At 43.3% G+C, this 60948-nt stretch overlaps 1 protein-coding gene and 1 pseudogene across 1 annotated transcript; one reads left to right on the top strand and one right to left on the bottom strand.

Moving 5' to 3' along the window:
• Positions 1-1244: 1244 nt before the first annotated feature.
• On the bottom strand, positions 1245-12312 carry CD40LG (CD40 ligand). The gene is made up of 5 exons (XM_055339080.1): positions 12157-12312; positions 9865-9996; positions 6391-6445; positions 4465-4527; positions 1245-1621 (listed from the first exon to the last, which is right to left on the bottom strand). Exons 1-5 carry the CDS (start codon positions 12310-12312, stop codon positions 1245-1247), a joined length of 783 nt encoding a protein of 260 aa, XP_055195055.1.
• A 10358-nt stretch (positions 12313-22670) lies between these two features.
• Positions 22671-23031, top strand: LOC129517685 (succinate dehydrogenase assembly factor 1, mitochondrial-like; annotated as a pseudogene).
• The last annotated feature ends 37917 nt before the right edge of the window (positions 23032-60948 follow it).

Below are 60948 nucleotides of genomic sequence, written 5' to 3'. Positions count from 1 at the left end.
GAGGTGACCAAGAATAGGTCTGCTGGTTTTGGTGGAAGAACAGAGGACCAATACTCCCCAGTTCGTCCCAGCTCCATTTCTTCTCACCCCCGAGGTAGAACCACCCAGACAGCTATTAAAAAGGGAAGCAAGTGCTTCTCATTGAAGGCCCTCCCTCCAGCCCCACCTAGCTGCGATGAATCAAGAAGGAAGAGGCGCTATTTAATCCCCTGCAGCCTTTCCAGAGCAGGCAAGATCCAGACTGCTCTTCCCCAAGGAGCTTCACGTCATCCATCAAATCCTAACACAGGCTGTCAGGGAGGGTGCTGTCGCCAAGGTACTTGGTGGTGCAAGGAGCTTGAGAACCAAGTTTAGGAACACATCACAAAAGTTGGGAAGAATCCCTCCGAACGATCCCTCCTCCTCCACCCCCCCTCAATCTGCCCCGGGGGCTTTAGGTGCTAGATAACAACAATAATGTTAAGGGCGCTTTATTATTCAAAAAATAAATAACAAGATAATCACAAGTTCACTCTGGAAACAATGGAGACTGCAGGTAGGTAGGAGAGATTTCCTTTAAATACAGTCATTTCAGGAGGAGGAGTGGGCAGCCTCTGCTCTCTCCTCCCGCCTACACTGGTGGAGACACGACAGGGTTGAAATAAGATAACCGATTAGCAACATTGCCTGACTGTGTGTGTGGGGGGGGCGGAGGAGGGAGAGAATGAGTGTCAGGGTGGCTGGTGGGGGCAGGGTTTTCCAGTTCTCCGCGCCATCAGACTTTCTGGAGCCTGTCCCCTCCATCGGGGCCCCGGGGACCCCGGGTCAACCGTAACTGACTGTGAGCTGAGGCTCCCTGTTGCCCTTCAGCATCTTCGCGGGGAAATCGAGTACATTCTCCAGTGAAAGATACTGCATGCAAAGAAACAAAACGAAACTGGACTAATTATCTGCCGTTTACTCAGGATTAAATCTGCGCATAATAGTCTCGTCTTTTTCATGGGACTCTCTGGATGTCTGCATCAGTGGGGCGGCTGCTTCCAGAATATCAACTCTTACGGACCGGGGCCTGTTGGGGCTGCCCCCGCCCTGTCATTCCCTTCTTGCAGCCCTCCACGCCTGGGGGTGTATAATAAATAGTTCTCCACGAGGAGGATCCTAGGGTTATAAATAGGCAGTTCAACAGGGGTGGTGGTCTTAACTGCTCGGCCGTATTACGAAGACCACCAACAGGAGCTCAGCCGCAGCCTGTGAGGGGCCAGCGCTCAGAGTTTGAGTAAGCCAAAAGACGTGAAGCCGGTCCCGTGGCTCACTTGGCTCGGATCAGTCACGTTGACGAACACCGAAGCACCTGGATGCAATTCAAATACTCCTCCCAAGTGGATGGACTGTTGGCCGCAAGGTTTGGACGAGCCGCGGGAGCTCGCGGCGCGGAGTAAGACTCTCTCCGTTCCACTCGGGGAATGGAGGCATAGGCTGGCGACGAACGGAGCTTGACTCGAAGCTTCCCGATTGGAGCAGAAGGTGACTTGGGCATAGACGTAATAGAGTCCTTGTCTTTTCACGGCCAACTGTTTCCCATTCTCGAGGCTCACCAGGTTGCTGCTTATGGTGTAGTACCCTTTTGGCGCCCACCGCAGAACTGCAAGGAGAGGGGGAAATGCGTGGTGAGGTGAAGCGTGCATGGCTCCCATCCCAGCACGACACAGGCCTTAATGGTGGATACTGGCTTCACGTACACAGGAAAGTTTGGGGTGCCAGGCATTCCCAAGGGCCCCTCCACCCCTCTGTCTGGCAAATCAGTAGGGGCTGCGCAGTCGGTGAGAGCTGGGTTCCAATCCAGACTTCAGTCACTTAATCTCCCTGGGCTGTTTACCCCCGTCTGTTACCCTCGTCTGTAACACGGGGATAGTATTATTGCAGCGTCTTACAGACTCATTTTGAAGGTTAAACACAGCCGCCAGGCACAGTGAGTTTCCTTCCTCCTTTGGAGCCTTTAAAGCCAATTGGCTCTCCAACTTCAAGTGTGAGTGATTTCAAAGTGCCACATCCTACACTATGCACCGTCAAGCATTCTGACAAAACCCTTGCTGATGTGAACACTGCCGTCTTGCCTTCCTTGAATTCCAGAGTGGAAGAGTTGCCAGTTCATCTAGCTCAGCCTCCGCTGCCGAAAGACCCCATCTCTTCCTACCTGCTCATGCTGTCACAAACCCAGCTGGCCTCCCACAGCAAGGACTAAAATTAGGCAAGGAAGTGTGAAAATGAACCTGTCATTTCACAGTGTTTTGATCTTCCATTGTAGTGGGCGCCACCAACTTGAAAGTACCTGTGTTCTTGTGGCTAAACCTGAGTACCCACCAACGGTGTGCCATTTTCTCGGCGGAGATGTTGAGTGGGTTCAAAGTAGGGTGTGCGCCCGATTTCAAATCTCAGCTCCCACAGCGAGGTAGACTGCTGGGCGTGGGGGCTGGGGAGAAGTCAAAGTATGGATCCTTGGCTTCCTTGAGCCCTCTTTTTAAATTCCTACTTGGCCATCTATCAAGGTATCAGATTCAAGCTGTTAAGACTCCTCCTTTAGTAATAGGAAAGGCATCCTGAGATGTCTGACATTTCTGGCCACTCCAGAAATGATACTTCCTTATGATGCTTTCACTTTCAGGCCATTTGAGAAGCCAAGAGCAGTTTCTCTCTCTTTTAGTCCACTAAGATGATCTGTCCTAATCTTTTGCTGTGGGGTGCAGGTCAAGCCTGTGGCAGTGTGCCCGGGCAGGAGCAGGGGGTTTGGGACTGGGGTGCAGTGAGGAATGTTGCTGTCCTCACACCTGCAGACCTCCTGTGAGGTAGACTAGGAAATATGCTGGGACCAATATCGATCCTGGGCCCTTTGGCAGAATCTGAGTGCTGTGAAATATATCCAAGGGCAAGGATTTCTGTACAGGTGGCAAAGACCAGTGGGAAGCTACTCTTCTAGGTGGTGTCTCTGTCGCTGTTATGCAATCCAGGTGTGCAAGTGTCATGTGGATGGCCACCCTGGACATGCCAATACAGCTGTGATATTCTCCCATACAGTATTTTCTGAGAATGGCTACCCAGCAGGGTTATTATATATGATAGGAATAACTGGTATTAATGAAGCGCTTTATGCTACTCTTCTGACATCTAAACTACAGTAAAGGAAGCTAAGTAATGGCACCTTACATTTATCTAGCACATGACAGTAAAACCTTCTTCCACATTAGCTGATTTAACACTGAAAGTCACCCTGTGAAGTCAGTGAGGCAGGAAACAGCAGTAAATGGACTTGCCCAAGATCACCTAGCACGTGGTAGTCACCGTTCTGGAATCTCGTTTCAAAAACTTCCTATCCAGGGACACCTGAATGGCTCAATGGTTGAGTGTCTGTCTTCGGCTCAGGTCGTGATCCGGGAGTCCTGGGATTGAATCCCGCATTGGGCCCCCAACAGGGAGCCTGCCTCTCCCTCTGCCTGTATCTCTGCCTCTCTCTGTGTGTGTCTCAGGATTAAATACATAAAATCTTAAAAAAAAAAAAAAACTTCCTCTCCAGTGCTCTTCCTTCTGTATCATGATCCATGATAACCATTTATGTGTTACACTCACTGAGAAGCTCATGCCACCTCAGAGATGAGGTGGTATCTCTTCTCTCTCTTTGTCTCTATCTTTCTCTTGTTATGTGTCTCGCTCTCATATAGACACACTGTTTAGAACTTCTTTCTGGAGCACTGTGCTAAATTTTTCCAAGACTGCTCTGATGCCCTCAGACTGCATTTATATCTCAAGGGGGTTTCATGCTCACAGGCATGTTTCCATCCATTTATCAAATGCAACACATTCTCAGGCACCAGCTCTCTCAAGGTATAGGTTTGGGAAAAAAAGATCTAAGAGCTAGAACGATGGCAGAATGTATATGGAAATAAACTCATTCAGAGTTGAAAAGATTATAGTATGTCGTCTATTGTTACTTCATTGGAAAATCTAACGTCCTGGCACCTATTGATCTTTGCAGAATGATTTTACCTTTAATTTCCCTGAGGTTGGCCCCTGTGAGGCTGGGGTTAATCATACAGGGATTGACAGATGGGAGGAAGTACCCCCTGAGGCCCATTTACACACAGCGAAGAGGGGTTAGCGTGAGGGATGCTCCTAGCCAGGAGGTCACTACCTGCCATCTCGTCTATGTTCTCAGACTAATGGTCCCTCCATCCAGCAATTCATCATTTAGAATCGGCCATTGAACAAGAACATAATGAGAACATCAGGATTGCTTCCCACCTCCTTTTGTCCCTTCAAGTCCCATCTGTGCTCCTGAACTCACTTTGAAGACAAAGGAGAGCATAGGAGAGAGGTATGGGTAGATTGGTAAATTGGGCCCCAGAGGAAGAGAGGAGCCTAATCATTAGGCTTCATTGCTTCCACATCCCAGCTTTCCCACCTGGGTGACTGACCCAGATGTTTTGGACTTACCGGACGCTGGGTTACTACTGGCCTCACTTATGACATGGGCTGCAATTCGAGGATCCTGATCACCTGAAATGAAACCAAAAGCCAACTGTCAGGCCAAAGCAATACAAAACTTCCCACAGAACTATTTGGTCCGGTTCTATGGCTGTGTAATAGAGACTGGGCTTAAGTAGGCTATGCAAAAGGAAGAGCACAGCGGTCTGAAATCCCTATCACAGGGAAAAGCTGGTTTCTAGAATCTGAACACTGAATTAACTATTTTCACTGATCCCATTCTTCTAATGGTTGCTCAGTACTTGATGCCTCTTTACCAGATTGACACAGGCTAAAACTCTGGTGTTCGTGAAACATATTTTGAATCTTGCTGTTAGAAATAGCTCCCATCCATTGGGAACCTCACTGGGCCCCAATGTGGCATTTGCATACCTAGCTGGCACGGTGCCAATCATGTCTGACATCATCAAGCAACTGGCCAAACTATTGTACCTAGCTCAAGTTGCTTCTCATGTAAAAATCTTGCTCTTTAATTAGATGTGTTCATATCCTATGTGAGGAGACTGTGTGCAAGTTTCTTTTTTTTTTCTCCAGGAATGAGCCTGGTGTCAGACACTTGTAGGTGTCCTATAAATATTGAATCAAATTGCATGACCAGAATAACCAGTTTTGTTCAGTTGATCCTTTTTCTGAAGACTGCTGGGCAACATCTATATGCACCCATTTCCTCAAATTTCACTGTAAGTCACAGACAACATGGTACCTCTCAACACATTTTAAAATCATTCTGAAGACAAAACCTTCATGGAGATCAGATGACCCATGGCATCCAGAGCAATAGTTAAAGCAAGCTCTGAGTACTCTCTTTGCCTGAGAAAATACTATCTGTATCTCTGTATGCATATATTTCTTTGTGTGTATTAATTTGCACAAGCCACAGCATCATTTTCACTGGCATTATGAATAATACTGGTCTCCCAATGCCCCATCTCTCCCATGCTCAGCTGTTTGGCTCACTCCTGGCATTATTCTTGTGTTTGGGGTGCTAAATTCTAAGAGGAACAGGGAGAAGAAAAGCCTTGGAAGGAGTCATGGGAAGAACAGTGGAAGACACGGGGAGGTTTAGCCTAGAGAAAGGGCCACGATTGCTGCTTTCAACATCTGGACAGCTGCTGTGTAGAAGCATTCTACTTTGCTTAGTATGACCCCAAAGAGCAGGACTGGGTCCAATGAGTGGAGATTAAAGGAACAAATTTCAACTCCAGAGGAGAAAAGACTTCCCTCTGAGTAGTATAGTAATCTTTTTATAATTATTAGAGCCATTCCAAGATGGACCAGGATGAATAATGAGCTAGAAAGGTGCCTAGGCATGTTAGATCAGAGGCCAGATGGTCAGTGCTGTTAAGGAGATTCGTGCTCTGTGGGTGGCGCTGCATTGGAGAACCCTGCCTTCCAGTCAAGATCCCTTCAAACCCTGAGATGTTCGAGATGTTCTGACGTTAAGAACAGGGCAGAGAATAGAACGTTGTCACACAGAATCATTCCTTGATTGCAGACACTCAACTGGTCATGGTTCCCCACAAAAAACAATTATCACTGAGCGATGAATGCCAGTGATGACTTTCTTGTCATCTTATCCTCTGTAGGCGGCACCAGGCTGTGGGGTTGCTTTGAGGAAGATACTGAAAATAGTGGCATTTCTTCATAGTTGGTATTGTCAGCATTAAAGGAACACAGCCTGCCTCATAAATGTGTACATACAAGGCCCTTCCAAATCACAGACATTAGAGAAGGTGTCGATTTAGCCATTGTGGTCCTGTTTTATTCCCAAGGCTAAAAGTTCCCTAATTCAACAGCTTGTTTGTTCAGTGTAATCAGCCTAAAGCTTCCCTTTAGGTTTTAAGTATTCAAAAAAATTGATAAATAGCAACCTACCTTTTTGCATTGCAATGTTTTCTTCTTTCTTCATTTCGTTGTTTAGCATTATCTCCTAAAATAAGAATCATTGCAAAAGGTCATTTTGACAGGAAACCTGGTGTGGGGTTTTAGAGGCATCATTCATTTGGCATCTGTCATGACTCTATCGCCTGTTCCTGGTGGGGATTATCACATGGACTTAGATCCTGTTATTAATTCCATCATAGCAATTGGGAGCCTGTGGCTCTGACAGATGAGCTGACAACCCAGAAAGCCCAGGGGTGAACCTGGAAGCAGAACCTGGGCCCTATTATTTCCACTGCAGTGCTCTCTCCAGACCAGGGGCTGTGATGCTGACCCTTCCTGTGACCCCGGCCTCCTTGCCTTTGATAGGTATTGACAAATAATGTTGAATGAGGAGATGTTTCTACCCTGGTTACCAGCATATAGAATATTACTAAACATAAAGCATGGCATGTATCTATTAAAATAAAACTGGTCTGAAATCTCTTAGGAAATGGTAAGAGTGAGTTTGACCTTGGGAAGAAATTCCAGACTATGAAAAGACCCTCAGACATGTTTTACTGTCAATGGGATGAGGAGATTCTCTCAATGCTGATCGCCTTATGTGGCCTATATGTACAGAATATCAGCATATAGGAAACACAGGTAATCTCCCAATGATGCTGGTGTTCAAAGGCAAATACAACACTTTTTAAGTGGTTTCTTTTCACTTAGCAATGGGGGAAGGCTAGAGGTGCTCAAAGAAATTTACAGGCATGGCCATCAACACAAGTAGGAAGGGAATCATGGGTACAGCTGCCATTTTAAAGATACTTAATACAAGGCCTTGATGGCTTAACTGGCTGGCACGAGGTCAACCAAGGAGTCTGAGGCTGAAGCCAAGAGCAGAAACTCTGAGATCACATGCAGAGGCCGGCTTAGCTCACACCATCACTCTGGGCTCTAAGTATGAGGGCAGAGCACAGGAGCATTTTCACATCTGATAATCAGTCTTGGGCACCTTTCCATTACTGGACTCAATTTTCTACAGGGCCCTCCCTTTCATCCTTCCCCAGGAGGAATCAGTGTTGGGACTGTTGAGCGTCCTGTTGTAGGCTCAGCTCAATTGCCAGATGGGAAGATGTAAGTCACGGAGCCCTAACGGGGAGCCTATGCCTCAAAATGCTCACAGGGGCCACAGGGCTTCAACTTTCCACTTGAGCTAAAGTGTGGCACTGAGAAAATGCAGGGACAGGAAAATGTTTGTGAGACAGCCAGTAAACAAATGAGTATTTTGTGTCTTTTAAAAAATGGAGTGTGATGATCAAGGTTGAGATACTTTTAGGCTACGTGGTTTGCGCTGGTGTCAGGGCTTGGCCAAGATGAAAACGTGAAGTCAGCAAAGTCTTTTATGCACCCAGCCTTGCCTTTCTGTGAACTTTCCCTCAGCCACACTCCCCAGAGGCTTTTTTTCTCCCCCTTGCTTCACTCTCCACCTTGACTAGAAGACTTCTTAAAGTTTACTTTCAGAAAATCTCAGATTAGTTATTTCTCTCTTACTGGGAAGTCTACGTGAAAGGTATGGACAGGTGGACATTGACCTTGGGAAGGAAATGCTTTGACAACCCCCCCATTAAAGACCACTCAGGCCTTGGTGGGCAGACAACCCTGGAACTGACCAGTCTAGCGGGGTAGGGAGAGTAGTATGTTTTACTATGAAATTACACTATTTAAGACGCTGCCTGAAGTTACCCAAGCATAAGTCCATCTTCCCCTCCAAGTGACAGCTTGGTGTTACCTGCCTCTGGAGCTAATGAGTTACTCCTCACCAGAGCAGTCCAAACAGAGCTTGGTAACCACTTGGTGGGGATTTTGGGAAGTTCTGGGTTGATCATTGGATCTGGTGACTTCTAAGACCCCTTCAAGTCCTATGATTTGGAACCCCCAAATTCCAACCTTTGGTTGCCCTGGACCAGTCAGACCGCGAAGCCCAGAAAGAAAGCCTGCTAACACTCACTAGGAATATTAACATCCAATTTGGGGTTACTCTGTAGGTGGCCAGTTTGATTTTTTTAAAAAAGTCCAAAATATTGTTTAGAATGAGAAATTTGGGAGAATGGCATTGGAAAGGGAATCAGTGTTTGGGAGAGGACTGGGTGGCCAGAAGACATTTTGTCTAACTACCATGTATGTCATAGGGCCACATGGCACCAACTAGGATCCCGCCCCTGTGGCAGTAGAGGCCAGGGGCTTCCTCTGCCATTCATGAGGAGCCCTGCTTCACATGCCTGAGAAGGTCTGCCTTTCTAGAATAGGAAACTTTGGAGCTGTTTTCCTTGCTCCTACCCTGGGTCGCTGATTTGGGAAATTCTACATGTCTGCCCTGAAATAAAACCATTAGAAATGGGCCGTTGAACTGTAAAACTCTCAGAAAGAAAGGGAGAGGAGGGGAAAGAGCAAAGGTGCTCTCACTGCCTTGGAGGGAACGCAAGGCTGGTCACATAATTACAGAATGTCAGAATGGGTCATCTCAGCATTCTCATTTGTAGATGACAAAACAGGCCAAGGGAGGTGAAGCCATTTGCCCAAGGTCGCACAGCCAAGCCTATTAAATATCCAATAAATATCTGGATTATGAACTGCTGTTCTGAAAGTGGCTGTCTTCACATTTAAATTTGCAACACCTCCCAACACCCTATAGTACCAGCCAGAATCCTCAGAGAACCAGAGAAACTCAAACCATTTCTAAGCCTAGCCAATAAAGAGGGAGTCTTCATCTAAAAACCTAGATTAGCTTAAAGAACGCAAAAGGCAGCCATAGATTGGGGCTGCATTCTGATTCCTGGAGATGATGCAGGAATAGGCTCAGAAAAGAAGATCCTAAGCCCTTTACTCCTGGGTTAAATATCATACATTATTTATATGCAAGAACTAACTGCCCTTGATTTATCCAGATATCTGCTTCTACCCACCCCCACCAGCTTGGCACAGAGCTGCCTTCTCTTCGGGACCCCAAAGTGAGCTGAGGGCCGAGGGGATTCTACTCAGCATCTGAGAGGGGAAACAAACAGGAAGACTTTTTGATGTTCTGCTTCAGGAGAAAGCTTCTAGACTCCCTGTCTGTGATGATGGAATTCATGTGGTAAGGGCATCCTCAGTAAACATTCTAAGACTTCTTGTTGTCAGTACCTATGACAGGCCCCAGCGACAGCAGTGACTGCACTGGGTCCTCTGTCCACCTCTGGTCTTAACAGACCCTAGAGTGGACTGGCTTCATGTGGGGTCTGGTCTGAGTGGTACCGAGAAAGTCCACTCCCCCAACCCCCCACAACCTCTCCTCACAATAAAAGGAAGAGATCTCACTTTCATATGTATGCACATGTGTATGTATGTCTATACAACTTCTACACTTTCAGGTTGCCATTTCCCGACCTAGCAAAAGCAGTAAAAGTTTTCAATGACCCTTTAATTAACAGCTGAGCTCCTTACCTTGAGAAAGGCTTCAAACCGGCTTTTAATTTCCTCACAGTTCAGTAAGGACAAGGACCCCTCCCCTTTGTTGCATTTCTGTAACGTTTTCATGAACACAAAATCTTCATAAAGATTCCTTTCATCTTCTATCTATTTGAGAAATAACAGGGACATGAGAAACATAATTCTGGAGAATGTGGCTAATGATGTCTGCCTCTACAATCACTTCCACAGCATCAGTAATAGGAGGAGGGTTTTGCAGATATAAATGGGGAATAAAACTCATTATACCAGATTACTGTTATTTGGTATTAGCTGTTAAAAAATCGACAAAAGCCAGCAACTATAACGTCACATTACCCGAAACTCTAGGTAGAAATCACAGCTATTCTAATAAAATTCCATTACACAGTGTACATTTTGTCCATGTATTATAGCAGCAATATTCTAGAATGATCATATTCCTCATTGCTCTAGTAATGATCGGTCATTGTGAACCCAGTGTATAAAATCATTTTCTGCTGAGCTCGTTTGCCCACCTCATCTTACTTTGTGCTGCAGTGCTTTATAAAAAGAAGTGAATTTGCAATGTGTGTCAATTAACTTGAGTTTCTAATTACATCACTCTCTTTTTAACTTTAGTATTTGTGGAAAACATTTGCATTTTTAAGGAAATCATCTTTCTTTCCCAGAGTTAACAAGATATTTTAGTTGCCAATGTCTTAGAATAATTAAATGTATGGAATTTACTTGTATAATCAACTGATTCCGTGCCACTTTCTTGTTTTAAAATTCAATTTTTAGATTCAAAACAAGATCCAATTAGCCAGCGGCTTCCATTGTTATCAAGAATGGGGCACATGGGTGGCTCAGGGGCACATGGGTGGCTCAGCAGTTGAGTATCTGCCTTTGGTTCAGGTGGAGATCCCCAGGATCTGGGATGGAGTCCCGAGTCGGGCTCCCCACAGGGAGCCTGCTTCTCCCTCTGCCTATGTCTCTGCTCTCTCTCTTATGAATAAATAAATAAAATCTTTTTTAAAAATAAAAGAGAACGCCTCAATGCTTTGGTAAATTTGGTCAGTGCCTTCCCCCATAGAGGCCAGGCTTGGGTCCAGGCATTTGATTGACAGAGCCCACCAGGCCAAACACAAACAAACAACCAGGTCCAGAACCCCTCTCTTTACTCAACTAAAATGTGAGTTACCCAGTGAGTTGCCTCAACCATCACTGTCTCTCCTTATCCTGATGAAAAACTTCCTGGCCTTCATTCTAGGATGGGATCTCAATAGAGGGCATTCAAACATCCCTGAGAAAATGTGGTCTCCAGATGCTGTACATCCACAATTCCCACATCCAGACTTAGGGGAACAGCCAGATAATTCATCAAATTTCTCCTTTTCATCTGTGCTTGGGGTTCTGTCAGTACAGCCAATGATGCCCCTCAGTGGAAGTGGGTTAAGGCATTGAAACAGGACAAATCCTAACAGTTACTTTTTCCTAAGAATGCAAAAGTACTGAATACGCTACTCTACTGTTTTGTTCCCCTAGGTCCCGCCACTTAAGAATGTAAACCATCTCAGAAGGCAACTGAGCAGCTTGCAACTAAAATCAGTGTTTGAAGAATTATAGAGAGAATGCCCCCTTTTACTCTAAGACAGCAAATTCCAGACTTATTTATCCATGTCTATGCTAATCTAAAATGCTATGAAGTTTCAGATAAAGTCATACTCTCCTTCTCTAGCTAGCAATTAAAAAAAAGGGGGTTGTCTCCATCAGAAAAAACAAATTTTTAAGCAAAACTTTAGCAAATAATTATAGAGAGAATGCCCCTTTTACTCTAAGATGGCAAATTCCAGACTTATCTGCATCTGTGCTAATCTAAAACAATATAAAGCTTCAGATCAAAGTCATATTCTCCTTCTCTAGTATTTACTTTGTGCCGGGCTCTGTTCTAAGCTTGCTACAAGGCTAAATTAATGTCATCTACCAGGTGGGTACTATTACCTTCCCCGTTTCTCAAATGTGGAAACTGAGGCACAGAAATATAAAATAACTTGCCCAGGATCGCAGAGCTGATAGGAGCCAGAGTCAAGATTTGAACCTAGGCAGTCTGACTCCAGAGCCCAAGCTCTCGACCAGAGACAAGAATAGGACATCTTACCAACTAGATGGCAAACATAATGCCACAAGACCTTTTTAGCCATTTGGGTTCCTACCATTGTCCATCATCTGGGTAGAACTAAAACCAGTCAACCTGCAAATCAATGAAGACCCCAACTTTCATTAATAAGGGCTCTTGGTTCGTCTTACCTTGTCCAATCTTCTGTGAAGATATACAGCAAAGAGTGCCGACCCAATCATCTGGGTGATGAGAAAAACAGTAAGCAAATACATAAAAATTTTCATACTGACGGGTGGTCCAGTGGCCACAGATCGGGGAGCAGTTTGGCTATATGTTTCGATCATGCTGTGTTAGAGTTGAAATGATATCTTCAGACCGAGAAGGTGGCAGAGGCAGCATGAAAACACTGTCAAAGTGGCCACCTTACTCAGGATTAGTTAAGAGCGCACAATCGTTGCAGCCCACACTTCCTGGAAAATGTGCTTCGTAGTCTTCTCTCCCAGCAAAAAAAGTTACGTAAAGGTTTTTTTTTTTTTTTAAATTATACCCATATCATTCACTTCCAGGCTTTCCCTTTTGTTAGTAAAGAAGAAACAAGTTTCTTCTTCCATACATTCATTCTTGCCTTGAAATGTCATAGACTTCTTAACAGACAATGGCAGTATTTTCCTATCGCTAGCTTTCTGGGTTCACCAGTTTCAAGGAAAGTGACAAATTCGTCCACTAGCAACAGACTTATTTCAATTTCAATCTTACTAATACAAACCGGGAACCTGGCATATGGGGAAAGAAACATGTCAACAAAAGTTTGGATTGATTTGATGACTGATATACCCCTGGCTAATGGCTTCTCAACACTTCTTTAATCTGAAAATCCAACGAAATCCCAGCAGCTTTTCAAGTCTACATGGCATGAAGCAAAAAGGAGTGCTGACAGTTATTTTTTTTTACTTTAGTTGGAAAAGGTAATTCAAGAAAAAGAAATTTCTCAAAGGCCGAGAGGAGTGGGGTCTTAAAGGAAATTGGTCCAAAACTCTGGGATCAGGAGGTTAAAGTTGGAATCTTCACTTGACTTAGCCCAATTGCTTGTCTACACTGTTCCAGTCTGTCAGATAATTGCTGATGCTGATGTAATGGATCAGAATAGAGAACATATGCTCCGGTTAAGAGACCTGAATTCTAGTCCTTGCTCTACCAACAAATCACTATGGACCTCAGGTGAATCACTTTACCTCTCTGGGTCTTGGTTTCCCCATATCCAAAGGGGGCAGTTGCACCTGCCTTGCCTATCTTATAGGCTGCTGCAAAGATCAAATAAAAATGTGTACGAAAGATCTTTGAGACGTGTTAAGTGACAGACAGACAACTCATTCTGAATTTGGGGGAATTTGTTTAGCTGAAGATAATGAGTTTTCCAAATAATCACCACCTCCTTACATACTAGTAAAAAACAAAAGAACAATAACAACATCAAAAACACCTAAAGTTTTGACAATGAATTGAATCACTGAGGTATGTGGATTATGCATTTCTCAATGGCTTTTGTATCATTTTATCAGATTGCCTTTGAAACAAAAGCAACTGTGGAAATCCCTACCCCACATCCCAACCTGGTCTAGAAACCATGATAAGATCACTTTGGTGATTCCTATAAAATTGTTTTGAGAGACAAATAGGAAATGTAACAAAGTGCTCTGGTAGGCACACTATCTGTATTGTTAGCACCTGCTCTCTTCCCCTCCCACGCGCCAGCATCCTGTCCTGGGCTCAGAGCTGTGTAGCTTTTCACTACATCTGCCAAGTAGGTGGCTTCCACGCACGTGATAAACTTTCATCAGTCAGGTCAGAGGCTTCGGTTCCTAGACAAGTAACCAGAGTTGAACCGAAGGAAAATAATCATGAGAGCCAGAATGGGCTTTAGGACTTCTCCAAAGCCCCTGTTTCATACAATTACAGAATGCCAGAAGTGCAAGGGCCCTGCCAAGATCAGCTTGGCCAAATGCCGAAAGGGAGGACGCTCAAGGCACTGCCATAGAGATGCGAGCAATGTCGGGATTTGCTCACATGACTGCCTTCCAGAAAGAGTTGCTGTCCAATCTCCCTGCCTCCCACTTCCCCAGCTTCAGCCTTCTGCAATATGACTTCTGCCCCAGTATTCCCCCGGAACTGTTACCACCATTATTAGCACAATAGTTTTGGCTGAATACTTTTTATGGTTCATTTTTAATGACCTTTTTATCCGTCCATTAACCTATGATTCTGTTGTCACCCTTCTGAAAGCTTGTCCCCCTGGCCTCTCAGAATACTTCTTTGTGTGATTCCCTTTTTCCTCTGTTCCCCTTAAAACTTTGGTATTCCTCATCCTCATCCTCATCCTCATCCTCCCCTCCTCTTTTCTCTTCCCCCGCTCCTCCCCTCTCCCCGATCCTCATTCTACACGTTTTCCTTGGGTGATTCCCATCCACTGTCATGGTTTTCACTATCACCTTCATTGTGATAAATCCAAAATCTATAACTATAACCTTGAAATTCAGTTTTGTAAGTATAGCTACCTCTGAACATTTCCACTTGGTTCTCCCAAAGCCATCTCCTATTTGCATGTCTTATACTTAACTCCACTTCCAACCCAGACCTGTTCTTCCTCAGGGTGCTTCCTATCTCAGGATACAGTGCTACTATATACACCTAATTGCCCAGGTCAGAGACCAGGTTGCTGTCCATGATTCCTCCCTCTCTCTTGCCCAGATTCCTCCGCAATTCCAGTGGCTTCTTCTTCCCCAAAGCTTCTTGACTGCCACCACTTTTTTTCTGCCAACATCAGGGCAGGCCCATGTCCCCTCTCTCCTAGATTGCTGATTTGTACTCTTCTAATTTATCTCCTTGCTTACCTTGCTGCCCTACCCTATCCACCCTTCATACTGCTGGAAGAATGTTAATTCTAAATCTTATAAGTGACCGTATTATCTAATCTGACTTGACCCCCTAAGATTCTGCATCAGATTCAGGCAAACAGAATGATGGAATGCCCTGGTGTGTTCAACATGAATGGGATTAACTCCAGAAGAGCCCACTTGCACTTCAATCCTTGAAGCCTCCTCTTTCTTCCATCCTTCTTGTGCCTGGTCCTCTACAACAATAGGCTACCTTTGCAACTTCCAAACTTGAGCTCTATTTTCTGATTTCTGATTCTTGATCAAACATCCTTTGTGTTGGGATGTCCCGTACCTGTCTCTCCTCCAAGAAGGAGTGGCCTTGGCCCTGGTGTTGGGTCCCCTTTAAAAATCCTCAGCTGCTTAATGCATCCAAAAGTGAGTCTTAACCTTAGTTTCCAAGAAATCCATGGGTCTATGGAGTGCACAAAAGTGCCTGTAGCCAAAGTCAAATATTGACCATCTTTCTCTTAGTTCACAGAAAGAATAAAGTTAATGCATTGAATTGTTTCATTTTTCAGTTTTTCTTATGCAAAATTTTCTTAAATCTCTATTATCCCTTTTTACTACCACTAGCCAGTGACTGAATTGCAGCAAATAAGTATGAAGGGAAAAGTTCAAAAACCAATGGATCATACTTCAACAGTTTGTTTTTGGTGTGACTATGCTTGTGGTTGTGATTTTATATTGATAACCTAGAACACAGTCATAGTTTCTGCTAGGAAAATTATTTCCAGTACATATGAAAGAGTTAAATATATCAGCATTTTGTTTGTTCTACAAACGGCCTCACAGACTCTTTTCCCTGAACATGTCTGGAAAACCCTAGCCTAGAGCACAGCATCTCAATTCTTAGCACAGAACGTGATCTGCCCCTTGCCCACCTTTCTGTCTTCATCTCTTGTAACTTGCTCCCACTCAACCCTGAGCATCAGCCATATCAAGCTAGGTTTATTCCTAAATGTGCTGTGCTTAGTCAGACTGTTCCCCATGAACATGCTGACTCCCTCCACCCTTAGCCATTAAGGTTGATGAAGAGATCCCCCTCTGAAACATCCCTTCCCAGCAGATAAGGTGGGAGGCTTAATCCACATGAATCCATCTTCTGTACTTCGTCTACTCTAGCATTTGCCACATTATCTCATAATTGACTTGTTTGATTTTCCTACCATTAGCTTGTAGAGGAAAGGGACAATCAAAAAAAAAAAAACCCTCAGAATCCTTGCTTCCTGACACTTTGTAAGGAATTAGTAAATCTCGGCCAATTTAGTAAATTTTAAGAGGATGGAAAGGAGAGCTATACAACATTCTAATCTGATACAATGGCACTGGCCGGGCTCTCTGGTGATACAAATGAGAATATATTTGTTTTGAGTTTGCTTCTATTCCTCTAATTATCTTTGTCTCCTCTGGGGTCAGTTCCATTTGTTTATGTTGGTCCTTTTCTTTCATGTTGATAGTTTTCCTCAAATATCTGATGACCCTTTATTGTCTGGTCATATTTATGAATGAAAAACTATGTGTGTTTTTATGGGTAGATAGCATGGATTTCCTCTGCAATTGCACTGATCTGTTTCCCCCCACAAACACTTCTCCGGAATGGGAGGGCTGACTGCGGGTTCTGTTTCAGTGGGTAGAGCCTGTCAAAAGGCAGGCTTCCCTTTAGGTTATGTGGGTGGAGAGGCAGGAAGGCCAGGGACCCCCACAACTGATAAAGCAAGGAGGGCTTTTCTCTGGGGGTGAAGACCTTGAGAGGGTTTCACTCTCAACTGAGCTGGTTTTCCTTTTGTTTTCTTTTTTCTGTCTTTTTCAGAGGTCTTAGCACTCTCCCTAGAGCCCTCCTCTGGCAACTCAGCCTGAGGGCCAAGGCCTTATGCTGCTGACAAAGGGCTCTTGGGGCGGGGGGAGAGAAGAGAGCCCACCTGTCCCAGCTGCTTTACTGCAGCTCTTCAATAAGTTATCATAATGATTCCCTCTCAGCCTACCCCTGCTCTCTGCATTCATTGTCTCTGAGATTGGTGTCCCCTTGGGAAAACCCACTCTTACCTCTTGAGTACCTGAATTGCAATGCTTTCTACTTGGATTTCTCTTCTAGTCCAAATTCATTGTCTTCCTTACTTGAGGGTATCACTCAAAATTTATTTCACTCTGATGTTACCTTTTTCTGTTTCCCATAGTTGTGATTTCACTCTTTTTACGTTTATTCTTGGCCAAATAATACATTCACGTGGTAAAAAAGGTAAATGATGGGGTACCTGGGTGGCTCAGTGGTTGAGCATCTGCCTTTGGCTCAGGTTATGATCCTGGGGTGCTGGGATCGAGTCCCAGGTTAGGCTCCCCACAGGGAGCCTGCTTCTCCCTCTGCTTATGTCTCTGCCTCTCTCTCTGTGTCTCTCATGAACAAATAAATAAAATCTTTTTAAAAAGGTAAGTGATATAAAATACTGTGCAGTGTAAAGTCATCTTTCCACCTCTTTCTCCCAGTTCTCCATTGTCAACCAATGTTGTTAGTTTCTCACATATCTTCCAGAGTTGCTTCTCTATGCATTCAAGCAAGTACATAGATATTCTCTTTCACCTTTATTTACACACAGTAGTAATTAATATTCTATTCTGCAACTTTGTTTTTTCATTTAACAATATATTTTGGAGATTATCCCATGTCAGCAAAGTGCTTCTTTATTCTTTTTTTTTACAATTGCATAATATTCCATTGTATAATGACATACCACAATTTATTTAACTAGTTCCCTATTGATAAACATTTAGGTTGTCTCCAGTCCTATGATATTGAACAATGCTGCCACAGGGGTGCCTGGATGGCTCAGTCAGTTGAGAACCTGACCCTTGGTTTCCACTCAGGTCATGATCTCATGGGTCAGGAGGTTGAGCTCCCAGTCCGGGTCCAAGCTCAGTGGGCAGTCTGCTTGAAGTTCTCCCCCCTGCCCCTCCCTCAACTTGCACACACAGACTCTCTCTCTCTCTCTCTCAAACAAATAAATAAATCTTTTAAAAAAGTAATAAACAATGCTGCAACATAAAACCCTGTACTGATTCATTTTTTAAAGTTTCTTTTCAGACATTTCTGTGAGATTTGGAAGGCAAAAAAAATCACACTTTTTAAAAACATTGAACAATAAACATGTTAACCTAAACAAGCACATCACACTCAAAGGAAGATAATTTAAAAGTTATTGTTTATTTTCTATTAGTCAACAATGAAAATCTCCATTACCAATGCATAATAAATTATTTGTGTTATACACCCTCTTCAAAGCCAGATATTGCATTTTAAAGCTTCCAATGCAAAATTTCTATCCAGCCTTGAGAATTTTTTTGGCCCCATGAATGATTCTCCACGTAGATCTGCAGCAAAAAGCCAAATATGAGATGCTCTCTGGTGCCTCCATCCACAATACTGCCCTTGTTAGCTAGATTGGTAAGAAGCAATTACAGGAGACATTTCTCTCAATCAGTTCATTTGCTCAGATCAACATTCACTGAGTGCCTACTGTGGCCTGGGTGCTGAGCTGGATGCTGGGGATACAAAGATAAAGACAATAGTCCCTTCCTTGCCAGGAGCTCCCAGTTCAGAGCAAACAACTAATATACAAGCAAAAAAACATAAAACAATGTGACAAATGCCCCAGTAGAGATGAATACAGACTGCTGTGGGAACAGTAAGGAGGAGTACCTATGCAGCAGGTGGCTGGGATAGAAAGAATATCAGGGAAGGCTCCCTAGAAGAAGAGATACTTGTCATAACTTTGAATCCTGGCTTCTAGCACTCCACTGACAAATCCCACATTCAGTGTCCATCTACTGTCCTTGGCTTTTCTAGTCCAGAATCTTCCATCCCCTTTCATTCTGTAGTAATCTTCTAGTTGACTGTATTGATTCTAACACGGAGGAGTAAGGTAGGAGGGAGTTGGGTATAATCATCTCCAGCATAAACGAATGACATTGAGGACAAGGATTCTTTGAATGTTGGCCTGGTTTTAGGTATTAGTTTTGCTAGTTTTGTGTGACCAGAATCCTCAATCTCTGTTACTACCAGCTGCCTACCTCCATCCTAGATCCCCAAAGTGAATTTTGTTGGCAAATATACACTCATTGTTTCTGACTTTTGGGCATTCGGCCTCCATTCCCCATTAGTGTAAGAAAAATAGAGCTGTATTTATCTATATGCTTAGATTAACACTGATTACCACTGGGAAGTAGAACTGGGGGATGGGGAGGCAAGTTTTGCTTTTTGCTCTATACCCTCTCTACTTTTTGCACTATTTTTAACAGTGAACATATTTTACTTTTATCATGATTTATTCTTTAATAAACTTTTATTGACATAAACGTTTACAAAAAGAAAAATGCACAAATCATAAGCTTAATGAATATTCATAAAGAAAACATATCCATTGTAATCATCACCCAGATGGAGACATTCACAGTGCCTCTGAAGCCCCCCTCTTGTCTTCTCCCAGTCATCTCTACTCACAAAGGTAACCACTATTCTGCCTTCTATCACCAAAGATCATTCTGACTGGGAGTTCCAGTTGCTACTTATCCTCACTAGCTCTTGGTATCATCTGTATTGTTTATCTCAGCCATTCTAATAGATTTATAATATAACCTCATTATAATTTTGATCTGTATTTCCCTAATGGTTAATGATGTTGAACATCTTTGTATATATTCATTTGCTACCAATATGTGCTCTTTGTTGCTAACATTTTTCAAAAATATAGAACACGATCATTTAAAACAATTGCTTGACAATTATAATGCCACTTACCTGACCAGGGAAGAGTGTTTGGGTGTAACAAACCTTCTGAGAGGCAGATTAGGGTGGTGGAAATAGCCAGAATTTGGTAGCCGACATTCCAGACTATTCTACTTGCTGTGGGATCTTAGGTGAACAATTTAACCATTTTTTGTGCCATAGTTGCTTTGTCTATAAAGTAGAGATAAGAATAGTTCCTGTTGCATTGGGTTGTCCTGAGAATCAATGAGAAAATTATGTAAGGCAATCTGCTCCATGCCTGAGAGGGGAAATGTTCATCAGTGTTCTCTCTACCTGTGTAGCCAAACCTGGAAAGAGACCAGGGGAGGGAAGTTCATCCTTGAGGCAGTCAGCAGCTTAGTATATGAGGGAGACTGGGTGAGTGATTCCTCTATTTCTGGCTCTAAAGATTAAAAACTCCAAAGTTGTTTTCTGGATGCAGAATTCTGTCCCCTCACTCACTGCTGTGCTCCCCACCCCCCAAGCAGCTGGAACATCCTACTTTGAGGAAAACTCTAGGATAAATTTCTGGTCACAAACAACTGGGTTCTTAGATGCTGCTGGACCCCTTTTATGTGTGTCCTAACACCTCCTGTTGTGTGTCTAGCAGAAAGACACGAATCCCACAGCATCTTTCTGTATAATTCCCAAAGGTTTTCCCATTGATGCCTTCTATGGCAGGATGGCTTGAGATGCCTTGTGGCTAACAGCATGTAGTCAACATCTATGTAGCAAATATTTGCCCAGCGCTTAGCAAGCACTAGTCTCTCTGATAGGTCTGAGGAACCAAAATGAAGAAGAAAGGACTGCTAGTTAAGGAGACAGGAAAGTGTCACAGTAGGGCAAGTAGACAGGGTTGGCAGAGCATGGAGGTAGAGTGAGAGTGGAGTATGAGAGGGTCTGAGAGGGCTCCTGGAGGAGGGAAAGTTAGAGCCCTGAGATAATTGTCTGGGTAAGAGAAGAATGCACTCCAGGTACAGGAAATAGCACATGCAAAGACCCAGAGAGCGAGATGCTTTCTCCTCTTGAGGCTGCATGTTTGGGACCAAAGCCTTGCTCTGGGCTCTGCACAGAACCCAACTTTTTCCAATGGGCTCTTAAGGTGGAACACAGAATACTGAGTCTTTATAGTACAAAAATCCCCTTTGTTCCAGACTGAGCATCTCATGGATCAGGTGCTCTACAGGGAGGTATTATTATTATTGGCACCCATTTTCCTTCAGAAATCAGATTGATATGAGTGAACATCTGTGTGATTGTAGCCCATTTTCAACCTCCCTCGTTCCAGTCTTAGCCTGCCTTCTGCACCTCCCCTAGAGCTCCAGAACTCTGGTAGCTTGGCCCCTAGCTCTTATGCACCAAGACCCCAACACACAGCCTTTCCTTGGGCCCTTCTTATCTACCCTTACCCAATCCTTCTTCTTGACTTCACAAGTTCAGAGTTCCTTCCTATTTCTTTCACTCTGTCTCTCCCCAACTTCTAACTATAATTGTTCAGACTGCCCTCTTGAGTTCTGACCCTAGGATTGAGCAGTCTTGTCTCTATCTTTCCTGTGTTTCACTCCTGGGACTGTTTCTGGAATAGCACTTCTGCTCCTAAACCGGTTCCTCCATAACCTCACAGGAGACTGTCTTCTTAGCAGAGACCTTACTCAGAGGATCTCTAGTTCTCCCACGGGGTTTCCTGGGGCAAGCCCCCTGTTTTCATAAGTGGGGAAATTGAGGCTCAGGGAAAGGGGATGACTTACCAAAGTCATGTCTGTAGCAAGTTAGTGGTAGAGACTAGCCCAGGCCACCAAACTTCCAGCCAATGCTCTTTCCTGGGGAATCAGACTGCTCCTCGCAAGGCTCAGATCTTCTAGCCGGCATCAGCTCCCACCCACTGAGTGCACAGTGCACCATCTCTGTTAGTACTTCCTTCCTGAGTCAGTTCATTAAGACTGCAGCTGGCCCGTCCAGGCTTCTGACTCAGCAGCCTAGCAATGAACATCCAACCATGTCTGCATACAATTAAGGAAATGCCAGGGGCAGGAAGCATTTTTTTTTTCTGTCAGAGTGGGGGTACAAAAGGAGGTGAAGAGATTGAATTAAATGATAAGATGTCAGGGACCACAGTGGGGGTAAGGTAAGGAGTGGAAGGGTTGTATCAAAGGGTTTGGGATTAGTAGTTTGATGCATTTTGGTACAGAAGTATATTTACTGGCTTAGAAGGAACAGTGCAGTACAAATATCATGGCAAAGATAGAATGTTTCCATAGCTTCCATGGTGTAAAAGTAAGTTGAGAGTGTCCCCAAAATACCTATGAGTACTAATTAGAAATTAGCTGTATGTTCCCTTCCATCCTCTACACCCATGTCAATTTTTGCCCACAGGTTAATAGTTGGAAATGATTACCACACCTTTGAAAGCTGTTGTGGCTCAAGTGCTCACCTGCAAATAAAGAGTTGAGAACTTTTCTCCTTCACAATGTCCCACAGTGAATGGTGCCATCTGGCTAAGTGTAGACTTAGAATAGCTCCCACCAGAGCACATCTACATCTCATCCAGCATCCAGTCCAATCAAAGATTTTTAAAAAGTAATATCTATGCCCAATATGGGGCTTGAACTCACAGCCCTGAGGTCAAGAGTCGCATGTTCTACCGACTGAGCTAGCCAGGTACCACCCCCACAATTGAGGATTTTGACATCAAGATGTTTTCTGACTCGGAGGAGCAGAAAGCCCTGGCCCCTTGTATTGTGACAGGGTCGTGGATGCCTAGACACTGCCCTCCCAACATGGAAGAACCAACCACATCTGAAGCATGTTCAAATAAACAATGGGGTTGACACTTGTGCTGGGTTGAATTGCATCCCCTAAAGTTCTTGTTTACCTGGAATCTGTGGATGTGACCTTATTTGGAAATAGAATCCTTGCAGATATTAGTTAAAATCAGATGAGGCTGACTGTTCGCGGGGCATTGCCTGCGAGCGCCCGCGGCCCAGCCACTACCATGAGCCGGGCCAGCAGGCTGCAGAGGCAAGTTTTGAGCTTGTACCGCGGGCTGCTTGCTGCCCGTTGAGCGCAGGAAACCAGGTGCTAAGTCGCGAGCGCGGGCCGGGTTCCGGCAGCACGCCTCATTGCCACGCTCCGACGTGCTGCGTATCGAGTACCTGTACCAACATGGGCGGCGCCAGCTGCAGCTGCTACGCTCAGGTCACACCAAGGCCATGGGTGCCTTCGTGCGCCCGCAGGGGCCAACCAAGGAGTCCAGCGGCGCGGGGGCCTCAGGAGTCCAGCCTCACGATGGTGGTGGTCCGAGGAACCCCCTTGACAGCATGGGGTCACCAGAGACTCCTCCCAATGGGCGGTGATAGGCCAAGGAGTTCACCCGGTAGCACAGGGGAAGCAGGGGCCCTCCTGACTGCCTGGGGAGACCAGGGAACCTACTTGATGGAAGGGGAGATGTCTTGAAAAGACCAGCTCGATAGATTGGGTGAATTGGAGAGCCCTCCTCGGGACGTGAGGTCCTAGAGACCCCAATGATGGATGCTGAGAGGTACCTGACCTTCCCCCATCCATGATAACGGGTCGAATTCTCCCCATGAGGGTTTGGCGCGGCTTGGTTGCTGGCTGGCTGAACTGTGTCAAGCTGAGAGCTACTTACCCTAAAGCATGGGGAGCCAGGACTCCCGCCGTGGGACAGAAAGGAGATGCCCTTCTTCTGACCCCGGGCTCCCCTCTCTTGTATTTAACTCTGAAAAGAGCAGACTTTTTGCCAAGAACTTTGAGAAGATACCCTGATGGATGGTGAGAAGCCCTGAATCCCCCTTTGGAAAACTTTCTTCCCATTAATTGAGGCAGACTAGGACTTGGGAGGAAGGGGCAGGGGTATCTTAGCCCTTCTGATCAACTAAAGACCCCTCAAGACCTATACTTGATGGTTCTAAGGGGGGAACCCTGACTCCTCCACCCTTCTCCCAGGACTACTGAACAAAAGGAATAAAATCGGGGATGTGATCTCAAAAATAAATAAATAAATAAATAAATAAATAAATAAATTCAGATGAGGCCATACTGAATTAGGATGGGCCTTAGCCAATGTTTGGTGTCCTTTTAAGAAGAGGAAAATTTGGTCACCAACACACAACAAAAGAAGATGCCAACGTGACAGGCAGAGATTGAAGTGATTACTACCACAAGCCAAGTAACAACAAGGATTATTGGCAACCACCAGAGGCCGAAAGAGGCAAGAAAGGATTCTTCCTTAGAGTCTTCAGAGGGTGCATGGCCCTGCTGACACCTTCATCTTGAACTTCTGGCCTGTGGGACTGTGAGAGAATAAATTTCCATTATTTTAAGCTATCTAATTTGTGGTAGCTTATGTGTGGAGTGTGCAAGCTTGCTGTAGGGTTATGGAAGGCATTGGAACTGAATACAACACTTGTATGGAAAAAGTTGGCCCCATCTTGTGAAATGCTGTGCTGGTCATAACATGAAGAGAAAGATGCTTATCAACAGAAGACGTACTCTCAAGCATAAGAGCTGTGTGCCCTTCTGATTATGCTCTACACTGATCTACACATGCATAGAGGGACAATCCTGGAAGGTACTACAAGACTCATCTATGAGTGATAAATTCTGGAAAGTTATGATCTGCTTGCTTTAAATTGTCTATCTTTTCTAAGTTTCCCACAATGAATATGTATTACCTGTGTAAAAATTATGTGTCTCTGGCTACCTGTCATCTATTTATCCACCTACCTATCTTTGCTAGTACTCTCATGTACTCACAGAATCCTTCTAAGTGAAATATTCCCAGGGTACCTTCATTTCTTATAGGTCTGCAGTTAGGCCTATAAGCTTTGGCAGGGGTAAGGGTAGACAAAAATAAAGCCATATATTTACATGGTATTTGATACTCTTCAAAGAGCATACATCCATGTCCACCAACCCATTCAACCTCATACCCCTCTGATAAGAATTCTCAGGTTCAGGGAGTTGTTAAAGAACTTGTGCCAGGTCTCATAGCTAATAACTCATGGGGCTGTGACTAGTGCTCATGGTCCTGACACCTGGTCCAGTAGCAGTTTCTAGAATGTAAGATCCATAAGGACAGCGCTTTTTGTCTGTCATGCTCCCCAAGCACTTATCTCTCCAGCACTTAGAATGGTGCTTGGCGTATAGGAGGTGATCAGCACATTCTCCTTGAATGAATATGACAAATGCAAGTTCCTCTCTAGAAGCATTTTCTGCTGCTAGGAACAGTTTTGTTCTAGCCAAGCTGCTGTGCTCTGCAAAAGACAGCAGTGTTGCTGGAGGGATCCCACTTTCTTCTCATTCTCTGTCCTTCCATAGCCTGCTCCTCCACTCCCACCCCCCACCCCCAGGCAAAGAACAGCTCACTTCTAGGGATGACCTCTCATATCATTACAAGGAGGCACCTATGTGGTATGATTCAAGGTGAGTCTAAAAAGAGCTCCTTGGGGCACCTGGCTGGCTCAGTCAGTGGAGTGTGTTAACTCTTGATCTCAGGGTTGTGGCTTTAAGCCCAATCTCTATTTTTAGAGATTACTTAAAAATAAAACCTTTAAAATAGATAGGTATACAGACAGACATACAGATAGATAAAGAATAAAAAGAGCCTGTTGCCCAAAAATAGCATCACCCAGAGCCCAGGGGAGGGCAGGCTCTGCTGATGGGTGGGCTTCTCAATTACAGAATGATTCATTTGGTCCTGTCATAAGGAGCACCTCAAGAAACAGAGGCAGAGGGAGAAAATGGCAGCCAAATGGTTACAGAAGGGTCTCAGTTCAGGAACAGAACAAAAGAAATGCAGAAAATCTCCAAAAGTAAGTCAAAAAGGAAAATTTGTTGAAACAAATAGGAAAAAGAAAGTTGGGCCGAACAGGCAGAAGACATCTCCATCCCTGGCTGTACTGTACCCCTAGCCCAACCTCCAGTTCTCCTGCCTTCTAAGGATACCCCCCTCATCCTCCACACAGGTGACACCTTCCCATCATTCCCACCAGGGCCTGCGGCGGGGGGGGGGGGGGGGGGGGGCGGTGCTCCCCAACGGCAGGCTTTGTACCCATGTTTTCTTTTCAAGGGCAAATTCCCAGGAAGCTTTAAAGCTACCCGCTGCTCTGCCTGGGGAGGGTTTTGGAGGAGGGGTAATGTGGCTAGTCTCAATGCCAAGAATAGGGTCTCTGGAAGCTGGGAAGCCAGCCAAGAAATTGGAGAAGGGGAGGGAGGGTCAGGGGCCTCCAACCACTGGGGTCAGGAGCAGAGTTCTGGGGACCCTGTAGGATTTCACAATTCTTCTCTTTCCTGGCCTCTTTAACACACACCAGGACAGGAAAGGGAAGCTAAAAGAGGATTATGAGCCAATTAATTGTAGGAAAGGAAATTGCCTTAAAAAGGAAAGCTCACACCTCTATCTTAATTAAGGATCATTCCTGACTAATTTTCTAGACAAGGAGAAGGTGCAGCTTTGAGCTGCAGGTTTTGAGAGATCACACATTTCTGTGTCCAGGTGGAGCCACATGTATTCTGGAAAAGGAAGCCTTCCAGGTCCTTGAACACTATGGGAGGGGAGTTGTGAGAGGGTTTTCCTTCTTTTCCAACACTGCATTCTTCTGCCTGGGCATTCTGGGGCTTACAGCATTAGGAGCCTCTAGATACAAAATGCCAACCCAGAATATCACTCATGTGGGAAAGTCCAGGAATTAATGCACTATATCAATTACCAACGTTCTAATTTTCATAATTCTTAACAAAGACCTATCTCAAAATCTACTCCCATCTGAAAAGCACAATGTTCATTTACAGCTTTAGGACTCAACAGAATTTTCTTTCAGTGGGGTGGGTTTGGGGAGTATCCTTCACAAAGTTGGTGAACAATGAGAATTACTGCATCTTCAGAGTTAGCTCCTCTGAAACCGGAAATGTGAACAGAGCTGACTTAGTACTAATACTTTCTCTTACTCCTGTAAGAAAGAGGAAAGACTGTGCTCAAGGTAGCAGTGATGTGCGAAAACCACAGTAGAGGTTTTGTAAAGAAGAGCAATTGTGGCTTTTGCACAAGTTATTCCTAAACCGAGGCTGGGGACAGCATATGACACGTTTCAAAGTAGCTTCTGGACTGGTATTTCACTGAAATGAAGACGATCTTTGAGCAAGACCGGAAAGCCAAAAATCTACATTTCATGACCTCTGCAGGAAAGTAATAATTGCATTATGGAACATTCTAGAATGGCAGGCTCAAACCATGGCCCGGAAGAAATGTACACTTTTTTGGGTAGGAGGGGGGAGGCAGGAAAAATCTAATTCCCAGTGAAGGTTTCTGATAGTTTTCCACTCTCTCCCCACCCCCTCACCTAGTTCTGTGGCTCTTCTTTAGCCACCTCCTCTAGCACAGGAGATTTGATTCAATAGATGAGGAAAAGGAAGTAGAGGAAACAGAGAAGAAAAATTAATGTCAGCCTCAGGAAGTCCAGAACATTGTTAGCTTAAAAGTTGCCTGCAAATGTTAGCAGAAAAGAGGCAATAACAAAGATCAGAGAAGAAACACATGAAATAGAAAATCAATAGAAAAAAATCAACAAAACTAAGTTAGTTTTTAAAAAAGATAAACAAAATTGATGAATGCTTAGTTAAAACAACAAAAATGAGAGAGAAGACTCAAATAAGTAAAACCAGAAATGAAAGAAGGGACATTACAACTGATGCCAAGGAAATAAAAAGGATCAAAAGAGTCTAATACAAAGAATTACAAACCAACAAATTGGATAAATCAAAAGAAATGGATAAATTCCTAGAAACCTACAACCTACTAAGAATAAGTTATGAAAAAATAGAAAATCTGAACAGACCAATATGAGTTAGGAGATTGAATCAATAATCACAAATCTCCCAAGACAGAAAAGCCCAGAACCAGATGGCTTTACAGGTAAATTCTACCAAACATTAAAGAAGAATCAATACCATTCATTCTCCAACTTTTCCAAAAAATTGAAGAGAAGGAAACACTTCCAAACTCATTCTATGATGCCAGCACAATGATACCTGATACCACAAACAAACTATAGGTCAATATCCCTAATGATTATAGAAGCAAAAATCCTCAACAAAATACTAGCAAATTCAACAACTCATTAAAAAGCTCAAATACCACGAGCAAGTGAAATTCATCCCTAGGCTACAAGGATGGTTGAATATGCACAAATCAACCAACATGATATTCCACGTGAATAGAATAAAAGATAAAAATCACATGATCATCTCAATGCATGCAGAAAAAGCATTTGACAAAATCCAAAACCTTTTCATGATAAAAACTCTAAACAAACTAGGAATAGAAGGAAAGCACCTCAACATAATAAAGACCAAATTCAACAAGCCCACAGTTACCATCATACTCAACAGTGGAAAACTGAAAGCCTTTCCTCTAAGATCAGGAACTAGGCAGCAGGATAGCCTGGTGGCTCAGCGGTTTACCGCCGCCTTCAGCCCAGGGCCTAATCCTGGAGACTCAGGATCAACTCCTATGTCAGGCTCCCTGCATGGAGCCTGCTTCTCCCGCTGCCTATCTCTCTCTCCCCCCCCCCCACCTCTCTCCTTCTCTGTATCTCTCATGAATAAATAAACTCTTTAAAAAAAAAGGAACAAGGCAGCAATGCCCACTCTTGCCACTTCTATTTACCATAGAACTGGATGTTCTAGCTGGAGTGATCAGGCAAGGAAAAGAAATAAAAGCATCCGAATCAGAAAAGAAATAAAATTATCTCTGTTCGCAGATGACATGATCTTATATATAGAAAACCCTAAAGATTCCTTTCATTTTATTTTTTGAAGATTCCTTTTTAAAAACCGTTAGACACCAGGACACCTGCACCCCGATGTTTCTAGCAGCAATGTCCACAATAGCCAAACTGTGGAAGAAGCCTCGGTGTCCATCGAAAGATGAATGGATAAAGAAGATGTGGTCTATGTATACAATGGAATATTCCTCAGCCATTAGAAACGACAAATACCCACCATTTGCTTCGATGTGGATGGAACTGTAGGGTATTATGCTGAGTGAAGTAAGTCAATCGGAGAAGGACAAACATTATATGGTCTCATTCATTTGGGGAATATAAAAAATAGTGAAAGGGAATAAAGGGGAAAGGATTAAAAATGAGAGGGAAATATCAGAAAGGGAGACAGAACATGAGAGACTCCTAACTCTGGGAAATGAACTAGGGGTGATGGAAGGGGAGGTGGGTGGGGAGTGGGGGTGACTGGGTGACGGGCACTGAGGTGGGCACTTGACGGGATGAGCACTGGGTGTTATTCTATATGTAGGCAAATTGAACACCAATAAAAAATAAATTTATAATAAATAAATAAATAAATAAATATAAAAACTGTTAGAACTAATAAGCAAATACAGTAAAGTTATAGGACACAAAATCAATAAGCAAAAATCAGTTGCATTTCTATATACTAACAACGAACTCTCTGAAAAAGAAATCAGGAAAATTATTCCATTTATAAATAGTACCAAAAAGAATAAAATACTGAGGAATAAATTTAAGTAAGGAGGTATAAGACTTGTCTACTGAAAACTACAAAACATTGATTTAAAAAATTAAGCAGATACAAACAAATAAAAATACAACATTGCATGTACAAGGATTGAAAGACGTAATAATGTGAAAATGTCTATACTACCCAAAGCAATTTACAGATTCAATGCTACTCTAACAAAATTACGATGGAATTATTTACAGAAATAGAAAAAAATCCTAAATATCATGTAGAACAATGAAAGACCCTGAATAGCCAAAACAATCTTGAGAAAGAAGAACAAAGCTGAAAGCCTCATACTTCCTGATTTGAAAATATATTACAAAGCTACAGTAATCAAAACAGCAAGACACTGGCATGAAGCCAGTCATATAGACCACTGGAAGTGAATAGAGATCCCAGAAGTGAATCCACATTTATACTGTCAACTGATATTTAACAAGGATGCCAACAATTCCCAATAGGAAAGGGATAGTCTCTTTAACAAATGATGTTAGGAAAACTGGATATCTACCTGCAAAAGAATGAAATTGGACCCTTCTTACACCATACATAAAAATCAACTTAAATTGAATTTAAGGCTTAAACATAAGACCCCAAACCACAAAACTCCTAGAAGAACACATGAGGGGCAGAGAAACACATCATGGTATTGATCTTGGTAAGGACTTCATAGATATGACGCCAAAAGCACAAGCAACAAAGCCAAAACTAAGCGAGATGACATCAAACTAAAAAGCTGCACAGCAAAGGAAACAATCAAACAGAGTGAAAAGGCAACCTCAGAAAGGGGGAAAATATTTACAAACCATATATCTGACAAGGGGTTAGTCTCTGAAATGTATAAGGAACTTTTACAACTCATAGTTTAAAAAAAAAAACCTAACAACCCAATTTAAAAATAGGCTAAGAACTCAAATAGACACTTCTCCAAAGAAGACATATAAATGGCTAACAGGCATATAAAAAAATACTCAATGTCGCTCATCATCAGGGAAATGCAAATCAAAACCACAATGAGACATCACCTCACACCTGTCATGATTGCTACTATTTTAAAAAAAGGTGACAAGTGTTGATGAGAACATAGAGATTGGAACCCTTCCACATGTTGATGCAAAATGGTGCAGCACTATGGAACACAGTATGGAAATTCCTCAAAAAATTAAAAATAGGACCACTCTGTATCCAGCAATCCCACTTCTGGGTATTTATGCAAAATAATTTAAATCAGTATCTTGGAGAAATATTAGCACTTCAATGTTCTTTGCAGCAATAGCCAAGATATGGGAACAAGTTAAATATCTAATGACAGATGATAGGATAAAGAAAATGTAGTATATACATACAGTAGAATATATTCTTCAGTCTTAAAAAAGAAGGATGGCTGAGGAAATTATGCTAAATGAAATAAGTCGGTTGGAGAAAGACACACAAACACAGCATGATTCCATTTATATAAGGTACCTAACATAGTCCAATTCAGAGGTGCCCAGGTGGCACAGTCAGTTAAGCATCTGATTCTTGGTTTCAGCTCAGGTCATGATCTCAGGGTGGTGAGGTTGAGCCCAGCTTCGGGCTCTGCACTGCTTACTGCTGAAGACTTCCTTTCTCTTTGTCCTTTGGGAGGACCCCACCCCACCTTACCCACTCTCTCTCTCTCTCTCACTCTCTAAAAAAATAAATAAATAAATCTTAAAAAAAAATAATGAGAGTACCTGCATGGCCCAGTCAGTTAAGTGTTTGCCTTCGGCTCAGGTCATGATCCTAGAGTCCTGGGATTGAGCCCCATATCAGACTCCCTGCTCAGCGAGGAGCCTGCATCTCTTGCTCTCCTTTGCGCCCTCTCTCTCTCTCTCTCTAATAAATAAATAAAACCTTTAAAAAAATAATGATTCACAGAATCAAAGACTGGAACGGTGTTTGCCAGGGGCTGGGTTGGAGGAAATGGGGAGTTACTAATCAACGGGCATAAATTTTCAGGTTGAGATGAGTAAGCTCAAGAGATCTACTGTACAGCATTGTGCCTATATTCATAATAATGTATTGTACAGTTAAAAATTTGTTAAGAGGTGGGGATCCCTGGGTGGCTCAGTGGTTTGGTGCCTGCCTTCAGCTCAGGGCATGATCCTGGAGTCCTGGAGTCCCGGAATCGAGTCCCACATCGGGATCCCTACATGGAGCCTGCTTCTCCCTCTGCCTGTGTCTCTGCCTCTCTCTCTCTCTGTGTGTGTCGCTAATGAATAAATAAATAAAATCTTAAAAAATAATAATAAAATTTGTTAAGAGGCTGAATCTCAGGTGTTCTTACAACAATAAAATAAAATTTTAAAACCTGAAAAAAGCATAAAAAATTAAACTGCCTATCATCAGTCTCACACATAAATATTTATTGAAACTATGTCAAGTAAAATATTAGTAAAGGAAATCGAACAGTGTGTCAATATACCTTCACCAAGAGGGACCCATTCAAGTCATGCAAGAATGGTTTAATAGTGGAAAATCTATTAATCAAATTTATTTTAATAACAGAACAAAGAAAAAACACTATTGTAATCCATGGTGGAAAAGCAAAAAATTCACCATCAATCCCTGAGAATGATTTTAGAAAAAGAGTATTGACATTCATAAGGTACATGTATCTTTCAGTCCTATTATCTCTACAACCTTGGCCATATCCATCCTGTTTGTGCCTCAGTTTCCAAATATTTTTTAAAGATTTTATTTATTTATTTATTCATGAGAGAGATAGAGAGGCAGAGACACAGGCAGAGGGAGAAGCAGGCTCCATGCAGCGAGCCTGACGTGGGACTCGATCCTGGATCTCCAGGATCACGCCCTGGGCCGAAGCAGGCGCTAAACCACTGAGCCACCCAGGGATTCTCAGTTTCCAAATATTTTAAACAGGGATAATAATATATGTTTCTAATGCCATGAAGATTCAACAAGATATAGAAAGTCCGATCACTCAACACCAATTCCTCCCACCCTCTTATGGCCTTTTTTTCTCTTGTTTGTAACAGTCATTAATGCTGTGTGACATGCACTAAGGAAAGTGATGTACTCTCATTTTTCTGTTGTCTGGGTGTTTTTCATCTGCACCAGTGGATGTAGGATGCTTTCACTGCTGCTTTAGCTTGTGTTTGCTCCTGCATGGCCTTGACAACAAAGTAACACTCTTCATATCTGCCCCTCCATGCTAACTCCTAGACCCCCTTAAAGGAAGATTGTACTGATTGGCTTTACTGGTATTAAGCCAATGGTTCGCAGCCCTGGTGGGAACTTTAAATTCTCTACCTGAGCAGCTTTCTCAAGCAATCCTCCTGGGTAGCTAGAATTGCAAGCTGGTGCAGCCGTCATTCCAGGTGCGTTTACTATCTTTACACAAATTGTCATATATGCTATTTGATCTTGAAATTAGTTTTGATTCATTACTCAAAATTGACCACCTGACTCCATAAGATCCTAAAAGACCATTCATTAGAGTAAGTGCGTTTGCAGAAAGGAAGAGGACATTAAAAAGAGGGCAGAGAGGAAGTAAACAAACCTTAGGAGAATCTCAAATTTAGGTCAAAGAAGAAAAAGAAACAAGGAGGGGGTCGAAAGAGAATCAGGACTGGGTGGTACCATAGAAACGCAAGAGGGGAGAAGATGCAAGATGAACTAAGCTCCTCTTTCTTGTCTCCCCTGAAGCTCCGCCCACTTCCCCACTCAGGGAAGGCTTTTCCTGGCCTTATTGGCTTGGACTGACCCTCAGCACCAGAAGGACGCCACCTAGCTTCCCAATTCCACCCTTTTCCAAGCACAGGGCATCAGACAAGTTAGTAAATTCTTTGTGTCTTCATCTCATCATCTACAAAACGGGGACTATAGTCTCAGCTCCTAGGGCTATTGCAAGTCCTAAACAAGAACAGCAATATACTATGTGGAGAGTTAGCTATCGTTTTATATAGAGAGAGTTAAATAAATATATAGAGAGTTAAATATAAATATATGTAGTTAAGTAACCCCCATTGTAGATCTTCTTAGTGCCCTACATTCCCCTTCTGTAATTTTTGTCCCAATTGTCATCTGACAATTTCTCTTGCTGATTAAACCAGCTCCACCAGAAGAACCTCCCTTTCGAGTAACTCAAAGCCAACTGATTTGAGACCCTAATTACACCTGCAGAATCCCTTCACCTTTGCCATACAACATAACATAATCACAGGAGTAATCACCCATCATACTCCTAGGTCCTGCCCACATGCCAGTGGAGGGGGTTATACAAAGCACGTAACACAGGGTGTAGGAATCTCCAGGACTGTCAGAATTCTGCCTACCACAGTGATAATTTGATCACTCTCTCTCCCACTAGATCATAAAGCCCACAAGGGCAGGGGCGATTTCTGTTTTGTAGAATGAATGAACAAATGAATCAAAGAAGAATGCAAGACAACTAAGGGAAAATAGTTGTATATGTATGTGTTTTGATTCATAGAAAGCCTTGCCACCGTGTTCAAGAAGTTGAGGTACCCTTTACAACTTCACAAAAGCTTTTGGAAAACTGTAGAGTGTATAAACCAGGTAGGCATCAAAGCTGAACCCCTCTTTGGTGCTCGTCCTGGTATCAAAGGCAATGGGGGTGCTACCTGGGGCCTCTGCTGACCTGAGCAGTTCCCCAACCACACACCCAGCTAGCTCTTGGGCAGCACACAGAATTTAACACCTGGCACTCCTAACACAGGGGCACCATCTTATCTCAACTGTTTATGAAGAGATCAAGGGCATTCTGAGGGAGGGAAGGAGGGGGAGAGATGGCATCTAAGGCCAAACCGAAGAACTTCAGAGAATGAATTAGACCTCACCTCAAAGGCACCCAGGTGTTTTTGCTTGGTGTGTATGAAGTTTTGCAGTTGATAAATGGTATTTACTGTACAGCATTCTATTGCCCTGCTATTCACTTGCCCCATTCCTCTCCTGGCAACTGGGCCCTGTTCTGGGCCAGGACCCAGGATGGGCTCAGGGGCTTCAGTACTTTTTAAAAAGATTTTATTTATTTGCTTGTTTGTTTGTTTATTTAAGAGAGAGGGAGAGGTGGTGGGGAGGGACAGAGGGAGAGGCAGAGAATCTCAAGCAGACTCCAGGCTGAGTGCAGAGCCTGACATGGCGCTCAATCCCAGGACTCTGAGATCATGACCTGAACCAAAATCAGCCACCCAGGTCCCCCACTTCAGTACTTTTTATAACACCTTTATCAAGATATAAATCCCATACCATATAATGCCCCCATTTAAGGTGTGCAGTTCAGGGGCACCTGGGTGGCTTGGTCAATTGGGCAGCCGACTCTTGATTTTGGCTCAGGTTATGATCTCAGGGTCCTGGGATTGAGCCCCGTGTTGGGCTCTACACTCAGTGAGGAGTCTGCTTGAGGATTCTCTCTCCCTCTCCCTCTGCCCCTCCTCCCAATCTTTCTCTCTTAAATAAAAAATAAATATTTACAAAAAAATCTTTAAAAAATAGCATAGATGGATATCTGAGTGGCTCAGCAGTTGAGTATCTGCCTTCAGCTCAGGATGTGATCCCGGGTTCCTGGGATAGAGTCCAGCATTGGGCTCCCCACAGGGAGCCTGCTTCTCTCTCTGCCTGTGTCTCTGCCTCTCTCTGTGTGTTTCTAATGAATAAATAAATAAAATCTTTAAAAAGAAATAAAATTTTAAAATAGCATAGAACTCAATGGTTTTTTTTAGCATATTCACAGAGTTCTACAACCATTGCCACTACCCAATTCTAGAACATCCTCTTTTGCAGTCATGCCCCACTCCCTGCTCTGATCCCTACTCAATTTTGACAAAGGCAGAATCCCTGCCCCCAAGGCTATCCCTATCTTGTGCCTTGTGTCTGGGCAGGGCAGAAGACCAAGGTTCTAGTCCTGGCTGTGCTGTTGACCAGCTGTGTGACTGTGAGGCCTTCCCCATTTGAGTCTCAGGGTTTTTTTAGATGTAAAATGAGGGGATTGGATTACAAAATGTTCCCTGAGGGACTCTACTATTTTTATATTCTACCCACAAACTACTGCTGTAAGCAAGGTATGAGTTTAGGCCAACAGCCCATCCTCCTTTATGCCTTCACTTCGTTCACCCCATGCATTATCTTCCTCTCCTTTTACACCTCCCCACACTCCTCTCTCCAAGACTCAACCCCAGCTGTACCTCCTCCAGGAAGCCCTGTAGAATTCCTCTTTTTTATCTAGGCTCCTATGATAACTAAATAATCTACCACCCAAGTTGGCCCTTCCTTATATAAAGAGAGTCTGTGCTTCTTATGGATGGCTAGGAATGGTATCAAGTATTTGCACTGCATCTCACGTTACCATCCCCCTTTTCCCCACCCAATGCCTTGTATTGCTGTTTCTGTTATTCTTTCCTGTTTGACACCTGGCAAGATATTGCAGTACTTTAGAACTTGGGAGTGTCAATGGAAAGGAAACAGGGTGAGACTAGCATAGTTGGGGTACTTATGATATGCCCAGTCCATGTCAAGGATTTCATATACTTTATCTCACTGAGGCTCCCAACAGCAACTCATGAGGTAGAAGTGAAACTGAGAAGGGTCAATTTACTTGGCCAAGCTAATAAGCAGTACCGAACAGAAGAAAATCCAAATCTGATTCCTGTGTTTGTGCTTTTTAATTTGCTGTTACGATAGCTCTCCCTATAGTAGAAAATGCTGGAGGAGGCATGGTCAGATAAAATCCAAATTCCTCCCATAGCTAATGGGGACTGAGCTCACTCTCAACAGAGAGGAGAGATCTCTGCTGTCCAATCACACCCAGTGCAATGCTGGCTATGCCGTATGCCCCCAGATCCTGCTTGCTCAGGCCCTTGGTGATTGGTCAAGGTACTGAAATATTAGGGCAAGATTTGGAGGAGAGGTGTGTGGCTGCCCCACTAGATCTCAGCAGAAAAATATTTACCTCAAAGAGAATTTCTGTGAAGAATTCATTTTCAATTAGCCAGAAATTTCTTTAAAAGTGTTCTTAAACCCATTTTATTATTTTCACATAAGGCCCTTCATTTTAGAATGCTTCACCCACCAATGCCTGATGGAGCTCTGGTTTTCTGATGAGAAAACTGATAAGTGCTCATTGTGGGAAACTTTAAAATGCAGAAAAATATAAAGAAGGAAGCAAAAAGCACCCACAACCCAAAGATAACCACTGATAACATGTTGGAGTATTTCCTTCTAGGCTCACTGGTTTGCATGCACTGTCTCTCAATAAAAAAATAAATATACATAGCTTTAACATCAGTGGATTCAACTGGGCATACAACTTCATACTCACTTTTCCCTGAACACTGGACGGGGTGAGCATTTTTCTGTTTGTCTCCAAATTTGTCCCTATTAAGAACTGATTTTGTAAACAAATAAGATGATTTTAACACTGGCTCTCAGAAGCACGTTCCATAACTATTAAAAACCAAATCTTAATAAATGAAAACAGCTCTGGAGCCCAGAGGGTGGCAGAGTACTTAGGACGTTGTTCTGATAGACTCGGAGTGCTCTTCCATTCACATGGCACTTAATTATATCGCACCAAGCACTGGCACCTGTTTTTTGTCTCCTCAACAAACACTAGGTATTAAGCATCTATTGCTGACCCTTAACTCTCCACATTTTCCAAAAAAAAAAAAAAATTGCAGGATCGATTCAAATGTGGTTTTGAGATTTTGTGTGTGTGTGTGTGTGTGTGTGTGTGTGTGTGTGAAGGTAGTAAGCAGCCTTTCCAAAAAGATAAAGATTTTGGTGAAGCTGGTGATTCACTTGATGATCTGTGGTGACAGGGAAAGTTCTAAATGGCAAACTTGGCCACAAAGGTCATCTTCCTCCCCAGGAAGAGGAGACACCATCTTTTACCCAACATGCTCCATTTCCCTTTCCCTATTTCTGGTCCAGCCATGATGAGCCAAAATCAGGGGCTTCTAGCTGCTCTTTATCCTCCTTGAGACTCAGCTTTCTGAAACCATGCTGGCAGGCACACAGAAGAATAGGTTGCACCATGGCCTTGATTTAAAAGGACAGACGGGAATGAGGCTGCTGGCTCTTATTTCTAGGATGACTCAGGGTTTCTCTGGGCCTACTCACTGAAGCCAAGAGCCTAGCTGAGCCCCTCTCCTGGGCAACCTCTTTAGGATGAAGAACTCACCTCATTGAGAATCTCAGTTTCTGGAAGATGGCGTTAAGCAAGGGGGAAAAAAATCAACTCATGCTTTCAACTTGGAAACTTAACTTTATAATAACTATACAGAAGCCCCTCTTTTAAATAAAATGCTGAAAAAGTACTATTTCATGATATTTCTCAAAAGAGAAAAAGAACAAAAATACTCATAAACCTACCTTCCTAGCATAACTGTTGTTATCATACTTCCTTCCAGTCTTTCCTTCACATAAAATTTTTCATAATTGTGATTATGGAATCTATATAATGACTACATGGTGCTTTCTTCACATAGCTTTTCTTCAGCTTTATTGAGGTATAATTGACAAATAAAATCATAAGATATTGAAAGTGTGCATTGTGACAATTTGATGTACATACACATGGTGGAAGGGTGCCTCCATCGAGTTAATTTACCACACCCATCACCTCACACAGTTGTCTTAGCCTTTTCTACTGAGCATCTGATGTTGTTCCACATTCTAATAACCACCATTCTATTTTTTTAGAGATCTATTTATTTATTTTAGAGGAGGGAGGGGCAGAGGGGGAGAGAGGGAGAGAGAGAGAGACAGACAGACAGACAATCTCAAGCAGACTTCCTGCAGAGTGCAGAGTGGGATGCAGGGCTCAATCCTACGACCCTGAACTCATGACCCTGAGTTTATGACCTGAACTGAAGCCAAGAGCTGGATGCCTAACCAACTGAGCCACCCAAGTGCCCCTAACCACTGTTTTAAAAGGCAACATAACAATGCTTTCTCTTTTCATAACATCGCATCGCTGTGAGATTATGGTTTTTCTCCTACTTACTTGCAAAAGGCACAGAATTAAGAGATTGGAGACATGGCTGCTACTGTCAAAGAGCTTTTATTCCATCTGGTAAAGGCAGTTATTTCTCCAAATACTCTTAGTTTGCAGCCCCCAAGCATAAGTACCATCAAGATCAGGATGGTCTCAACAGATAGCCCTCTATGAACAATGGAGTATATATGAGAGCAATTGGATGAGCCATTTGCAGTGCTCAGGTTTACAGCCCTCAGACTTGGATTCTGTATTGGCACCTATATCACCTACTCCTAGCTAAAGAGATGTTTCTTTTTTTAATTTTTATTTATTTATGATAGTCACACACACACAGAGAGAGAGAGAGAGGCAGAGACACAGGCAGAGGGAGAAGCAGGCTCCATGCACCGGGAGCCCGACGTGGGATTCGATCCCGGGTCTCCAGGATCGCGCCCTGAGCCAAAGGCAGGCGCTAAACCGCTGCGCCACCCAGGGATCCCCTAAAGAGATGTTTCAGTGGCCTTGATGTGGAGGCTGTGTATGTGGAGGCCTCTCCCACACCCTTTTAATCTGGTTGGTTGGTTTGATGGAGAGTTTACCCTGGTGGGTTTACACCTTACCTCCGTGGTAACCTAGTGAGAAGATTCTAGCATCTTGGAGGGCATCAAATGAAACCTTAATGAGAGCAGTGGAATCTTTTTGACTCTAAGTGGCTCAGCTGATGGAAGTGTTACCCAGACTCTGTAGTCCTGAGAAGGGTTACTGCATTTTGTCATATTGCTGAAAACTTCGAACCCTAATTTCACTTAGAGCCTGGTAAATGTTTGGAAATGTTTGCAATTTGTAACTTGTCTTTGTTGATTTGCACAAGCATCATCATTCCAAATCATTTGCACTGTGAGCTTCTTTTATAAGCATAGACCCTCTTTATTATCCTGGATTCTATGAAAGAAAAAGTTTGATCTTGATACAAGAAAATCTTCATCATTGGCTGCCGATGGTCAAGAAATAACAAAGATACCATCACCAGTATATTCTCAACTGAAAAGAGCCATTTGAACATTTGGTGGCATTACTTATTCTGACTTCTACACAGGGTATCACTCCTTTAGCCAACCCTCAGCTTTGCTAAAAATGACTTTTCTAACTTTTCTGTGGTATGTGTTTATACTGAGCCCAAGGTCATGTGTGTTGTGAACTTACTATTGATACTATTAATAGTATCTAGGACTAGTTGAAATAAGCCTTTTCCTGAGGCACCGACCCAATACACTGGGGCATGTAGACCATGCAAGATCATCTGGAAATGAAGGTTTAAACATTGAATTATAGAGGGCAGCCCCAGTGGCGCAGCGGTTTAGCACAGCCTGCATCCCGGGGTTTGATCCTGGGGACTCTGGATCGAGTCCCACATTGGGCTCCCTGCATGGAGCTTGCCTGTGCCTCTGCCTCTCTCTCTCTCTCTCTCTCTCTCTCTCTCCCTGTCTCTATGAATAAATAAATAAAATCATTAAAAAAACATTGAGTTATAGAAAGATTGTGAAAACAGAAGCTACAGAAGGGCCCAGGAAGTCATCCTTCAATGCCATTCCCTACAGCCTGTGAGAGTCTTAAATATTCATATTTTTCCCTCTTTAAGATTTCCCTGCTAAAAGGTGGTAGAATTGTACCCCACTATTGTAAAAAGACATTTTCCCATTTCAATTACCTATCTGGCTTCCTCAATAAAATATTTTACTACTTTTGTCCATAGCCATTAGTGTTCCTCTAATCATTCTGACTCAAATGGAGGTTGACTTTGTGGTTGGAAATTTTGTGACATTACTAAGAAAGCTCAGTCAGTACCAGGACTCTTCTCAAACTCCTGTTTGCAAACCCAAGGAAAGACCTTTAGCAGGAAAGGCCAAAATACTGATATGCAAAACAATTATGCGATGTTTGGTAGAACTTAAATGATTAGTGAACCCTTCTCTCCATTGTGTGTGTGTGTGGGGGGTGTTCTTTTTTTTTTTTTTTTGGTCAAAGTTTTTTTTTTGTTTTGTTTTGTTTTGTTTTTGGTCAAAGGAACCAGTTCAAGGAAATTTTTAGTGAGGTTACCTACTGATTATTTGTGTCCATGAGGGACAAACAAGTTCTGGAGAATTGAAAGCCAGACAATATCAAAAGTTTATGTTAAGCTAGTAGTTTCAAACTTATTTCCCACCAATTCTTTATTTTTGCTTTTCTCCTTGCTTAAAAGTACAAATATGGCTTTTATAGCTAAAAGCACTTGAGGAGCTCACCAGCTGCACTAAGGATCAAACCAGCAGCTAAGAGTAGCAAGGGGTCCAAGCAAGAAAATGATCCTTAGTTCTAAGCAGATAAGAGGGATAGGCAGAGTGGATAATAGGTCATAGACTCGTGAGATATTGAGTTTAAAGAGACCTTGGGGGCACCCGAGTGGCTCAGTTAAGCGACTGACTCTTAGTTTCGGCTCAGGTTGTGATCTCATGACTTATGGGACTGAGCCCAGTGCCAGGCTCCATGCTCAGTGGATGCTTGAAGATTCTCTCCTTCTGCACCACCCCCAAATAAATGAATAAATCTTTAAAAAGATAAAGAGACTTTGGAGCAACACAGTTTGTTAAGATGCAGATTCCAAGGCCCCAAAATAGGAGATTCTGAATCAGTGGGTCTGGGATACGGCCCAGGATTTTACTGGAAACAAATGCCCCAGTTGATTGTGCTACAACTGGTTCATGTTGATCCCACCCTGAGAACCTCTGCCTTAGCAGGAAGAGGATACAACTCATTCATTTTATATATATGAGCAAAGAGGCCCTGAGAGGTTAAGTAATTTATTCAAGGTCTTGAGAATAAGATTAAGAAGACAGGTTTCTCAATCTGGTAACTCTCTCTTTCTGCTATGGTTCTTTTTTTTAATTTTTTTAATTTATTTATGATAGGCACACAGTGAGAGAGAGAGAGAGAGAGAGAGGCAGAGACACAGGCAGAGGGAGAAGCAGGCTCCATGCACCGGGAGCCCGACGTGGGATTCGATCCTGGGTCTCCAGGATCGCGCCCTGGGCCAAAGGCAGGCGCCAAACCACTGCGCCACCCAGGGATCCCTCTGCTATGGTTCTAGAGCAAGTTCTTTTTCCTTCTTCCATGCTCATCACCTGAGTTTATGCCAGTGGCCAAGGCAGTCAGGCCTATTGTTTCAAGTTAGGGCTGGTACTTCTTCACTATAGGCCTCAGATTATGTGGGCTGTGATCTTAGGAGAGGGGCATCCAGAAAGTGGATCTGGCCCCCTTAGCTTTGTTGTTCTCCATAAACAGAGAGAACCAAGACACAGACTTTCCTCATGCCAGAATGCCAGACCGTAAGGACAAAGTGCTGAGATCTATAGTCACTATTGGTTAAGCCAGACAACTATTTCACATGTGTGACCCTGAGTTCTGGAATATATCTGTACTGTTGAGGATTTACCCTAGGATTCCTGGCCCCTTGGCATATATAGGTTATTAAAAATTTGGGTCCTGGGTGTTATACTATATGTTGGCAAATTGAATTTAAATTTGTAAAAATGTAAAAAATAAATAAAAATAAAATAAAATAAGAAAGTTAAAATTTTTAAAAATTTTAGGGTGCTTGATCTTCTTACCTATCCAAGAAGGATAATATTAATTGCCCATACATGTAGTGTATTAGTTTGTTAAGACGGATGGAACAAAAGACCACATACCAGGTGGCTTAAACACTAGAAATTTAATGTCTAAGAGTTCTGGAGGCTAGAAGTCCAAGGATTTGTTTCTTCTGAGGCTTCTCTTCTTGGCTTGTAGATCTTCTTTCTGTGTCTCCACATGGTCTTCCCTTCATGTGCATCTGTGTCCTAATCTCCTCGTCTGACAAGGACACCAGCCATATTGAATTAGGACCCACCCTTATGACCTTATTTGACCATAATCACTTCTTTAAAGATCCAATGTCCAAATATGGTCATATTCTGAGGCACTGGGGGTTAGGATTTCAACACTTGAATTTTGAAGGACACAATTCAACTCATAGCATGTTGTCTTTGTTTCTACAATAAATAGGGTTGAGCAACTGATGGTGGAGGTGGGATAGGTAGGGAGGAGGGAGTGGAGAAGAGCAGAAGGGTGGGCAGCCCCGGTGGCTCAGCGGTTTAGCACCGCCTTCAGTCCAGGGTGTGATCCTGGAGTCCCAGGATCAAGTCCTACATCGGGCTTCCTGCATGGAACCTGTTTCTCTCTCTGTCTCTCATGAATAAATAAATAAAATCTTTAAAAAAAAAAAGAAGAGCAGAAGGGTAAACAGAAACCTAGGGGTGCCTAGTGAAGGGAAATGTGTTTGTTGAGTAAGAGAAGTCAGATATTGGGGAAGCAATGCCATCAACTCAATACTAAAATCATGCACCATACACTACTACTTGCACAAAATACAGCATTTCATAAGGACAGATGAATTTTTCATGAAAATGCTCCACATGCATGAATTGATTTTATATTTTACTGATAAAATGTGCTTTTTTGAATTAAAAAAATGACAACCATGCCTTTAATCTTTTGGAGCTTTCTATACATATGAATTTCCCCAATATCTCTTTTTTAAAGATTTTAAAGTCATCTCTTCACCCAGTGTGGGGCTTGAACTCACAGCCCCAAGATCAAGAGTCGCATGCTTCACCTACTAAGCCAGCCAGGCACCCCTTTCCCAAATCTCTTAACTTTAAGAGAAAAATAGTTAACAGATTACCTCAGAAATTTTTTTAAAAAATATAAAGGCATCCAACACTTCCCCACTGCGAACATAAGTGGGGATGTTATAGACCTATTCAGATGCTCCGAAGATGTGGTTTAGTATGGCTAACTTTGAAAAAAAAAAAGAGAGATCATAGTTCTCAAGGGTGGCCTGGCAAGAGGAGGGAGGAGATCCTGAGAACAAAACAAAACAATCTTGGATCAGTCCTGCAAATCACTAATAAAGATTGGGAAGCTATTATAGGCAGAGTTGATTTGTTTTGTGAATGAAGGCTTAGGCCTTTTGAATCCAGCTAGCTACTGGAGAGGTAGGTTTTGCTCCATCAGAATCCCAGATGGGAAAAAAAAAAAATCCCAGACGGGGAAGGCCCATAGCCTAAGTAATGTCTCTGCCAGGAGCCCTGCCCAACCAGGCTCCTACTGAGGGCCCTGAGTGCCTGTGAGATTGGAGAAGGGAGACTCTGAAGGAAGGAGTGAGAGGAGCTGCCTGATACACACTGCCAATGTCACAAACTGCCAATGTCACCCGCTGCTGTGGTTTGGGCTCATCTGGGACTTAAGCACTAAGGGGGAATTAAAGTGAGTGCTGAGTCACCCAACCGAGTTGCTAGAAGACAGAGGTGGGCACTTCTGAGTTTTGGTGGTCACAGAGTGTGGCTTTCGGTGGGCCACAATCTGACTACACTGGAGCTCACCAACAAACGATGGAAAGAGGAAAGAGAAATAGTTGGTGCCGGAAGTTTTACCTTCCAAGCTTGCCCTTCATCCTGCTGCTTTTACTTTGCCTATTTGGTGGCCTATCTATGAGCCAGTTTGTCATCACAGGGTCATTTCGTACTGGAAGCCGCGTGATAACTTATACAGTGTTTACTACATGATAGGTTCTGTGTTAAGTGGTTTATGAAGAATAACTCATTTAATCTATGTGACAGGTGAGGAAACAAAGATGCCACAAAGATGAAGGAATGTGCCTAAGATTATAGTGCTAACAAGGGGTAGAGCCAATATTACAACCCCCAGCAGTCTGACTTCAAACCCTATGCTCACGATCCCTGCAACTGACTACTGCCTCATCCCTGCCTAGGAAGGGAGGACAGTGGAGGTAAGCAAGCCCAGCTGTCCAGAATTGACAGGGCACAGTGGGGGTAGAGAGCCACTATTCTAGAGAAGCTCATTTTCCATATAACTGAAGGCCCACCCTTTATGTGTGGGAACTTACAAATTACAGTGTTGTTGGATAGAGATCATTCTAAAATATTACTTCCCAACAGAAGATTCTAAACATGTGGTCACCCATTCTGAAAGATTAAATGGCTTCATTACCAACATTATTCACACATTCATTGCACACTTACTGAGTGGTTGGTTGTGCTGTTGATACCAGTGGTGATTGTGTGGGGTTCTCTCTGGCTGAATGAGCTTAAGACGACAGATCCCCAGTGCTCTCTCCAGATGCTATAGTATGCTGGTGGGTATGTCTTCAGCTGGAAACAAATGCCTTAAGGTTCCCTCCAGAATGAGGTAGACCCAGGTGATTCATATTTAAGTGGCTCTTCCTCTTATTAGGTTTGTGACCTTGGGCAAGTCAGTGACCTTTAGTTTCGTCATCTGTAAAAGGAGGTTAAAGAGACTTCCTACCTCAAAGGTTATGAGAACCCAGTGAGATAACACAAGGGAGGCACAGTGCCTGGCCCCAGAATGAGCCTTGTGATCACAAACCAGTCAGAGGGTCCCTTTGATTCTGTACAGGAAACCCACCACTCTTCAGCCCTGGGTGTCATCACAGGGGCTCTGGCCTTCCCAACTCTGTTTATTTGTGGCTGTGTGCTCAAGTGCAACTTCCAGGCTATCAGAGAAGCCTTTCCCAGTCCTGAGCTAAGCACACCCAGGCCTATCTGAATGAGAAAAATAACATGGGCTATTTGTTGATACAGCTTGAGAGTTGTGCCCATACAAAGTAGGCACTCAGTGAGTGGCAACTTGAATGGAATACACAGTAGGCCACCTCATTAGCTCACCTCACCTACCTTGGCTATGTCTCACTCTCTCCATCTGCACATAGGCCTAATAATACCTGCCACCTACACACCTTACTATTGTCGTCGGGGAGCAAAAAGTCTTAGCCCCTTTAAGGGTCCTTCTAGTTGGACTAAGAAGCCACAGACTTGAGACAGGTTGACAGGAGAAAATCTAATTTAATACTATACCTACAGGGAATCCACACAGACATGTAAATTCCAAAAACAGTCAAGCAAACTGAGGTCTATATGTCATCCTGAACTAAAGAGAAGAGGGTAGGGGTCTGGGACTTCAGAGGAAAGGAAAATACTTCACAGGGTGATAAGAAGAGCAGATAATTAGATGTTTGCTCTGCCATCCAGATGGGTCACTCAGATAAAATGGATCTCTGCTAATAACCCTTATTCTGGAAAGACCTTCCAATTTAGATTCTTCTATGTAGTTAAGGGAAAGGCAAAAGTTTCTCTTGAGCCCGCAGGGTCTCGATTGCCATTGGCTCAAAATAATCCACATGCCAGAGTGGCACATTCGGTCCGGGGGAGGGGGGACGCTGTCCCAAACCCCCTCACTGTTGTGAGGGTTATCGTAGGCAAATGCCATGGAGAGCGGGGAGTCATTAGAAGATGTACATCTAACAAAGTAGAAACCTTTGAACCTTCAGAGCTATGGGGTTGTCATGTGGAGACCTGCTCTCTTCTTCTTTCAAACTCCTCTTCAGCATTTCAATTATGTTAGAAGTGAAGTGCTCCCATCTGGCCCCAAGCTGACGTGTACATATCCAGGAGAGCGTTCTGGCCCCTGAAAGCCCAAATTCCAGCTTACTTCCTGCCAAAAGTTCTTTGAGTGATAAAATAGCTTCTTTTTTTAAAATTTTTATTTATTTATGATAGTCACACACAGAGAGAGAGAGAGGCAGAGACATAGGCAGAGGGAGAAGCAGGCTCCATGTACCGGGAGCCCGACATGGGATTTGATTCCGGGTCTCCAGGATCGCGCCCTGAGCCAAAGGCAGGTGCTAAACCGCTGCGCCACCCAGGGATCCCTAAAATAGCTTCTTAATACCACCACAGCCCTATGCTATTTAATGTACAGAAAGGACAGTCTTATTTGTTCCATAAAAAAATTTATGGAGTCTGAATTGTCAAAGGCTATGTGGAGATGAACAATTTACTTTTAGGAAAACTTGCTTAAAAAATCACTTCAGTTCATTATTCCTTCATTCACTTCACTTCATTTATTGAGCACCTATTATATGGTAGACCCTGTTCTGGGTCCTAAAGGATATAGGGGTGAACGAACTGCCCTAATGTACAGTATGTTAAGAGGGTAGATAGACAATAATCAAATAAAAAGATCAATTAACAAGATGTTTTCAGATGGTGATAATGGTTATGAAGAAAACCAAAGGCGGTTAATTGGTTAGAGATTGACCAAGATGGGAGAAATGGTTTAATTGGGATACTTGAGAAAAGTCTCATCCAAACCAGCTCATGTTATTTGGGGGCTTGGGTACTAGAAGTCCCAGGGCTTGGGTGTCCTCTGCTAGAGATTTCAGAACCTACCTGGGATTCCCTTCAAATTGTAGATCCTACTAAAGGGGTCACACTCACGACTGCTAACACCTTGATGTGAATTTGGTGTCAAACCCTTTCCTCCCCATCCTGAGCAAGGAAGCCCTTGTGGGCTGTGGGATGGAGCAGAGCATAGGATGAGGCAGGGTAGAGGGGGAGCCCTTTGCAGTTTCTGTGTCATCATTTCCGCCTTCTCATCAAGGTGCTTTACCCCTCAGGAAAAATCTTTAGATGACGAGTGACTATAAATTGGTTTGAGAGGTTTCCAAAGCTGTAGATCTTGTGATCACTGTTGCCATACCTGCATTCTTCCCTTCCTATCAACAAACACTGGAAAAGCTCTGATTCATGGCGTCGGGCTTGCCATGCAGGCTTCTTGTTCTGAGTCAGAGTGGAAGGGCTCAGGGGCCTTCGGTTGGTAGGGCTTAGTAATGAGGAAGGAAACGGTTACTAGGAAATGAAGAGTTGCACTCATCAAAGTGATTGGTAACCAAAGAACGGTGACTTGGTTCTTTGTTACATGGTGGAATAGAAAAGAGTAGGTGTGTGACAGAACCAGACCCAGATGACCCCACACCGCTCAAAGAACCAATGCCAACTTCCCATGAAGCTGCCTAGGAAGTAGGTGGGGACGGCCCCAATTGAATCTCCATGTTGTTTGTTTTTGCTTTTCCCGAAATAAGAAATTTTAATCTTTCATTTCCATGTGGAAACACTCCCACTTTCCCCTGTCCCCCAAATGTGTAGAAAAGTTAGATTTTGTGAGTGGTAATCAACAACCTGAATTTGGAAGTCTTCCTCATAGCAGCTCTCCTCGCACCTACCCATGAATTGCTCTTAATGGCTGCTCACTAAACTGGCATAGCAGCTGAGGTCAGTAGAACATTCTAGAAACATTTAGAACTCAGAAACAATAATATGTAGCACTTACCACATGCTTATAATTTTCTTTTTTAGAAACAATGATATATTGTATTTAGCAGGTGCTTAGTTGTGCTATTATAATTTTCTTTTTTAAAAAGATTTATTTTAGAGAGAGAGAGAGAGAGAGAGCATGCAAGAGCATGAGTAGGTGGAGGGGAACAGGGAGAATCCTTGAGCAGATTCCCTGCTAAGTATGGAGACCTTGGGGCTTGATCCCAGGACACTGAGATCATGACCTGAGTTGAAATCAGGAGTCGGCCACTTGACCGATTAAGCCATCCAGATGCCCCTATAATTTTCTATTTAATAACACTCACTCTTGCAGTAACGCCATGAGGTTGTCCTGTTATTATATCCTTTTTACAGATTAGGAGACTGAGGCCTGAGGAGATTAATGAACTTGCCCAGCTGTGGAATGGCATGGCAGGATCTAAGTCTAGGCAGCCCACTTCCTCTGCTTGTCTCTTGATTGTTATGCTATTCCTGTTTCTTCCACTATCTGCAACAAGTGGTACCCAGCTCTCCCAATGTTCCTGGCTGTTCTGTGTGTTTGTGTAAACTCTGTCTCTGCTGCTCATTCCATGTACTATCTCCTCCCCAACTACTTCCAGAAAAGATCAGAGGTGGTGACTTAGCTCCTCAAGATTCAACCCACTTAGAATAGTTCACCAAATGTTTACCAGCTGGCTTATAATTATTTGTTACACACCCACACATTTCCCTCCAAATGTTTTTCATACTTGCTCCTTCCTCAGAGAATCAGGGCTGTGAACTTCTGAAGCCCAAATGAGCACCATAGCATTATCTGGAAACTATGAGTTGGGGGGCCCCATGCCCAGAGATGGCCCTGGCAGATATTCTACTTTCAGAAATGACTGATTTCATTTTCAGACACTAAGCCAAGGCAAAATTTGGCTGAATACTCAGATAAGAGACCAGAGTTTGGTTATTATATACAGCAAGAAATCCTGTTGGGGGCCCTTGGGGAGAGCAGTTGTACTGAAGACTTGGTTGGCTTAGTTGTACCTGGTTAGCTGGTCCAAGCAGTGTGTTTATAATGAGAGGACCATGATTTTGCTATGATGGTTGGTTGTGGTTTGTGTCTTGCCCCTCAGGACACATTCTGAGGAGGAAAATCTGAAATCTTCAAACCAAAGATCCATGTACATTCCCAGAGGAATGGGACAAAATGGTCTCAAGAAGCTAGGTGCCAAACTTGTACTCACTGACCGTGATCCACGGGTCAATTTCAAGATGTCTCCTAGAAAAGACAATAAACAGGATTTTCCCACCCTCAGGTGATATGGCAGTTTTCTCTCCCTTCTCAACCACTTTTCTTCTCAAACCCCTTCTTAAAATTCACTGATTCCATGCTAATAACCCATTAAAAGGGTTTTTACCTAGGGGAGGATTAAAAACTTGACTTCTTTTCCACTGGGAGAATAAGGCGGCAGAAGCTTATAGTTAGAAAAGGGGATTTGTCTGATTACCACAGACTCACACCCAACATCCTCTCCACTCATCAATTAGGTATCACTTCAGCACTTGAATCATTAATTTCCAGTTTATTACTTGGCATGTGACCATTCATTGCTTCATGATGGCAGTGTCTGATTTTTGTTTGCTTGAATGTTTGCTCTCCTGACAATATCTTTAGGAGCTTCTTGCAAACCTAGGTCAAGTTTAAAATACTCAAAAATGTTGAATGACATGAAGCAAAAACCTAGAGGCATTGTTTTCCAGTTTAAATGAGCAAATGTTACAAGTTCTCCTGTGGGACAGTCGTGCCTGGCTTGTGGTAGTGGTGGTTCCCCAGGCACATGGCAGCCTTGTAATGAGCCCTTTATACTACTGTGTGCTCTGAAGCACTGAGAAGAGTCTAGAAAGCTTGAGCCGACTATTTAAAGATGCTAGTGTTCACTGCATAAGAACCACCCCCTTCACTGAACACTGGAGGGGAAGGCCCTTCATCTGAGCACTCCAGGAAGTCAAATGAGAGATGAAAATGGTCTCCATTTATTGAGCACTTGCTGTGTTCAAGGAAGTTCACATGCATCATCTCCTTTTATTGTCACAGCAGCTCTGTGAGGTAGAAAATGTTATAACCGGGGTGCCTGGGTGGCTCAGTCGATTAAGTATCCAACTCTTCATTTCCCCCTCCAGTCATGATCTTAGTGTCTTGGGATCAAGCCCCGCGTCAGCATCAGGCTCCCTGCTCAGCAGGGAGTCTGCTTTTCCCTCTCCCTCTGCCTGCTGCTCTGCCTACTTGTGCTCTCCCTCTGTCAAATAAATAAATATTTTTAAAAATAAAAAATAAGAAAAAGAAAATGTTGTGATCATCCTCATTTCATAGGAAACGGAGGATCAGAAGAATTTAAAAACTCTCCTGGGCAGCCCGGGTGGCTCAGCGGTTTAGCGCCGCCTTCATCCCAGGGCCTGATCCTGGAGACCCGGGATCGAGTCCCACGTCAGGCTTCCTGCATGGAGCCTGCTTCTCCCTCTGCCTGTGCCTTTGCCTCTCTCTCTCTCTCTCTCTCTCTCTCTCATAAATAAAATATTTTTAAAAAACCTCTCCTGAGTTCACCCAGCTTGTAAGTGGTACAGCTGGGACTCAACAAGTCATGTAGTGAGAGGCCACTGCCTATGCATTTTGCCACTGCCCTATCCTGTCCCCCACAGGGCCCAGTACATGAATATGGGACTGAAATTGAACTCTAGGGACTGTTTAACCACCACTTGGATTTCCTCAATTCTAAGATACCAGGTATCTAAGAGGCAGGCACCATTGGTCTGGAGATAGCCTTGGTAAAGAACACAAGTGCCACTATTTTGGTAAATTGGATGCCAATGTCATGGTTAGGGTAACGGCCCTGCACACCTCTGCCTCTTAATAGATGCACGCGTGTGACACCTTGGAAAATGTACCTCTCCTTTTTGTGTTTCAGTCTCCTCAACTGTCAAAGAGGGGATGATAACGTAGCTAACTCACAGGGTCATAAATAAGTTCATGCAGATAAGGTACTTAGAAGAACACCTGGCGCACATTGAGTTGTATATAAGCATTAACTGTTATTATATTATTATCATATTCATCCTCATCACCATCATCATAATTATACATCCTGATTTCAGAAATAATCAAACGTGGAAAATGTGCTTTTTAAAAGTGAAAAAATACAGTAAAGATACCGATTCAATTCAATGACTGCTGGCATGAATTACATGGATTGTCTTACAATATCATCATCAATGTGACCTAAGCCTTAGCCACTTCTGCCACCCAATAGGTCTCTCTTTTTCTAAAATATTGGGAAAGAAAGCTTTACACCCTCACATTTACTTCTCAGTTAAACATTCATTGGGGAGCCACTTTTGTGGAGTTGGATCCCTCCAAGCCACTCAGCAATTCTTCCATATAGGCCACGGCTCACCCCCAAACTTGTCACTATGCAGAGATCCTGGATAATGGCCCTTCCTGGGGTGCTGCTGCTCCTCTGTCTGGCCATCAGCTCCAAGCTGAACATGAAACAGGCTCTTCTCCCCTTGTAGTCCTCTCAAAACTCCACCACACAGAGTTCTGTCGGACTTTAGTGGAGGGTTGGGGGTAAGGGTAACTGGAGAGAATTTCACCAAGGGACAGTGAATGTGAACCATACATTAAATGTGGCTTTTGCCTTGGTGTTGTGCAACAACAATAACAACAACAACAACAGGAAAGAATTAACTCCCACACAAGAGTCCTTTGTGAACACATTGAGTTCCTAGCCTTGCTCTCTCTTGTTGTAGGCTGTGCACTTCTCTTCTCAATAAGGCTTCCATATTCAAGCTGGGAATGACTACTTTGCTTTTGGGAAATGCCACTCCCAAATAGCAAACTTTAAGCACTCACTATAAGCAGGCATTGCTGCAAGTGCCTTATCAGTATTAACTACTGTATTTCATTGATCAGGAAATGTGCACATTTCATATTTTAACATTTCTGAAACCAGGGTGTCTCAAAATCAAGGTGTTCAAGGTGTATACAGTTTAAAGGGTAACCTGTCTTTTCCTTTTGAGTGGTCCATAAAATAATGGTCTATCCTACAATCGATGATGTCTTAGATTCAATGACATATGACAATTTAATCCTTATGACTCCATCATGGAGGGACTATTGTTTTTTAAGATTTAATTTTTAATCCTTTTAAACTAGGCTCCACCACCAGTGTAGAGCCCAATGTGGGGCTAGAACTCATAACTCTGAAATCAAAACCTGAGCTGAGGGACGCCTGGGTGGCTCAGCGGTTGGGCATCTGCCTTCAACTCGGGATGTGGTCCTGGGGTCCCAGGATCGAGTCCCACATCGGGCTCCCTGTGTGGAGCCTGCTTCTCCCTCTGTCTGTGTCTCTGTCTTTCACTCTCAGTATATCTCATGAATAAATAAATGAATAAATCTTTTTATTAAAAAAAGAAAAAAACCTGAGCTGAGATCAGGAGTCAGCTTGACCTACTGAGTCACCCAGGTACCCTATTGAAGATCTTATTTTTAAGTAATCTCTCCAGTCAAAGTGGGGCTCGAACTTACAACCCTGAGATCAAGAGCAGCATGATCCACCCACTCAGCAAGCCTAGTGTCTGCCCATGGAGAGACTATTTTTATCAACATTTGACAGATGATGTATTTGAAGCTCAGAGAGGTTACATAGTAAATGCGAACATAGGCTGACTGACTCAAGAGCCTATATATACCCTTATATATATATATATATCAGATGATCTGATCCTCTGGGATCAACATGTCTCCTATTGGGCCCATTAATTATTAAGGATGGTCCAGTCCAACTCAAAGTGAGAAATGGAAACAATTTCCAAAGGGTCACAAACAAACATTATATGGTCTCATTCATTTGGGGAATATAAAAAAATAGTGAAAGGGAATAAAGGGGAAAGGAGAAAAAATGAGTGGGAAATATCCGAAAGGGAGACAGAACATGAGAGACTCCTAACTCTGGGAAACAAAAACGGGGTGGTAGAAAGGGAGGTGGGCAGGGGGTAGGGGTGACTGGGTGATGGGCACTGAGGGGGGCACTTGATGGGATGAGCACTGGGTGTTATTCTATATGTTGGCAAATTGAACACCAATAAAAAATAAAAAAATAAATTAAAAAAAAAACCTGCCAGGCTGGCCCTGCCAAGTTATATTGTTACGCAAAGCAAGTGCCAGGGTTTTGTTTCTCCTGCTTTCAGACTGTGCTCCAGAGGCAAAGAAGTAAATGGGCCACAGAGCCACCTACCCCAAAAGTTGGCAGAAGCTTTGAAGTGGAAAATTTCTTGCTTTATTTTGGAGGCTAGGTCAGCTTCTAGGGCAACGCTACCTCCTGCAATCTCTGCAAAGGAGGGCTGGGTGAGGATTTACTAATTCTGTGCTAACACCATCTCTGGAATGAAGAGGTGAAGAAATGGGCAGTGGTTGTCTCTCTAGTTCCACAGATTTATGATATTATTATTTATCATATCTTGTCTATTCAATGTGTATATTTTGGCCTCTGATTTCTTATGAGCTTGTGACAGAAAGGAAGAAGTTTGACAGCAGAAACAGAGATTCATGTCTTCAAACTGTGTCTGCAACAAGCAAGCAAGAAGCCAGAATACTTCAAAGTGAGGATGGCCTAGCCCTGTTCCATTTCTAAAAATTGGAGGAAAATAGCTGTAGAATATCAAATAATTAATGAGTTTTAGAGTAGTCTATTCTAAGGGTTTTCCAATGCTGCCAACTGCACCGTGTGTGTTCTTCCTTCTGCAACACTGACCTTTGTAAAAGAGGATTTTCATCTCACTGGGTAAGCAACATCTAGTTAAGAAATAAATTTAATACAAAAGAAAGTAGAAGGCAAGAAAGCAAGAAGAAAGAAAGAAAGGAAGAAAGAAGGAAGGAAGGAAGGAAGGAAGGAAGGAAGGAAGGAAGGAAGGAAGGAAGGAACTTAATTCTACACCTGACATGGAGATCAGGAACCTTCATTCCTCATTATAAAGTGTATGTCGTGGGGAAGTTTTTTAAAAGGAGCACCTCATGGTTCTCATTTTTACATGTTTTATGATATTTATCATATTTTATGCAAAAACATAAATATGAATTGCTTTACCTTATTCCATGTTGTACTTTTCAGTGTAGATTAAAGTAATTTAGTTTCTGTATTTTAAAATACCGTGATAAAGGCTAAATAAGCATATGAATCTCATCTTGGTGTTGTTGTTGTAGGATTTTTTGTTTTGTTTTGTTTTGTTTTAGCACCAACTAATTGTAGAATCCAAGTTTTGCTCTTTGCTATTTCCATGAGCTCTCTGTGAGCCCAGGTTGGTGTGCTGGCAATAGGCTCTAATTTTAAAGATATTTAATAGATAGAAACATTTTAAAACTTTTTTTTTCATTTAAAAACTTCTGAGCACCTAGGTGGCTCAGCAGTTGAGTGTCTGACTTCGGCTCAAGTCATGATCCCGGGGTCTTGGAATCAAGTCGCACATCGGGCCCCCCACGGGGAGCCTGCTTCTCCCTTTGCCTGTGTCTCTGCTTCTCTCTGTGTCTCTCATGAATAAATAAATAAAAATAAATTAAATAAATAAAAACTTCTAACGGGGGCATCGAACTTCTAAACTTAGAGCTAAGTAATATAAACTAGCCTTTCTGAAGGTCAGGCATGGGAAAGTTTGCCTCACAGTTGGTTCTGTCCTACATGACGTACCCCGTCTGCACTGTTCTTTCCCCTATATTTCCTTTCTTTTTTTTTATTAAATTTTTATTTATTTATGATAGTGACAGAGAGAGAGAGAGAGGCAGAGACACAGGCAGAGGGAGAAGCAGGCTCCATGCACCGGGAACCCGATATGGGATTCGATCCCGGGTCTCCAGGATCGCGCCCTGAGCCAAAGGCAGGCGCCAAACCACTGCGCCACCCAGGGATCCCCTATATTTCCTTTCTGCTGTTAGTCTTGGAAGCATGGCACTGCTCTGCTTACCTTTAAAAATACTTGGAGATAATATCCTGAAGCGCTACAAGTGCAGCTGTGACATGGAAAATCACTTGTTGGTCAAACGAGTTGGGCCATTTTACACTTTCCAAAAGAAATTCTGCCCTCCTAGCCGCCACCTGTCCCACATCTAAATGCAACACCTCCCACAAGCATAAACAATTGCTCTGTTCACTATAACAATTCCTTGGAAAACTCTAATGCTATCACCCACACATCTATCCCTTATGCTTTTAATCTTAAAACTAGCAGAGGATGGCTGACACTCTGGGATGGAATCTCACCACCACACTTGACTACCTTTGTTGGGATTTGCGCCTCCATGTATGTCATGACTCATCTCCCGAGGAGGCAAAATTCATCAGAAGGTAGAGTGTCTAATACTTTTCCTTCACTTGAACAATTTCTCACTAGTCTGAGAAAGGATTTCTGAAGTTCTGCCATTTTGAGGTTTTTGAGAGATGTGACTTTTAGCGTGTTCTCAGATATATGCAACTATCACCAGAGTTGATTTTAGCAATTTAGAATTTTCTTAACCTCAAAAAGAAACTCCATACCATTTAACTATCACTTCCCCGCCCCCACCCTCCACCTCCCTTTTCAGCAACCACTAATCTTCTTTCTGTTTCTATAGATGTCTCTATTCTGGACTTCCATAGGAATGGAATCCTATCGTATGTGTTCTTTAATGACTGGCTTCTTTACCTTAGCAGGTCCTCTGTGTTATAGCACCTTCTGGTACTTCATTCCTTTGCATGGCTGAATGATATTCCATATTATGAATTTACCACATTTTGTCTCAATGAAGGGACTTAAATACCAGTGAGCAGGGGGCAAGGCCAGGCATCAGTAGGCTGACTGAACCTTAGGACCTAACAGTTCTGGGAGTCTCTGAGACTACATGGAACACACAGGTATCATGTAGGATTTGTAAGTCCTTGTAGGTGGACAGAGCCCTTTGGTCTGGGTTTGTATCAGGCCACAGTTTCCAGGCTTGCTGTACTAGACATGCTAATAATGTGCCTGCCTTTCCACAGGAAATCTAAATGCTATTTCTGTAGCCCTAAATCTTCACAAGACCCCACCCTTCCCAGTGTTGTTTGATTGCAACAAGATTGTGGCTCAGTCAGTTAAGCGACTGCCTTTGGCTCAGGTCATGATCCCAGGGTCCTGGGATTGAGCCCCACATAGGGCTTCCTGCTCAGCAACCAGCCTGCTTCTTCCTCTACTCCTCTCCCTGTGCTCTCTTTCTGTCTGTCTCAAATAAATAAATAAAACATTTTTAAAAAGAAGATAAACTTGAGCAGATTCCTTTCTTGGAACAATGGTATACGGAAGTTGAGAGTGAGCCACGGATCAGAGACTGAAAGGCTATAAAACAGATTTGGAGTTGGGTCACATGTGAGGGACCATTTGTGAGCAAAAGTTAGGAGGAAACCAGTCAACAGAAAGATGAGGATGGAGCAGATATGCAGAATGGACCAGAGACACTGGGAGAGGTCCTGGCCCTCTGGAGGGAACACCAGAAATTGTAGCTGTCATGCTTCCCGTTCCAAGTCCTACTGTGGTGGCTCTCTTGGGAGTGTCATAGGGTCTCAGTCTCCTTACGATAGCTGGTGCCCCACCCTCCTGCCCCCTTGCACACTTTGTTGGTGAACCAGCTTGAGTGGGTCTCTGTTCCTTGCATAACAGAGCTCTGAATGAAACAGAAACACTCACAGAAATGGGTGTAGAGGAGCTGGGGGCGGAGATGCAGGGAGTGCCGGGAAGGCAGATGTTCAGCAGGATGATGGACGTTGGCCAGGCAGCACTGGTCAAAGGGTGGAGTGCGGTGTTGGAGGGGTGAAGGAGAGCCACCTGACAACAGGGCCAGAGGCGTCTTGTGAGCTTCCTGTCCAGGGCAGAATGTGCGTGCATATGCACACACGTGTGTGTACACACATGTGTGTCTCTGTGTGGTACGTGTGTGTGTGGGAGCACTAACATCCAATCTTCACCCAAACGTGAGATATGCGTGTAGATCCTGAGGGCCCACGGGAGCATGGGATGGTCCCACTCAGCTGGCAGCGTGAGCACCTCCTGGCCCTTCCACCTCCTGCCTCAGCCATGCAGAGCTGTACTTTTCATTAATCATTGCTTTATGCTGGCAAGAACCAAATTAAATAATCCTGCTTCAAAAAGGCCTCTGGTGAGAGCAGCTGTTGCAGAACAGAGAGAAGCTTGGGAAGATGGATAAGAGGTGTCTGATGAAAATATTTTTTCTAGATTTTCTTTTTTAAACATGTGTCTAGGGGATCCCTGGGTGGCTCAGCGGTTTAGCGCCCTTCCACCCAGGGCATTATCCTGGAGTCCCAGGTTCAAGTCCCACATCAGGCTCCCTGCATGGAGCCTGCTTCAACCTCTGCCTGTGTCTCTGCCTCTCTCTCTGTGTGTGTCTTTCATGAATGAATGAATGAATGAATGAATGAATAAAATATTTTAAAAAATAAACATGTATCTATAGAGATGTATACAGATGGTAGTTTTGAACCCATTAAAGCTTCAAAACAGTAACTCTAAACTCCTAGGCTAAGACCCAGGAAATTCTTAGTAAATTGAAGCAAAGATGATCCCGCAACCTACTGACATTGGCAAGTATGAATGCCCAGTTTATTTTCCCAGAGTTAGCTGAAGGCATCTCCTTGGGGCTCGCATGGGTAGGGCAATGCTGTAGAAGCCTTCTAAAGTCTGGACCCAGGGCAGCCTCCTGCGTGGGGAGACAAAGATTTGACACCTCTTAAATGTTTTCTTTTCAAAAGATGAAGTGCTTTTCTTTTCCTTATTCCACACGTTCTACATGTTCATCTGGAAAAAATTAAAATATACACAAAAGCGCATAGAAGATAAAAAAAGAATATCCACAGGAACCCCACACCCAGATATAGCCACTGGTCACATCACGCTGTGTGTTAATTGCAGCCGTTTTTGCTCAATTCACACCACTCTCCCTGGCATTCTGCCAACGCCAGCCAGCATGCCTGTGGGCTCCGACGCACACCAGCCTGGCAGAAAAGCACAAGTTGAAACAACCCTGCCACCTGCTGCCCAACCTAATCTCTTAAGCAGCTTTTTGGCCCTTTTAAAGCTCATATTCTTTTTAAAAATCCCTATTATTTCTATTTTTCTAATTACAAAGGTAATGCATGCTTGCTCTAAAAACTCACACAACAGGGAAGCTGAAGTCCAAAGTGAAAGTCCCCCCCCTCAAAAAAGTGAAAGTCCCCTTTCCATAATCACACTCCCCAGAGGCACCACTATGACCAGTTTAGTGTGGATCCATCTTGATCTACGGGTTTACATGCCTATATGTGGTTCATTCATTCAGTCATTCAAAAAATGTTTCCCATGTGCCAGGCTAGACACTAGGGCTGGAGCTGTGAAAAAACAAAATCTCTTCCTTTTTGGAGCTTACCTTTTAGTCCAGGGAGACAGGCAGTAAGTAGACAGACTAACAATGGATCCATAATATGCGAGGTGATGAAATGGAGAAAATAAGACAGCAAGAGAACTGGGGAGTGCCCCCACAGAACGTAGAGGGGCTTGCTACTTTACAGAAAAGAAAGGACTCTCAGGGAAGGTGGCATTTGGGCAGGGCCCTTAAAAAAGGGAGGGAAGAAACAATGTGGTTACCTGAGCCAAAAACCAAGGGCTGAGACAGAAACAGACTGGAGAAACATCAAAGACGTTCGCTGGCTGGAATAAAGTGACCCAAGGGGGAGGGCGGTAAGAGACAAGGTCACAGAGATCACAGGGATGAAGTAAGGGCAAGAGACTCCTCTGCCTGAAGGTACAATGAGAGAGAACAACATTCCAGGAGCCCCACGAGAACGGAACTCTGGAGGAAGGACTTGTGACTGCAGCTGCTGGAGAGTTTTAAGGAGAGAAGAGAGGCATGATCTAACTTACAGGTCTTAAAGGATCGTTCTGGCTGCTAGGTTGAGAGTGGACTGTAAAAAAGTTCGAAGAGTAACAGGAAAGGTAGAAAGCAGAGGTTGGGGCTGGGGCACTTCACTGCAGAAAAAGAGAAAGGGAGCTGAGGGAGCCAAGAAATCTGTACTTTTTAAAGAAATATCACAAGTAATTCTGATGCAGGTGCCTATTCCTGACACTTGTATTCGACATAGTGCGCATTGTCCTAGCCAGAGCAACTAAGCAAGAAAAAGAGATAAGAGGCATCCGAAGAAGTAGTAAGAGGTAAAATCGTAAGTAAAGAAGTAAAATTGTCTCTATTTGTAGATGACATGAAATTATACATAGAAATCCCTAAAGACTACAGCCAAAAAACTGTTAGAACTAATAAAGAAATTTAGTAAAGTAGCAGGATACAAAATCCCAGGCGCCAAACCGCTGCGCCACCCAGGGATCCCAACTTTCTTCTTTTTATTCAGGATGGACTGTTCTGTTTTTTTTTATTTTGTTTTTTTTTATTTTATTTTATTTTTATTTAAATTTTTATTTATTTATGATAGTCACACAGGGAGAGAGAGAGAGGCAGAGACACAGGCAGAGGGAGAAGCAGGCTCCATGCACTGGGAGCCCAACGTGGGATTTGATCCCAGGTCTCCAGGATCACGCCCTGGGCCAAAGGCAGGCGCCAAACTGCTGTGCCACCCAGGGATCCCCCTGTTCTGTTTTTTTTTTTTTTTAAGATTTTATTGGGCAGCCCCGGTGGCGCAGCGGTTTAGTGCCTCCTGCAGCCCAGGGCATGATCCTGGAGACCCTGGATCTTGGAAATGATGTTTTTGGATTTGACAGAAAAAGAAAAAATAAACAAATGGTTCTACACCAAACTAAAAAGCTTTTGTACAGCAAAGGAAACATTCAACAGAATTAAAATGCAGCCTACAGAATGGGAGATAATGTTTGCAAGCCACATACATGATAAAGGATTAGTATCCAAAATACACAAGGAACTTATACAACCCAATTGCAAAAAACCCCCAAATAACCCAATTTAAAAATTGGCAAAGGACCTGAATAGACATTTTTCCAAAGACATACAAATGGCCAACAGACACGTGAAAAGATGCTCAACATCACTCATCATCAGGGAAATGCAAATCCAAATCACAGTGAGATACCACCTCACACCTGTTAAGGTGGTTATTATCAAAGAGACAAAAAAATAAAAAGTGCTGGAGAGTTATAGAGAAAAAAGGACCCTTGTGCTCTGTTTAGTGGGAATGCGAACTGGTACAACCACTATGGGAAACAGTATGGAGACTCCTCAAAAAATTAAAAATAGAACTACTATGTGATCCAGTAATCCTACTTATCAAGTATATACCCAAAGGAAATGAAACCATTATCTAGAAGCGATATCTGTATTCCCATATTCATTTCAGCATTACTTACAGTAGATAAAGTATGGAAACAAGTACCTGTTGATGGATGAAGGGATAAGAAAATGTGACATGTGTAGAGATACAATGGAATATTACTCAGTCCTTTTTTTTCCGCTCCCCCTACTCAGTCTTTAAAAAGAAGGAAAACTGTCATTTACAAATCCTATTATTTATAATCCTGTCATTTAAAACTGGAGGGCTTTCGCACAACAAAGGATACAGTCAACAAAACTAAAAGACAACCTACAGAGTGGGAGAAGATATTTGCAAATGACATATCAGATAAAGGGCTAGTTTCCAAGATCTATAGAGAACGTATTAAACTCAACAGCAGGGGATCCCTGGGTGGCGCAGCGGTTTGGCGCCTGCCTTTGGCCCGGAGCGCGATCCTGGAGACCCGGGATCGAGTCCCACGTCGGGCTCCCGGTGCATGGGGCCTGCTTCTCCCTCTGCCTGTGTCTCTGCCTTGTCTCTGCCTCTCTCTCTCTCTCTGTATGACTATCATAAATAAATAATTTAAAAAAATTTAAACTCAACAGCAAAGAAACAAACAATCCAATCATGAAATGGGCAAAAACATGAACAGAAATCTCACAGAGGGAGACATAGACATGGCCAACAAGCACATGAGAAAATGCTCCGCATCACTTGCCATCAGGGAAATACAAATCAAAACCACAGTGAGATACCACCTCACACCAGTGAGAATGGGGAAAATTAACAAGACAGAAAACAACAAATGTTGGAGAGGATGCGGAGAAAAGGGAACCCTCTTACACTGTTGGTGGGAATGTGAACTGGGGCAGCCACTCTGGAAAATTGTGTGGAGGTTCCTCAAAGAGTTAAAAATAGATCTGCCTTACAACCCAGCAATTGCACTGCTGGGGATTTACCCCAAAATACAGATGCAATGAAACGTTGGGACACCTGCACCCCAATGTTTATAGCAGTAATGTCCACAATAGCCAAACTGTGGAAGGAGCCTCGGTGTCCATCGAAAGATGAATGGATAAAGAAGGTGTGGTCTATGTATACAATGGAATATTCCTCAGCCATTAGAAACGACAAATA

The sequence above is a fragment of the Nyctereutes procyonoides genome, unplaced genomic scaffold (genome assembly GCF_905146905.1).
Source record: "Nyctereutes procyonoides isolate TBG_1078 unplaced genomic scaffold, NYPRO_anot_genome, whole genome shotgun sequence".
NCBI lineage: Eukaryota > Metazoa > Chordata > Mammalia > Carnivora > Canidae > Nyctereutes > Nyctereutes procyonoides.
Note: the sequence above shows the minus strand (reverse complement) of the source record. Positions and strands in the feature narration are given on the sequence as shown.

Excerpts from the sequence above, each read along its gene's own strand:
- CD40LG (XM_055339080.1), bottom strand. The coding sequence starts at position 12,312 with ATGATCGAAACATATAGCCAAACTGCTCCCCGATCTGTGGCCACTGGA. Across the intron at positions 9,997-12,156 it reads TTCACAGAAGATTGGACAAG|ATAGAAGATGAAAGGAATCT; the intron begins GTAAGACGAACC and ends TTTCTCAAATAG. Across the intron at positions 4,528-6,390 it reads AAACATTGCAATGCAAAAAG|GTGATCAGGATCCTCGAATT; the intron begins GTAGGTTGCTAT and ends GTTTCATTTCAG.